A 70049-nucleotide genomic window follows, 5' to 3' on the forward strand; every position below is an offset into this window, starting at 1 on the left:
TAATGCCCAACGTTCTGCATATTGGTGTGCGCCTGTGTGAGTGTGTGTGTGTGTCCAGAAATGGGAGAAACGTTAGCGCGAATTAGATTATTGCTATTTTAATCAGCCCTATCTGTATAATATCATTAGTAAATAATTGGTCTTTTGGCGTCTAAATAGTAGATCTTTTCGTCTAAATAGTAGAACTGGAAGTGAAATGCGAACGAAATTAATAACCCAATGCTTTCTCGTGCAGTTGTACAAGCGATTTGATCGGGTACGTAGGAATTCGGATCGATCTGTATTTACATTACGCGTGAAGCGTGAAGTATTTGCTACTGGACAGCGAAGATTCTAAATGAACAGGTCTGATAAGGCTATTTCGCTGGACTTTATAACTCTGGGGTGTATAACGACATCATCCAGTAAGCAGAATTAGCTGACACGCTACGGGTTAATCAAGTCAAGGACAGCCATAAATGGCAAGCCTCTTGTAGTTGTAGTACCAAAGAAGACGAAGATGTTGATGATGATAACGTCAGAGAACTCAACTCAAAGGAAACTCAAGTAAAAATCGCAAGCAAAAACATTTGCACTTCATTTGTTTTTACTGCTCGAATTCATCAATAATACAGCAAAGATTCCTTGAGAGGTAAAACTCGATTAGGATCAGTATCATGTAGGCGAGCATAACCAAATATAAGACTCTTTTTGGGAGTATTGTTTAATTGGTTAATACGCAATACCTAATCAATTTAAGAGTAAAAACAGACGATAACAATCTATTCTTTAATAAAAATAACCACATACTAAAGATCATTGACAGCTGTCAATCAAGAATGACTCCAACGAAAACTAGATGTACTTAGCTTTCATCAAACTATATCGTTTTCATCAACATCAGCTCATCAGCTCAGCCCTTGATTTGTTTGAATAATTCGCAAACAAATATGACATTCAAATCAGCGCAGGAAAATAATTAATACAGCCATCCCAAACGCCTTCACCCGGGCCAGTGTCAGCAGGAATAACAAACCTCCTCATTCACCCGATTTCGGTCGCTCGGTGCGGTGTATCTGTTTATCAGACGGGATTCGTACCTCGTGCTTTAAATTAAGTTAATGCAACCGAAACTAATGCAATGCAATTGCCAATGTGCAAATTAACGTTCGCTTACGGTCAGCTGTAATTAATGCTATCACCACCACTACATACAACACCGCCAAAATCAGCCTAGGCACCGCTGTGTCATGGAACACCGTTCGATGAATATTCTATGCACCTGTTTGTGCTTAGCTAAGCCTCGCACTGCAAACATCTGCATCCCCTTGCCTGCAGTTTTAAAACCCTCCCTCAAACACGGTGGCTGTTTCTGATGAACTGTTAAATGTTATTTTTGGTTGTTTGCTGGCAGAATGTTAAATTCCACAACCAAACCCAAAACCCGTCCAACACACTGGCAGTAGCTACGTTACGAATTGTTTTGCGTTAAATTATTACCGATACAGTTGCATACGCCATAATCAGGTTTCGGTACGCATAAAAGATCTCGAATCTCAACACGGTAGATGTATTAATGATTACACGTGTGTGCGTTAGTCGTGCGGGAGATACCCTTCAGTTGGAAACTTTTCCAGCATCCAAACACCAAGCAACATCAGCAGCAGTAGTAGTAGTAGTAATGATTGGTAACCCACCTGCGCTTGAAAGCTGCCTATTAATTGGTGCAAGCATATGCACCGCGCAACAAATGATGATTGCAGCGCAAATTGCAAAACCCCAACATGTCCCCGTGCACGGTTGTCGGCAACATCAAAGCATCGTCATCTCCGCGCACAAGTGCATTCATTCGGAACGGAAAACTCTGGGCAAGATAAAAGCACATTTTTGCCCTGCTGTGGAATTGGAAAATACGCGTACGGGCGACAATCGATGAACAATAATTATCTGCACCTTTTTTGTTTTGTTTGTGCTGGACATTGTTGAGCTTATTAAGAAGCGTCAGGTTCCAGTGAGGGGGGGGGGGGCTATTTTCCATGCTGGATGGAAATATTTTCCATGGATTTTTTTCTTTTTCAGAAAATTCTTCTCAAATGAAATTATGCTTGAATTCTTGCCAATGCTACACGCTGGAAATACAACGCCTGCAAAGTATGCAAAATATATATTTTTTTGAAATTACTTCATAAACTGACGGATTCTTTATTCGTCAGTTTTCGACGATTCGCTCTAACTTATTATTAGGACTCGTTTTTAGAGCCTTACTTTAAAAATAATATAGTTTTTTGAGGAAGGTGGAGAGAACACTTCAAACAGATGACGACTTTAGTAGCTTTATCTTGTTTCTTAACTTGTGTCTTGTATGTTAATGAAATAAGCTTAGCAAGGGAATCAGGGAATAAGGGAATTTATTCAAAATAATTAGAATTATTCACGAGTTTCTTGCGTTGTGTTGATTTGCTGGACTGGAGTTTAAATCTCATCTAGAGCTTTCCTTGATGGTGGGTTTCGACTATCCCGTGCACTACATGGCTATCAGCAAATATTGTAAGCCATTTTGATGGCCCCTACAAGGTCGTCAAACCAAGAAGAAGTGTTGATTTGCTCTCTAGCTAACAGGTTGCAGATTGATGCTCCGGAGTCGAGTTGCACCACAAAACAGGATCGAGATGGCGGATGTAATCCTTGGCATACGAACGTTTGGTGTGTATAACTTAACATTGTGGTCTCAGCGGTCTTCAAACGGTAGGACCGGGGCTCAAATCCCATCCGAACCGTTCCCCCGTATTGAGCACTGACTAGCCAACTACAAGGTATCGGCAAGTCTAGTAAGCCATTCCGATGGCTGGCGTGAACGTAGAGGAGGTCGTTAAGCTAAGAAGAAGGCATCAGAATCGTCTTCTTTTATTTGTTTAGACACTTTTTTATTTTATTTCTCTCACTTCTTGCTCTCTATACATCACATTTTCCTTCCTTAACCTCTAGAAATTAAAAATTTCCCAAATAGTGGCACTTTCATCCGTATAGTCACTTCCGCTAACTCTTAAAACACCATCCAAAAGCTTCCCGGATATCACTTGTTGCACGGAATTCAATATCAATGCAACCGATTCGTTCGCAATCGTTCCTGAACCACTCGATACGCTAGTCCTCCACTATTTTTGGAGACTCTTTTTCTCCGTTTTTCTTTTTTCTTACACCAATTAGGGAACATCCATCAACCGGAAGGCAACTAATTTATGCTAGCTCACCGGGCTGCTCATGCTTTATGTATATGCAAATGGCCAAAAAACGGTAAGTAGAAAACCGTTGCAGCTGGCCAACTCTTCGTGCTGATGGATGCCGCTAGTGCTTGCCACCACTTTACCAGCTTCGATGTATATTTGCGGACACTTTATGTGGAGCGCGCGTGTGTGTGTGTGTGTGTGTGTGTGTGTGTGTGTGTGTGTGTGTGTGTGTGTGTGTGTGTGTGAAAAGCAATTCTCAAAAGTACCTCTCCTATCCCTTTTACGAAACTATTACCCTTGGGGATACTGGCTAGGCTCCTGCAAAAAGGGCAAGGTTGAGGATAAAATCGAATGGATGTAAGCAGCACCGAGAAGCTTCATGCAGACACACGTGCAGCTATGTCCTCACGGAAGCAGGAAACGGTGCGAAAGGTATACAATCCAATTTTCTGTTCTGAAAACTTTTCTGCAGAACGGTAAGACCAGCAGTACCGGCAGAACAGCAGGACACAGGACGCTGCTTCTCTATCGGTCAAAGCACACTGAAAGCTACCAATGCAGATGGTAAGAGTTTAACGGATGACCACGTTTTAGAAGTTTGCGTATGGAGTTTCTCATCCAATTGGGCAGGTTTCGGAAGGATGCCTTTTTAGGCTTTTTGGAACCGAACGATGCTCACCCCTGGCCCAACAACAACCCGTGGTTATTAATACGGCTGTCCGTATGGTAAAACCACTTGACGAAAGTTACTAGCTGATGAGTTGGTGTGGAAGCTTGCTACTTGCACCGGTAAGCGTACCAAAGCTAATCGATCACGATCGATCCCACAGTCAGCTGCAACAGTATTGCGCATGTAACGGGGTTACAATAGAGCTTTTGTTAGGCATTTGAGTCAATTAACCTCTTTTGTCCTGGCAGCTTAGAAACGAACGTCTATGTGTGAAGTGTTCCCTCGGACGAATACTACTACGCTGGGCTGAAGAGTTCAATTCACAACTAATCCAATAACGTGGAAGCTGCCTGCCGTGTGCTTTATTTGTACGGACTTCTGGCAACGGATAGCCAGAAGTCCTGTCTAATAGACTCAAGCGAAAAGTTCAAGCCTTCGTGATGCAATTTTCACCAAAATTACATTGATCCTTTGGATCGAGCACATGGACCGCACGTGGTGGGCTTGTGTCGATGATGTGTTTACAGAAATTAATACCTAAATGAAGCTGTCTGAAAGGTTTTCTTCCGGATTCTCCCGCTGCATTTACTTACCGCAGCATGTACGTATCCTTATCCGGTAGGGGGTAGAAGCTTTTTTAAATATAAAAGTTTAGAGCTACAAACTCACACCAACAGACACACATAAAAATACATATGAAAGTCTTGACAGCCTTAAGGCGTATGGCGCCCATACGTATGGGCGTATGGCGTATAACCTGGCCCTGGACTGGTGCTAATGTTCATCATACCAAAGTTTTTCGTATGAGGAAAAAATCCTGAGGACCTTCGACAGAGCCCTAGTGGAAAAGAAAAATAAATATATGTATTAAGTGTATAGTAAAGCACCGGTGGCATTCCAGCATTTTTTATGGTCGATGATAGCAAGACCAAACTTCAGAACATTAACCTCCCCATGCTAGTGATGGCGATGATGATGATGACGATGATGATATTGTAAAACAAAAGTTTCTCGACAACCAAGTCGATAAACACCGAAAGCTATACCCCGATGGATGTCTGGCCCTCCCGCTTGCCAATAGCTTGACCTCCACACATGCTTTCCCCGCCTCTCTTGGTGGCCATTCCACTCGACTTTCGGAGTGTTACTTTGCATCTAATATTTTAATGTGCCAACTCCAGATACAAAACCGGCATAAAGGGAGGGGAGTGGATGTATATCACTTCACGACAAGCTTCGCATACATGACTTTATCCCATAGAAAAACAGCAGGTTCAACATCTGACCTACGTGCACGACATGGTCACGATCGAAGCCGTCTAGGTTTCAGATAGAATATAGGATTAAAAGTTGAGCAACGCATAAGCTCGTTCGGAATCACAAAAAATAATATCCTGCCAGCGAACTTTCGAAGGCTTCGGGTATGGTCCTCTTCCTTCGGATGGGACCTGTGTGAGTGAGAAGAATTTCCCAAGCCATCAGTAATATCAGCATTGCGAAAAAAAAACATTACCCATACGAGATGATGTGAATGGATAGGAGTGTCATCTAACGTGGATTACGGTAACATCCGGATACAACTGATGAAGGATTTTCTCACAAGAGAAATGTTTATCGTGATAGCAGCAAAAATGACGGTTGATTGTTTTAATCAAACACCCCCACCACCGATAGCTTCCTGTCTAATGCATGTTAATTAGGTCAATATCCGGTTCACTTATCATTATCGATCTTTAGCCACATTTCAAGCAGAGGACAGATCAACTTCTGGAACTACTCGCCTGCAAGCATCCTGATTGATGCAGCATTAGGCGCACTCGAACGGAGAATGTAACGTTGGAATACTAAAGGCAATTAGAAAGCCAAAGTCATCCTCCCCCATGATGTAATATGCAACCTGCCTGTCGCAAGGAGTTTCCACTAGTTTGCCCTTTCGCCGGGAGTTGAGTCGGGGATTGTTTATTGTTTTGTGTTGCTAATCGATTTTGCACAGTTGGGCTGTTATTAGCATAATCCTACAAATTGCATTTGCATCACGCGTCTACGATTTTGGTTTCTCGGGACAGGGTTTCGATTGTGGTAATCATTTCAATCTGAATTTGGAATTTGGTATTTCTTTTTTAAATTAATAAATAATTATAATTTAGACTAGCTAGAGCCTTCCGATGATTGAGCGTTATGAAGGAAGCATCTTCTAGAATAAAGAATCTTTTCACATGGTCCATGGTCGGATCGATATCGATCGGAAGGTTTTTTTTTTTCATCTATTCCACTCCATGTAAAATTTAGTCAAGACCATGCTAAAAAACCGGAACGTTTTATTTTTGCCACAGGCTTTATTAACACCTTTTTAACAACCCATTGAGGAAAGCTCCCTCACTTGGCAGTTGGGTGTTGTTTCGCACTTTCGTTCAATTTTGAATTTCTTCGTTAAGTTTGTTCGTTCGTTCAATTTTCGTTCAACTCATGCCCGTCAAACAAACGTCACCTTCTCGCGTTTTGTAGCGTTCGCCAGTCCGGTGTGGAAAACGTTGTTAATTCCCTATTTTTCAACAAAAAACCGTAAATTTTCACCATAAACATGGTGCATTACGTGAAAATGGAAGACGGCAAGGTGATGCCGATGCAGGAAATGTTGAAAAGTATCGAACGGTGAGTGTAATTCGTTGCTTAAATGCGGCAACCCTAACCTGCACGCACGGATTGTTTACGTTGCTGACTGTGGCTTTCCGCTCCCACTATTCCCATCGCTTTGCAGCTACAACCCGGAACATCTGAAGGTAATCGAAGCGTACGTCGAGGAGCAGGCACGCGAAAACCAGTACGATCTGGAGGCGAACCTGGCCTGCCTAAAGCTGTACCAGTTCAATCCACAGCTGCTGAACCTGAACATTACGTACATCATCCTGCTGAAAGCGCTGACCAACTTCCCGCACACGGACTTTGTGCTGTGCAAGTGTTTGCTGCTGCCAGCTCAGATGAACGATGAAACGGTGAAAGAAATCATCTATCTGGCCAACATACTAGAGAAGTGCGATTTCTCACTGTTCTGGTCCCGCGTTACCCAGCATCCGGAAAACTTCCAAAAAATCAACGGTTTTTACGATTCGATCCGGAAGTTTGTGTGTCATGTTGTAGGCATCACATTCCAGACGATTGACCGCGGGTATTTGATGCGATTGTTGGGCAATGTGGAGGAGAACGTGCTACGGGCGTGGCTGAAGCGTTACGGTTGGAAGGAGGAAGGTGGTCTGGTTATGATCGCCTCCCAGGAGGATAAGATTAAGACGAAGCACATCAATGAGAAGATTGAGTTCGATAATCTGGCTCCGTTGATGGCCAACTGCTTGTAAGATGGTGTAATGCCGGAAGTATGGCGAGGGAATGGAATAAATAACAACCAATTCTTCACTTCGTAATGCTACTGGCTTTTAAATGATTTATCTGGACGACATTTGTGTATATGTGGATGGTTCGTTTATTTTATCCTACATCTACTAAACCGGCTTAAATGCTAATTGTACAAACGCCCAACATCGCCCCCTCTTCATTCGATTTCAATCACCGCTCCCACCTTGGTAAACGCTTCCTTCAGCTTTTCGGCCTCATCCTTCGGAATATCCTCCTTCACGACGGTCGGCGCACTTTCGACAAACTTCTTCGCCTGCACCAGATTCATGCCCTCGAGCAGATTCTTCACCTCCTTAATGAGCGCCACCTTCTGCTTCTCGTCAAACTTGACCAGCTTCACCTTGAACGTCGTTTTGACCACCTTCGGTGCAGCTTCCTCTTCGTCCGCTGTAGCCGGTGCAGCACCAGCTCCGGCAGCAAATGCACCAAATCCGGCCGGCATCATGGCCGTATCGGGCAGGTTTAGCTTTCGCTTCAACAACGTACTCAGCTCGGACACTTCTAACAGATTTAGCTGAGCGATACTGTCGACGATGGACACTAGCTTCGGGTCAGCCGGCTTTTCCGTCCCTTCCGGCACCGGTATCGAGAGCTTTGCCGATCCGGCCGATGCAACTGCTGCTTCCGCATGCCGGACGGCGTTCGATGTGATGTGGCGGGTGAGGGATGTAACGCGGGAAAACTGGCCAACTGTCCTTAGGGCAAACATTTTCCTTGTTGTGTGGCTATATTGCAGATGGAAATTGTGCAAAAAATAAAGTGTAATCCCGGATAGTCCAAATTTTTCTACCAACAGCACGCGAAACAAGTTGTGTTGTGACAGCTGTGACGTAACCGAAACAGTGCTGCCAGTGTCAAACGTCAACAATCAAAATGTTTTTTTTTTTATCTTATTTTCTACTCCAAATCATGCGACAAATTTCTGAATTTATCCACATTTGATGAATTTTTAGAAAAATATAGCATACTTTTTCATTTAAATCCGTTTGAATCATCCTTGACTTGACAATAAATAATTACTTTTTTCAAAATTTCCCGTTACCGATTGCTGTCAATAGAAATGATGCAACCGATTTTGAACCGATTCAGTTCTAATTCAAACAAACTGTCAACTGTCAACAAACTGCAACGACTTTGCTGCGCATTTTTATCAACTGTGTGTATGTGCAAGCGTGCCCTTAAAAAAGTAGAATTTTGGTGATTTCTAATAAAAAATATTACATTTAAACAGTTGCAACGCGATTATAAACGAGTGATTCATCCCGGAAAAAACAGTTTCAGTGTGTTGTGCGTCAAAATTTCAACCCGCAGTACGGTTTTGGTTAGTGAGTTAGATTGGCCTGTTTTGGCGTGATGCTTGCTGTACAATTTGGCGTCTATTGATGTGGTGCTAGCGGCCGTTGTTGATTATCTGTGAACCGATCAAGCATGAGCTCAAGAGGAAAACGATCATCTGTAAGCGTTTATTTGGAGAAAAGTACTACCGTGGAACTAATAACGGTCGATTGTTGTTTTTTTTATAGATCCTTAAAAAACAGCAAACACTACCACCTACATCCAATGGGCGTGCTAGTCCGGTAGCATCACTGTCTAGTGCGTTTAAAAGCGGTAGAAAGATCGAATTTAACCGTAAAAAATCCGTCAAGTGAGTAGAAAAGGATATGCTTTCTGTGTATGTGTGTGCAAAAGTGGCTTTTCGTTGTGTTTACTTTACGTTTACCTTTACCTTGTTTTAAGGGAATTTTTGGTCGGGGAAGATGTGGACACTATCTGGGGCAATTCGTACGAAGTGTCCACCGACGGTACTCCTTCCGGTGGGCTGGACGATGCAACACTAGCCAATAGTACCTCCCCAAGCATAACGATCGATGAGCAGAATAAGGAAAATCGATCACATAATCAACCTGCCACGGTTGGGGACGATTCGTTGCGGCGTAATTCAATTAACGCCATCAACACCAGCTGGGATCTATCGATCACGATAGCGGACGATGAAAGACGAAGAATACGGAGCGAAACGTCGGCCGTTTTCTCGCAAAGTCTAAACACAACCGAACGATTGCTGGTGGAACCGTTTGCTGTACCGCAGGCTCCCGGTAACGTGAGGATAAAGTTGAACGGTTTGCCAGTGCCTGATGACACCGAAGTGCAGGCAATGGATATAAGCCCGATCAAGTCGAACGTTCTACCATCACCATCGAAATCGCCCAGGAAGATGATTTACACCTTTCCTAAGCAAGCCATGTTCGTGGAAATAAATGACGTTCCGAGTGTTAATGCGACGGAAAATTCGGCATCGCTTCGACCATCCTGGCGTACCGCTACATCCGGAGCGGGCAGCTCATACAACGAAGTGTCGGAAACATGGAACTCGCACCCACATGCCGCTTATCATCAAAGAATGCTAGCACAAGCGCCGGACAGTACGGCGGATACGGCAAACATTAGTTCCGAGGTGGACACAACGATCGCACTTACAAACGCCATGACGAAAGTGCTTCAATCGTGCTCGAACGAATCAATCCAAAAAGCGGTCGCCAATATGGATCTGGACGAATCGACGACGACAACCATCCCGACAAACGCGCTGGCGCGTGCTAGACCTTCGTTTTTACCGTCCAATCCGCGTGTCGATTGTGTCAATGAATCGCAACTCGATGTTGGTGCCGATCGAACGCCAATAAGTACTAGAGAGCAGGAAAAGGACATACCGTCAGCAGATATATCATCCCCATTGGAAGGACACGCCGTACGTGATAGCTTATCGTTTGATAATCTTTCACTCCTGAATGATATTAAACAAAGGGAAGAAGATACACACAAACTCGATTCCTTGGATCAGCAGCAAAGCCAGCAGATCGGGATGGAAAAATCTTCAGTAGAAGGTAAGCGAGAAACGCTTACAATTGATTTTGGATTGTCTTCTTTAAGCATGAACGGGAGACCTAGTTCACCCGAGATCCCGGTCGTTATTGAGCCAAGAATACTACGTCCACCACTGCCACCTCGTATGTTGCTCGAGCTCGCTAATGATAAGAAGGAGATGAAGAAAATGGACGTGAAAAACGAATCCGATACTCCCAGAATGACTTTAAGTCGCCAGAAAGCACTTGTAATCGAAGATCTGGATGAAAATAGGGCGGGCTACAAAAAATCGCTCGTTCCGATGGATATCTCACCGAGAGGAGAACAACACATCACCAGCAAACCATCCCGTACTTCGATTCATTCGCGAATGACAGCTAACATGGTAGAATCTCCAGAGCAACCACGACAAACCAATCGCTCAACGGTTTTCCTTTCTAACGAGATCGTGCTGGACCATCATGTGGGATTCCTCGGTAAGCCACGCGATACAGTCGTGTGCGATGAAAAAATGGAACTGACGGCATACGTTACTCCCACACGACATACCGACTACGGGCACCAGGAACTCATACTGGATGAAATGACAGGAAGATTTATGAAACGTTCGACCGTTCTCGGTACCATCTCGATCGATGAATCCTCTGCGGAATGTTGTTCTCCTCATTCACCCCAAACAGCGCTTAACAACTATCGAAAAACGGTTTATCCTTTAGACCGAATAATTGAAGACACGAAAACTCATCCCGATCGGCAAACGATCGTTTGCAACGAAAGTATGGCGCTGGATAAGTGTGCAACGCCTACGTCAACGAAATCTGGTAAGGAATCTTCTTCAATTTCGTGCGTTGTTTATGGACGGAACGTGGATGAGCTTTCAATCCACGCTACACGCGGCAATAATGTGGTGGATATGACATTTGCTCGTCCAACTTCACTTGCTTCCAATTGTCGTCGTACCTTAATGCAGGAGGAAAATATGGCCATAGCGGAAGGGACAGCTAGTAATAGTTCTCTGGCCACAAGATCAGAACGCTTAACGACACATGCTCCACATGCGATGGAAGAAACCGAAACTACCGTGGAAATTTGCCCGAAGAAAAGCACTGGCACCAATACCCGGAAGAGCAATGTTAATGCGGAAGCCATGGAGCTAACTTTGGTGGAAAAATCGAAATGCATACCGGAAGAATTTCGAGAGGTTCGGCACACAATGTACGCCACTGAGGTAATGGATGAAAGCAAAGTAGAGCCTGCTTTGTGCGTGCGGATGGATACGATCGGGCACGCTGAGTGTGTGGATCTTTATAAGCCACCCGTCATGCAAAAATCAAGAATCCCTCGACTGAAAAGCCATCTGCGGGAGGATATGCAGGACATTCCGGACAAGCCAAGATATTCCATATACGAACGGGCCGATATGGACGTTACGAAGGTTGGCGATCGGTCGGAATTGCAATCGGACGAAAGAGATTCGACTGTCCATTTGAGGAGTCAAATTAAATCGAGACTTTCCGTGTACAACCAAGAACCCATGAACGCTACCAATATTTGTGAAGATCAACCCAATTATACCTTCCTGGGACGAGAATCGATTGCGGGCGATAACGAAGATGTCCCACCTGTCACTGATACACACGACAAAACTGTTATAATGGATGAACAAGATATGAAAGTCAAACCTAGACATACCACACACCTACAAGAAGCGATGTACATCGAAGCTCCGAACGATATTACTAACTACAACACCTTTTTGGAGCAGTATGAATCTTCCCATGCCACTGCTACAACGCACCAGATGGACCTTTTGCAGGAGAAAGCCTTCAATTCTACGCGACTTTCCAGGGCATGCGAACGGGAGGATGATCGCTCAAGGTCGGTAATTCATACGAGACTTTCATCGTACCGTGTAGAGGCGATGGATGAAACCACTGGCGATCAGATAACACCACCGGATCAGATTTGCCCGATGAATATGCCAGAGAAAAAACCATTTTCCAGAGCAGAGCTCGATTCTCCGATGCATATGTCACCGGTTATAGATATTGCCCGCAAATCAGTAGGAGGACACAACTCTAGGAAAACCGTTTATTATCCGGAAGAATTGAATAGTGAGCCAGAGAGTCAGATGCGAAAATCTGACCTACAAAGAATAGCCAAGCAAAGCGATCCGATCGATATGGAGGGAATTTCAGTGCTCGAAAGTGACGCAATTGATCCGAAAAGTGAAAGAGATGCTGCTGCTGCTGCTGCTGCTATGCGTGGGACAATTTTCTTCAATAATCGTTCCGCAGGTTCTGTGGAACCAAGCACTAAGAAGCAATTAAGTAATCGACTCTCGATTTACGACGCAGCGGCAATGATCGAAGAAACTGTGCCGATCGATTACGCTAAACTAAAGCAACGACAAGCCTCAAGAATTACGAGCGCAGAGCGTAAAAGTAACGATTGTATGGAGGAAACGATCGTTCCGGATAACATACGGGTGGAGCGTGATGCAAAATACGTCCGACAATCGGTTGGTAAAATGGCATCACCTATCGTGTGTCCTGCGGAACATCCACCGGCTATCGATCCTTATCTGCAACACGACCCTGGTACACCAGTGTATGGAACGGAAGAAACAATGGAAGTGGCGACTGCGTTAATCAAAACGTCCAAACAAATAATTCGAAGCAGACAAACGATCCATCAACCTGCAAGTATGGATTTGACGCTGGTTGACAGAGGAACTGTAACACCACCCCCTGTGTCAGCTCACCGTGTTACTATATATGATGCGACTAAAGCGATGGACGAAACACCACCATATAAAGGCCCGGAAATAGCTAAAAATGCTGCCCAGCGACGAACTGCGCGTCAGACAATTTTAATTTCTCAAGATATGGACGTCGAAGACGTGGAGGAAGACAAGAAGGTGGAACAGGAGGAGCAGCAACAGTCCTTCACTCTATCGATGTTGCCTCGTGAAACGACCGAGGATTGTATCCCTCGCTCGGCATCGATCCTACCAAAACGAACATTTTCCAACATTCCACCGTCGCTTGACAGCTGTTCCGAGGTTAGGAAACCCAGTCTTCCGGACTATGGTCCAGAGATGAATCGTCAGCTGTCGCAAACATCCGAAAGGCAAACTGTAACCAGGAATGATTCACGTGCCTTCCACGTACAAGATCTTAGTGACATCTCCATGTCTACCTCGACGATGCAGCCAGAGCTAGCGATCCCGTGCATCGGAAACATTACTGCCGGTATGATGAGTATACGCGAATTACCGGAAGCCTTGCCTTCTGCATCGTTCCAAGAGCAGAGCAATTCCGTGTCCGTTATCTGTCGTGTTCAAGACGTCCAAGAAGAACCGATCGGTCATCACACGATGGCATTTATATCGACACGACCAAACAACGGCGCAAGTGATGATGAGTTTTACGATGCGGAAGAAGGGGAAGCAGCAACTGATCCTCTATCGCTGACGAAATCACGCCATCTAACGATGAAGTTTATCGATGTGGGGCAGTTGGAGCAGACCGGATACAGCACTGTGGCGCCAGTTCCCGGTCCATTTACAGCAAGTAAGCGGGTTCATGCTCAAGTTCTTAACTCACCGTTTTTCAACCGTCCTACTGAGGAGGACCAGGTGGTAGACCCACTACAAATGACAAACTTACGACAATCGCTACAGATGGATGTAGAGCATACACCGCATGGTCCAATCAAAAAGCGTCCCCGAACTTCCTTTGAAATGCAACCTCAAAAGGAAATTACTGTTGACGATCCATCTCCAACGCCTGAAGCTGCCCCGGCGGACGTTGAAGAACTCATCATCAAAGAAGAACGACAAACGCTAGCAAATTTTCCAGCGCACGAAACACTCATTCACGATCCATCCGTGTTTGTGATGGAAGAACAAAACTTACTAGACGACGAATCGGATATTGCGTGCACTTCCCTGACAGAGGAGCACGAGAATGAACATTTTTCGAACAAGCAATCGTTAACGCCACCACCTTCCTCGTCACGACCACCAGCAGTGTGCAAGCTTACGGAGCTATCGTACTACAAGAACTTTGCTAACTTGACGATCGACACGTTCGATTCGGGTAATGAGGAGGCATCGCTAACACCCGACGATATGTCCGATTCGGTAGTACATCATCAAGAGCAAGAAGAGGCGCTTGTGGCAGAATGTATTTCCGTTAGCGATGAAGATTCGCTTATCGTTACACCACCAAAGGTACCGCTAGCGAGTCATGGGCGTGGAATATTGGACGGCATTTTGAACTTTGCCACTCGACCAGCGGGCGAGGAGGATGTACTCGAATCGACCATTGCCAGTGAGATTATGTACCAAATCCGGCAGAAGCATCCGATCGTGAGGTATCCTTGCTGTGGTATGCAGACCGAGTGTCTTTGCCGGATGCGTAGAGAGCTGAAGCGCCAACAGGAGGTGTCGAATGTGGTGTGGAATCGATGGTGTAGTAAGTTGGAGACGATTAAGCAACGCATACCGAAGGTGCCGGATGAGTCGAAGCGAAATGAGGAGAAGCTGTGTCGAACGATCGAGGAACAGATTGAGGAGTTGAATTGGAGGTTGCTGCGTGGCAAGTTGGATGAAAGTTTCCTGTTTGTGCAGGATGAGCTGAGCAGGGAGGATGTATCGAGACGACGGAGTAGGACGACTGCCAGCGGACACTACCCGGAGACGCCCAGTCTTGTGTTTTTGGCGGAAAATTTAAGAAGGTAAAAAGAGAAATTGAAAACTTTTTTTGCCTAAATTCTTCACTGTTAGACTAACGTTTTTGTTTTGTCTTTCTCTCAATAGCTTCCTGTCGGAAGAATCGTACGTAGACTGCAGTCCACCGCCAGGCGCTCCGATGCCAAGGATCCCGCGTATCACACAGCTGATTGCAAATAAACTTTCCACCGACCCGAACACTCACTGGCAGCTGGACTGTTCGGAGGAAAGGGATGGAGTGCTTCTGCTACGCCACCGTACCCTTCGGAGTTTCGTCCTATCGATACAGCTGGCACCACCTCGAACGAAAAACGTACAGAGCGGAAGCATAACCGAAAATTGGCGCTTAGAACGCATCCAAGTGCGCGAATGTCAGCAAGAGTATGTCCACTCACCGAAGCTACTGCTAGCGCACATCGAGTTTATGCGTGTGGCAAAGGAAACGACCGAAAGGACACTCCGCTCAACGTACCGTACGGTTGGGGCGCTGATGGGTTTGTGGCATCGTTTCGATGAGCTGCTACAGCGGGTGTTTGATGCTGTTAATCGGCTGCTCACGATCATCCGTAATAACGAAGCACTGCTGTATTACGATGCGTAAGTAAAACGTTTTCTCTTTGGCTAAACACATAAAATAAGTCTTAATCCTTAATACATCTTTTTTTTTTGGCAAAATTCCATTAAACTACTCAACTTAATTAACAAATTAATGACCACAATCTATACATCAGAACTACACCTTGTGTACTCATATGTTATGTTAAAATATCCTTTTTTGCCTTCATACACAGACAAATGGAACGATTCTGCGTGAAAAAATGTTTCCACCGTACGCTCGACGATGGACAAATTGAGGCCAACATACTGCTCGTTAACTTCAGCTGGATCGGAAGCATCGGAGCATCGGGCGTTAGCTTTAAATGGCCTATTGCTGACCCGAGCAAGCTACTACCATCAGCTGCAACTAGCCAGCAACAAGCGATCGCTCCCGGTAGCAATTTCATGTTGCAGGGCGTTGGAACGAACGATAAAGCGGGCCTAATGTTTCTGGAGTGTTTGCTGTGGAATGTGGCAAAGCAGTACGAATCGTGACAGCCTTTTTTCGAGGTAGTTTGCGCTTCTAGTGAATCTTTCTAAAATGCAATTTAACGCTGTAAGTGGATCATACTTTGATCGTTTGTTTATTTTCGATTTTCAATCAATTTGAACTAAATTATCCTTACTTAAGTTACTAAGTGTAAGCACCGATTTGTTTTATTAATGTGCTAACTATCGAGCCATAGGTGTAGCGTAACAGTGTTCTTTCTTATCAACTGGGGAATAAATGTTTAAAAGGAAATGTCGTTTTCCAGAGTGACTGCTGCTCTGCGTTGCTTGATCGTTTCAAATGGTTTGGGGAGTAAATAGGACGGATACCCAAACATATCACGACGGTAAATTGCTTCTTCTTCTTCTTGGCCTGCTTCAGGGTTGAGCACGTATAGATGACATGGCCAGGCCTCCAATCCATTTTCAGAAAACTTGATTTAGGGTCGACTGCAGTCGTCCATCCACGGCTGCATCGGTTCTCCGACAGGTTTGACTCCAAACGTGTGCTTCCACACACCCCCTAAGGCAGTCCTTAGCACCCGCCATTCGAAAATTAATTTCGTGTGTTGTTGAAGTCTTCCGGATCGTAGGAGTTCACTGCTTACGTCGTTCTATCACAAGTATTTTGTGTTTTAAATAAATGGTTACAACGGCTGTCTTTCGTATGGTAGCGTTCCATTCCGATCGTAGAACTAAGTGAAGAAAGCGCAGAATCATTACATCAACACCTCTAAAGCTTAGAGGGTCGGTCCGGTGGTGAGGCGACAACGCCAAAGAGAAGATTCTGGTATTCATCTCTTCCAATGGCAAATAAAATTAGAATACAATTTTAAAATAAAAACAAATTCAAATATTGCTATAACGTCCGTAAACGCCAAGCGTCTCCGTCGTTTTGTTTTGACGTGTCATCGTGCCGTGTTGACGTTTGCTACACGCACAACAAAGCGAGAGAGAGAGAGAGAGAGAGAGAGAGAGACAGAGAAATGCAGTGTCGAAGAATAAATAGAATGTAGCGAAGTTTCTTCAAACAAACGATAAAGAACCGTCGGAACAGAATACTGAATCCGCCTCGATTGTTGGTGATTTAGCATAAAAAGGACCCTTCGTAAAAGAAGCACAAAATCATTCCTCATCCCTTCCGGGTGTTCCGTCGGTGGGTTGTGAGTACGGAGGACGTGTCTCCCTCATCAAAAGGAGACGGTCTACGCACTTTCCTTTGTGATATATCGGTGTCCTCGTCTCCATTGATCGATCTCTCTGTGTGTGTGTCGTACCGTACCGAGCAAGGATGCAGAATGTCCTGAATTCTGTCAAGGGCACGGCGCTCGGTGTTGCCGAATATTTAACACCCGTACTGAAGGTATGTCTGGAGGCAACAAGAAACAAAAAAAGCACAGTTTGTTTCCTAATTCTCCTTTTGTTTCGTATACTTCTCACAAAATCAGGAATCAAAGTTTCGCGAAACGGGTGTCCTAACGCCGGAAGAGTTTATTGCGGCCGGGGATCATCTTACCCACCATTGTCCGACCTGGTCGTGGGCTGTTGGGGATGAGAGCAAAATAAAGCCTTATCTCCCGAAAGGTAATTGCATTTTCCTATAAAATCAGCTGACCCATCTAACGAACACACTGATATGCGATCTCGTCCCGGTTTTGGCTTTGTGTGTAGATAAACAATTTCTGATTACGCGCAACGTACCCTGCCGTAGGCGCTGCAAACAAATCGAGTTTGTTGGCGAAGAGAATCTGGTGGAGGAGAACGATCCGGATGGTGGATGGGTCGAAACACATCACTACAATCCGGACGATGCGGGTAGTTCCGGGCTGGAGGAGAAGGTTTGTGAGATGAAGCTGGACAGCTCACGGACTGAGGATGAACCGGCGGCTGATATGGATGATCTGAGGAATCTGGATGATGGCGAGGGAGGAGACGGTGCTGGGGATGAGGATGATGAGGATGGTGCGGCAATTGATATGGATGAGTTTGAGGAGAGCGGTTTGCTGGAAACCGTTGATCCGGTAGGGAACGATTTTTCACAGCAAAGTGCAATTTTACATCATATTTACTAATCTCACGAGACGGATTTTCTCTACTTTTTTCAGTCAAATGCATTGCTACCCGCACCGAATGAAAAGCCCAAACCGGTCGTACCAACCGAGGCGGAAGGTGAGTCTGTGGTACGCACCAGAACATACGATCTTCACATCACGTACGACAAATACTACCAAACGCCCCGTCTTTGGGTGATAGGGTATGATGAAAACCGGAAGCTACTAAGTGTAGAACAGATGTACGATGATGTCAGCCAAGATCATGCGAAGAAAACGGTAACCATGGAAACGCATCCACATCTACCAGGTCCGAACATGGCATCTGTACATCCGTGCAAGTGAGTAAAACGTAAACGTATCAGAAGGGAGATAATTCTGTCGTCTGATTTTGGATTTTATCGATCATTAAGGGCTTTTCACAGAAAAATGCCTTTCACTCTTGTCAGATTTCGTATTCCGATGTCAACATTTGAACAGGAAATTAGTTTTTTTCTTGATACAACGCGCTAAAAAACACACAAACAAATCCCGTATGGCCGGAAAAATGCCGAAAAGAATGATAGCGCGTTCTCCATCGTGTGATAAGCCCTTTAGTGTCCACAAACTAATTTTAAATTCTGTTCCAGGCACGCCGATATTATGAAGAAAATCATCCAAACCGTTGAGGAAGGTGGTGGCGAACTGGGCGTCCATATGTATCTCATCATCTTCCTGAAGTTTGTCCAAACCGTCATACCGACGATCGAGTACGATTTTACGCAAAACTTCAACATTACCAACCACAAATAAGGCGGACGGATTTATCTGGCAAATATGGGGTTGTTAAAGCTATACGCTCCGCTCCGTTCATGTTTTAAGTTTTGATCCACAGTCACGTTCGGTTTATGTTTGTATTTGTTCCCTCCTTTATCTGTTACATTTACGTTTTTCGTTTTAGTGTCCGGTGTGTGTGTGTGTCCCTTGTCTATTTTACCGTTCGTTTCCCTGTGTTCTATTTTACCCGCCGTTAACTGTACGTCCCACAATGATATTTAAACCCCACAGTTATGGCTAAACAGAATAAAGACTATGTTAAAGTGAGGCTAGCGAAATACAAATATGTAATATGCTGCTTATCGAAAAAAGGGCAATCGTATTTGTGTGTTATTGCATTCGAGAAATAGACTTACTTATAATAGTTGACTTGTCTATCCTTTAACCGATGATCTCAATGAGGATATCGTGTCGGACGAGCGGGAAGTGATCGACAGGTGAAACTATTTTACTACAGATCCTCTAAAAATGCCGAGAGCAACTTACGCACTCTAACAGAGATAAATACGCACCATTCGCACCAAAATCATTCGAATCTCAACGGGGTTTGCGGTAAGGCGACGGATTTTCCTATTTGCTGTTCAACATCGCTCTGGAGTGAATTCACCCAAACTCTCCAATTCTTTGATATTGGCTTTCGTGTTTGATGTCCGGTCCAAATTTAGGCCGGCGTCGCTATCACCTCAGGATGCCATAGTCTGAAGACCAAATCCTAATGAACTCAAGATCGTAACAGAAGTCTCCAACTCCCGAGCTTCTTCCGTATCAGGAATATCGATTGTGGGTTGTGTTGTACAATTTGGATTACGAGAGTTATTAAAATAACAAAAAGCCGAAACTGGTTCCGTAGGATTCCACAAAACATCGGTACCAGTTCTTTCAGGCAGGTGCAACCATTTCTTCCGGGACAATCCGGTTCCGTAGAGGAGCCCTGGGAGCGGAACCGTGGGTGCACACGGTGCACAAATCAAACATCTCATCAGCAGTTCCGTCGCCGGGCTTGTCTATGTTCTTCTACGTATCAGTCGAGAAATCCATGCAAAACCGTGAAAGTTTTTCATAAAACAAGATCTCGGATCATTTACCCGGGTTGTTTGGACCACATTATGCTATCTCTTTCTCTCTTATCAACCAAAAACTCCCACAGAAACGCATGGGAAATGACAGCCAGCTGGTTTCAATGTTTTCAATGTTTCAGCTGACTTCTTTGACATCTTCATTCATGTATAGGGGCTTTTTGTAGAAAATGAACTTACCGACCACCACGAAACGGGTCGTGCTTTCTCTGTATCGTGATTTGCTTCGTTATGGAGCTCAGCTGCAATATACGGATCAGGAGTACTTTCTCAACCGCATTCGGCGCGAGTTTCGTCAATCGGCGTCACTAACCGATCCGAAAGAGATTGAATTTTGTTACAAGGTGTCAATCGTTGTTCTTGTCCTAGCTGGCTTGAGAATGATCCTTGTTAAACCCATTTTCCGTTTTTCTTCTAGCGTGGCCGTGCCTTACTCGATCGTGCGCGCGTCATATAATGCTCAGCCTGCTACGGATAACCCGCTTCGAACCGACGGTTGCTCAGTTAAAGCCGTTTCCATCGTTATCGTTACCATGGCGAACACTGTCGAAAGCAATCGATCACAGCCGTGTGCCGGTGCTGCGCGAGGAAGAGCTAGAGGAAACGTTTGTCCGTGGCAGTGGCCCCGGTGGACAGGCCGTGGCAAAGACCAACAATAAGGTTGTCCTGACACACAAACCGACCGGCATCGTAGTGCAGTGCCATGCGACACGGTCACTGTTTGAAAATCGCCGAGAGGCACGGAAGATGCTGGTCGGGAAGCTGGACCAGCTGTACAATGGGGACCAATCGGTGGAAGCACAGCTAGCAAGAATAGAAGCAAAAAAGCAAACCGAAACGGCCAGACGGAAGCAAAAGCTGCAGGCAAAGAAAAAAGCTTGGAAGGAGCGTGAATTTGGTGATGAGTTCGGAAAGGATTAACTGAAAGCAATTCATTCGTAGCATTATAGTATAATAAACAGGTAGTATTTATGTGGCACGTCACCATGAACTGAAGTTTCCGAATCCATCAGTTCCTGTAGCAACTTTTCGCTTTTTCGCTTCGACTCCACCACTCGTTCCGGGTGTTGCTGCAGAAGAGGCTACAGCACCGGGTAGAATCTTTGTGACGCTCGTATCCAAATATTTTCCCACACCAGACCGAAATACTTTTAGCGGTTGGTTGCCCCTTTTCCCAGCCGTTTTGTCACGTTTTGCTTCCAGCTCGCGTTGTATGCGTTCCAGCTCTTCCGCCCGTTCCTTGGCCAGCTGCTCATCAACTTCTTGGAAAGGATCGACAAACACTTGTGCCCGTTGGATGAATATGTTTTCGATCGGTCGATCACGGTTGTCCACTTCGACGCGTTCCATCTCGGTGAGAACTTCCAGTCCACCGACCAGCTTACCGAAGATGGTATGTTTACCGTCCAGATGTTTGCAGGATCGGTACGTGATGAAGCTGGGAAAAAAGCGAGTGAGAGTTCAATGTTAAAATTAGTCCTTTTTGTAAGTAAGTACTTGTAAACGTAAACTGATTATTGATCTCAGGAATGAAGGCAAAAAGTTATCCAAAATCGTCGGCGTAACAAATCGCTCGCAAACTTAGGTTCAAAATGTAGTTCATACCATCTAGTAGACAAAATGGCAAAACGAAATCAATAATCAGTAGTGGAAACCAAACATTTATGGGAAAGTGCCAAAAAATTGTGGGATAAGAACAAAAATACTTAGGAACGTGTCAAAAAAAATCTCGAGATACCCTGTAATATGCTTCTATTAAGTGCCGAACTACTTACAATTGTGATCCGTTGGTGTTCGGTCCCGAATTAGCCATGGACAGTATGCCACGTCCAGCATGTGAAAGGTTCGGTTTAATTTCATCCGCAAACTTTTTCCCCCATGCCGATGTGCCACCGTTTCCGACTCCCGTCGGATCCCCGCCCTGCAGCATAAAGTTGCGTATGGATCGATGGAACAAACACCCATTGTAGTATCCACTTTGACAGTGTTTGAGAAAGTTTTCGCATGTCTTCGGCACCTGCTCACAGTACAGTTCCAGATTAAGCGCACCAAAGTTCGTTAGCAATCGCACATAACCCTTCTTCTTGACCCGCTCGTACCGCACAATGTCATCGTCAATGATGGCCGCTTCGTGGTTCGATACGGGCACCATAGCGGTAGACGTGAACGAAGCTGCCACCGCCCCAGTAGAGTAGTGGGCCGCATTAAACTTATCCGCTACCTGACGTTCTTCTTGCTGTACTTCCGGAGCTTTATAATCCTTTTCGAGCTGTGTGAGAATGTCCTTCGTTTCGGCGGAAATCGTTTTAAGCCGTCCCTGTGGGTCCTTCCGTTCGGCAAGCTCTTCCTCCGTTGGAACGCGCAAATTCTTTTTGATATGATGAAAGCCGGTTATGTTAAACTTATCCAAGCTGCCCGGATCCTGGATGGTGATCAGATCCTTCCGCAGGAACGGTGTATCGTCCAGCAAGTCCTTCCAGTTCTTTGCCTTTACGTTTAGCTGTTCAATCGCTTCCCAGGAAAACACATTGCCCGTTTTGCCGTTGGCAACGATGTGTGAGTTTTTGGTGAAGGGCTTGAACAGTGTCGGGCAATGGTACTGCCCTTCGTGATTCTTTGTGAAGTTTAGCTTGATCAGGGATTTTCCATCCAGCGGAGCACCCGTGACAGGGTTAACTTTGAATTTCTTTAAAAACTCAACGATCGCCGATAGCTCAAACACATTGCCATCTTTATCGCAGTACGGATGCTCGAAGGGAACCATCGAAAGGCAGCAGTGATCAAACGGGAGTCGCTTAAACTTGATCTGTTCATTTTCCACCGAGTCTCGCTTGTGTCCTCCGTAAAATTCCGACCACTCGGTGTACGTGAGGTACCTTCGAATGATGGTAAATACATTTTAAAGCAGTCAACTACAACGAATGGCCCTGCTTTACTTACATTTTATCCTTCTGATGCTGTTTTTTACCCATTTTGATGCGGTGGAAAGGTTTTTCTCGAATAAAAAGAACTGCGACTTTATTCAATTGTTTTGTTTACAAATTGTCTGCTTCTTGCTTTGCTTTTTGTTTTATTTTTGATGTCATTCAGTATCTTGACATTTCGTTTGTCGGAAAATGGCTGCGTACGTGTTGTAGCCGTTTATTTTATTTTTTTTAATTATCATGACGAACAAGTAGAGCTGTGCATACTGAGTAAGAGTGAGCGAGTTCAATCCTACATGTGAAACTTTATGGATTCAAATCAGTCCAAAGAGTTTTTGTCACTCACTCTTCAATTATTATGACTCACTCCTCCAGGAGCCAAATGTCATTTCTCACTATAGTGAGAAGCCGACTAATGACTCACTCTTCCCTACGAACAAAATCTCGCTTCTCACAGTTCAAAAATGAGAAGTAAGATTTTGTTCCAAGAGTTTTCGTTTTACACTCACTCAATCACTTTGTGTGCGAATTCTAGGAACAAAATCACACATCTCACTATGGCTAGCCATCTAATTGCGATCCATAAGCTGGCGCCATCTAATGGCTTACTAGGTTTTGCTGATACCACGTAGGTGGATAGTCAGTCCTCACTACGGAAGGGCGGTCCGGATGGGATTTGAACCCCGATACTTCCGTTTGAAGACCAGATGTCGCCTACACTACCAATCGAAAAGACTCTAGGGACAAAATCTAGCTGCTCACTTCTTCTTGGGGAGTGACTGAGCGAGTAGTATAAAGCGAAAAGAGTGAATCATGTGAATCTGTGCCGACTATTGAGGCACAGAGATTGAGTGAATTGAATCTGAACTTATTTGTAACTTTTTTATGCATCTTTATAGAGTGAGTAAATGATTTAAATCTCTTTACTCTCTTTCTTTCTTCAGCTGATTCAAATACGAACGAGCAGTCGTACAAATAAATGCAAAACGATGGAACGATGTACGCTAAATTCTATAATCGGATCGAAGCTATAGCGCCGACTTGCAGCATATTCAACAAGCATCTTGTAAGGTAATAGAAATAGCAACAATCTTTTGTGTATTTTTCCCAATCTTCAAACTAAGTCTTCCGTATAATTTCCACAAATTACCGAATTACTTTCTTCCCTTTCTCAGCGGTTAATTTAAGGTTCCGCATTACAATTGGCTCAGCAATCCTAAAACAAATCGAAAAGCTTTTTTAATTCTTTTTCACCACCGCTAGACTATCGTTGTTCTCGATGTAATCGTAGCCTAGCTTGGCCATCAGCAGTCCGGACGACAGTCCCAGTGCAGTCGCCAGTCCTTGATTGCGTGGCACAGCCGACCGGATAACGGCCCACACCAGAACAGAACCGAAGCTAAACAGCACGGATGTACAAACGCTGAATGCTACACGTTTGTTCGTTGGCACTGCTTTCAGGTGCGGTCTGCTGTACATGAACAGGGTCGTACCGAGTACAGTGTGCAGCAGCAAAAAATTCGTCACGTCTCGCTTTGGTAGCAATCTAAAAGCAAACAAAACATTCACGAATATTCATCAGACGTGGATCCGCGGCTTGCCCGATTCACTTAGCTTACTTGATAGCGATCGAGGGATTCATTACGTTGACGGACAGTGCCGCATAGCTGAGCATTCCCTTTAGCGGAAAGTAGTAGTACAGGATGTTTTCCTTCGTCAGTGGCCGCAGGCGCAGCGTGTTCACGATTGGCAGAGCGGCGTCAGGCATTCTGCGGTGTGTGGCGTTGCGTGGGCGCGCTTACAACAATGCTAAAATGGTACCGTCCGAACGGATTGCGGCTTTCTAAACGGTAGCGAATGCAGCGAGAAAATCGCTCACTAGCTTAGCTTTTTCGGTTGTGTAATAATTCTTTGGTAGAGATGAGGTAAACAAATTAACCGCAGTTTGACAATTGACCGGAATGTCAGCTGTTTGCAAGATGCGGTGGTCAAATGTGTTGATAAATGCTGAAAAAATTGGGAATAACTGAAAAATTAAGCCAGAAAACTATTGATTTGAGCAGTTTAACAAAATAATTAAAAATAGAGTCAGAATTGTACGAAAATGTTAAACGACAATTTCAACAAAATATTTTGAGGGGTAGGAATGTCGTCATTTGAAACCCCCTCCCGTTTGTATTGATTTCTAGTATTATTTAAGTAGTTAGGCAAATACATGGCAGTATTTTATTTCTTCAAAGTTATTTTTATGTTCAAATAGTGAGAAAAAAAATATTTTCAGCCAAGAAAAATAAGAAAAATCCTTTTAACTCTTAAGTCGCTAGGTATAAATGCACGCACAGTCGGTGCTGCAGAAACGCGCAAAGCAATCACTATGGAATTTACCATTTGGATTATGCATTTTTTATTTAAAACATATTTTTGTTAGTTCTCAGTTTGTTGGAGTATTTTTAGATTTGAAGCAGAAATATTCGATAAACTCATAATAATAAAAGCCTACAGAGCGAATCCATACAAGTAATTCTGCTACCAGCAATCGATTTTAAGCAGACATCCAATCGCTTCCAGTGTGCGAAGCAACCGGCATAAACAAAAGGATACAGCCGGAAACGCACTGTACAGAAGAAAGTTCCAAAATAATGCGAAAGGATTGATCGTAGTAGGCCAGCTGCGTGTGTCGTGAACATTCGTTCGGTTCCACGTGGTACCGCAGAAAGGAATTTTCCTGTCCATTCTCGAACCAGCCTTCCCAGTGCGCCGGTGACTACCGTTTGAACCACAACCAGGGAAGCTATCGTTCGAGCGAAAGAAGTGAGAAGCAGAACGATAAGAAGTGTGCTTGCACGAAACAACGGGCAAACAAACGAAGCGTGTCGATTTAACTGGTGAACTAACGCGGAAACAGTGCGGTGCGTCGTGGTATTATATTTTCCAAGCTGGTGAAGCTAATTGATAGGCTGGTTTTTGCAGTATCAGTGAACGCGTTCGTTGCGAGTGAAGAAATATCGTGAATTTGTATGTGAAAATTGTATGTGGCAGCCAGGGGGAATCTAGTGGTTCGTTTTGGAAGGTAAGCAAATATCCTTTTTGCGACGTATTTTGCGTGTAAGAAAATGGATCATATATGCAAAGGAAGCGATAATATTTGAGTTGTTGTGGAATAGTTTGAATGTTTTAAATGATTACTTCAGTTCAGCTTATGCCATAAGAACCATTATTGCCGAAAGAATGAGTCCAATCGGCGTAGTTCTTCCCGTATGTTGCATAGCGACCTGCAAAGGTGTGCACAAGCGGCATATGCTGTGTGCGATGTATGCGTGTGTTGGTGCGGATGTTTGATCGAAGGAAGCGCCGAAAAAATATGTTGTTCTTCGTCCATGTTGGTTGCAGAAACCTTTTGGTGTTTCACCATACCCGCGGAGTTCCTGCTGAGATCTGGAAGCATGGCCTACTAACAGATATAGCAATGCCCTGGTCCTTTGTACCCCGCGGTATTTTATTGCACCATACTACGGAAATGGTATTGCGCAGATTCATGCTGGTTTGGTGATGGATTGGGCTGTGGAAGAAAGAGATGCACATGCTGGAATCCCATATTTTTATAGACATTTTATTGTTCCCCATGCGAATTATGCTGGTTGAGACAGGCATGTGAAGATGTGAAAATCGGAAGCACATTTTCTCTTCGCTCACATATGTGTAAGGGAACCAAATCCCAATGTTTACCGAAGGTTAGGCTGTTACCGTGGAGATTGGGCCACGATTACCATCGCCACAGAAGAGACAAATTAAAACAATGGAGATGAACCTCTTTTTACTTTCGTCCGTTGCGACAACATTTAGTTTCGTTTACGGGAAGGGCCTACGTGTAAGATTTGCTTGGATGCTTCCCCGTGAACGTTCAAATGCCGTTGACATAAAACTGCAAATTGTCGCAAGTGTTTTCTTCATGTCATGCGTGCATTATTTTCTCCTTTTTTTGGTTTGTGTGTTTCTTATGCTTAATTTGTGCCTATTAACCTAAAGGCAAAGTATGTCGTGGGGAAAATGATAATGATGAAATTTCTCTTTTTTTGGGTACGTATCGTATGTTGCTTGCATGTCCGGAGCTGCAAAAGCTTTGCTTTGTTCTTCTGGAGAGATCCATAAAACTACTTGCGATAGAAGGAAGGCCATCGTCTGTTTTACAAGGTAGGAGCCATGCCACTCCTCTTTAATCCAACGCAAGGCCTGCTAAGACTTTTCTGGCGCTCTCATGACAGGCGTTCGGCGCTATTCTCTAACATGACTAACTTAGAGGAGTCTAAAGAACATAGTTTAGTCCAATCTCCAACTGTTGAGGCTAGAAAGATTTCGTCCGTGTTGACCAGAATTTGTATCTCAGAGGCTTATGTTAGTTCTATCTTGTGCCAGTTCCAGATAAAGTTCTTGAGGCTGTAGTTCTTCCATCTCCGAGACTTGGATGATTCCTTCTAGCGCTATCCCTTGTCCCTGACGAAGATCCTTGGTGCTACCAAATAATCCTGATAGCTCTTCATTTACTTTCAACTAACATAGCATAGTTTACCATTGTTCTTCTTTCGAGCCTGGTAATCACTTGTTCGGAATCCTCTTTCGAAAAGATCTCATCTTCAAGATTTTAGGTATGAAGAAGCTCTGTTAAGTAATTGATTTTCGCTGGTTTTCTCAATACCCTATGACAGTTTTCAGCGTCAACAGACGGCACGTTGACTTTTAATAGACCTATCTTGTACCTGATGTACCTCCTCGTACATCAAGTCATCATCTTTGCCATCTTTGGTACTGTCTAAAAGCCTAATTAATGGTCCTTAAGTTGCATTAGGGAAACAAAAATGTGTCATCGAGCACTACCCCACAAATGCTTCTAATGGAAGGAAAACAACCGTCTGTTTTCAACAAAATCACGAAGATTTGCTTCTAATAGACTGGGTAGAGAAAGTCTCATTTGGGATTCTCGGTGTGTTGGAGCTTGCTGTGTACGGATCCTAATGGTGTGTAACTGCGGGGTCCAACGATCTCGAAGTCTAAGCATGTATTCCACTTCAGCACCGCCAAACAGGAAGCTTCACTGCACACGCTGCTCGATTCCCGATTAAAGCCGCGGATCATTAAAATACCAAACATGCGTGCATTCCCGGCATCCTGAACATCAGCATCATCCCCTCCAAAAGAACGCTCCTCCCCTTCAGTGGATCGAAACAACAAGGAACCCCACCGTTCATTACGAGCAGGGTCATTAAGGTGCGAGCCAAAGCACACGGGAAAGGCAACGGAAAATGTGCTCTTGATTTGTTACAAATTATTAGATGTTTCTCCCTCATCAAGCTCAGGTGTGTGTGTGTAGTATGATCGGGTTTTCAGCAGAATTGTCAAATGATTTCGAAACTGGAATTTGGAGTCATTGGAAGCAAACAAAACACACTCCCACAGCGGAACTCCTCTGCACGCTCCCGCGTCCCGGTATGAGAATATATTCCGAAGGCGTACACACATTATGTTGCGGGTCTCTCTGTGGTACGTTAGAACTTGTTTGGCGTTCAGCTTTTTTTTCTCTCCTGCCCGTGAATGTAAAGCGCTTTGTATGGGCGTAATTTGATGTTTAGTTAGTGTGGCATACCCACAAGTGCATATCGGACAAGGGAAGTATATAAAAAATCAACATTTCCATCACGTATCGACGGTGAGGAATTTTCTTTTATTATGTAGTTGCTGGCCGTGGTTCCAAGTGCTAACTAAGGGATCCATTTAATGGAGTTGAATAATGAAAGAAATTGATTCTTTGCCGCCTTTAAAGTGCATTACAGAAATGAGCATTTTTCGCCTTAGCCAGGAATTATACTTAATATTAGACTCGAAGTTCCATACTGGGATCGACTGGCATTGCCTGACAACTGGTTAACTGAAAGGTCTATTTTCCAACTAGAGTGTAGGTCTATAGTGCAGTGCATCCTTTAACCGTGAAGCTATAAACCATGAACCACTTTTATTGGACATATTGACGATTCAATTGCTTGTGCTATTTTGGAACTTCAATTGCTCTTTGTGCTATAAAGAGCGAATTAAATGAAGGTTAATTCCATGGGTTAATTAATTTGTTTTTTAACAACCCTATTTTATTATTACTAGCCAAGGCCCGGTAGAATCTACCTTTGTGCCCGCAAACTCCGGTGTGCATGCACACTCCAGGATGGAAACTCTGAGATGCATTTAAACCTTAAACCTTTTTCATTTCTTTGGCAGCCTGGCCGTATTATTTTTTCATCCTCAATTTTTCAAAGCAAATGCTGAGCAAACACAGTTTTTCCACTGGACATAATAAACTTGGCTTACAGGACTTCAGGCTTCAGATGAATCACCCCCGAAATGTCTTATCCGCCATGGCGGGAAGCCCTTTATTGAAGTATTACTTTATTATTTGGAATCCGTCGGGTGTTATCATTCCAGCTCGACTAGAGAAGGTGTAAATGCGTTTCGCAATCGTCACCTGATGCCTGGTCCTAATACTAATCCATTACCATCCTGCTTTGATAATTTTTAGAAAACTCTATCTTTGGATTTATCTCACGCTGGGCCCAAGCTCCTTTATTAGATTATATCGCTACGCCTTCTCTTCGTTCTCTACCCACAATCTACATCTCCCCTCCCCTTCAGATTCTAACGTCTTCGCCCTCCACTGGCACTCTTTCTTCTCTTTAGTTCCGAAGAGCTACATCTTGCTTGTTTTAGTCAGTTTCACAGCTCTACTGAGCGCTTCGATTTCTTCATGTCCTTGTCATATTTACGTTCCCGTTTTTCTTCCTTATATTCCATGCATCGGTTATGTTTGTCCTCACTTGCTTGTTAATTCACTTTTTCCTTACCCTTTTTATCAGTTCATGAGTTGCATGCCCTGGTCAGGAATATTTGCACAATCTTATTTTGACTCGAGCTAGCTTAGAATTAGGTTGATTCAATCCCTCCTCTTTTTGGAGTTTTGTGAATAATCGTAGAAATTCACATCACATTACCTCCATGTCTCTTGGAGGGATTTTTGCTTTGCTCCAAAATATGTGGCCTTTTTTGCTGAACATTGAACCAATTTGTTTGTGCCTGAAGTGCAGTGCAGTTCTGGGTCTTAACTAACAGGTCCTTCTCCCTCTTTGACTGTCATTGCATCCCTCTGAGTAAACCGATTGTTTACACGGTGCTACTCAATCTTAAGCATTTTTTTCGCTTGGTCTTAATGGTATTCCCTCATTTTTCTCAGGTGCTTCTGCAGGACATCAGGTGCTTGAAGTCTCTGTTCGTTTCCCTAGTCTGCTCAACGTTGTTATATAATTTACCTCAGTAATTTGATCCCTCTCTAGCGTGAGAGCTATAGCAATGGTGGAGCGGATTCAGAGGACTTTAACTTGCTTTGCCATGCGCAATGTATTTGACACATCTGACTCAGCGTTGCCATCGTATCCTGTACGCTGTCTGGGCCTGGAGTCCTTAGAATCTTGTCTAAGGCCTCTCTTCACCTTGATGCCATTGATGCTGCTTCCTCACTGTCATCCATTAATCTATATGCACCCACGCACCGTCTCCGTCCTCATCTTCTCCTTGCGGTTCTTTGCTTGAAGGATGCGATTGAATGATGCAATCCAGTGCTCGTTGGAGCGAGGTACTCCCGCCTTGCTCTCCTTCCTTTCTTCGCTTGCTGTTGCTAAGCTACAACGACGACGACGACGAACTTCGGTGCGGGGTTAGTTCGGGTACGTCACGCGCTCGGGTGTTTCCGTTGGATAAATACTTTGATCCTTCTTTTTATCGTTGGCTTAAAGATTTGTTAGGACATTCTGGAAATAAAATTGCTTACGAGACTTCTTGAAACCGCTTAGGCGGATAATCAGTCCCCGCTACTGGGAAACGGTTCGGATGGTTTCCGGTACACGCTCTTGCCTTTTAAAAGACTTGTCTAAGACGTGTAATTAAGGCTGTAATTATTAGCTTTCTATTTTCGAACAAGAAAAAGGTTAGGTGTTTTAAAAACAAAGTTGATTTAATCAATAGAATCTCCAAAATTAACCAAGCGACTAACAATTTTGGTATGCAAACATTCCACATTCCTGTATAAATCTTCATAAAGCGCAAATTTGCTAGGCAGTCAGACAGGCAGACACTGACACACAGGTCAGTGTCTTCGAAAAACGAGTTTTCATGCGCAACAGGAATCCTAAACGAAAAAAAAAACGAAAAATGGCTGCCGATTTGGTTATTTTTTATTCGTGAACTTTAGGAGCTTTCCGCTCACTTTCGTTTAGAGTTGGAGATTGTTCCAATTTCCAAGATTAATAACATGCGTGTGCCGTGATAAATTCGTTTGAATGTTTATAAAAAATAGGGTTAAATTTTTTTTTATTCGCAAACATGCTCTTCTACGTACGTAACAATGATGACGCAAACAACTGGGTAAAGAAAAGAATGGCTCTAATTAGTATGTAGCAGCAGTAGGTTTTCGGTTCAGCCTTCCTTCCTTAATTAACACCTTCTTACCCCACGGTAGTTTGAAGTATAGCAGCAGCAGTGTGGAAGGGAGAATATCTTTATCTTGCTTGTGGTGTTTAAGATTTATCGATGAGAGCCTTAGAAACATGTTCCCAAGAGTTCTTTTTTATCCTAAAGACTTGCTAGGTGGTCATACCGGCCATCTAATGGTTTAAGTAGACTTCTTGATATCACGTAGCTGGACAGTCACCCCTCACTGCAGGGAAAGGGTCCGGGATTGGGGTTTGAACCCCACTTCTGGCATGTGAACATCGTCATTGTCATCAGCTAGGGTACTTTACCGCTACATGTCCCAAGAATTGCTAGTCGCTTAAATGATGAGTGAAGTGGCTTGAGCTCTGACTCTTTGCAGGGTTTACCTTGCCAATCGTAGGCACCGTCAAACTATTATCGGGCAACGTAAATGCTTATTCTGGCGCCGTACACTCTCAGTTGGGCAACGTCCGTTCTATTTGGGCGTAGTCATAAGCATTTACGTTGCCCGATAATAGTTTGACGATGCCGACAATTGGCTAGGTAAACCCTGTATTACTCCATAAATTCTTCCAATATTAAGCAAATCACAGGTTTCATGTGGCGCTCATTATTTGCCGTATACGAATCAGATGCAGACTTTAATTCATCCCAAATAACGTCCTCATTTTGTTACTTTATATGCCGAAACGAATGACGTGAGCATTATTAGTCCTCCTTTTTTTTAATTTCTTTGCATGGTCACGACCCCACACACGCACACATTTCGTTCTTTTGGGTGATTTGGTGTGGTGGTGAATGAAACATTGCTTGCCTCCCCCCACCAGTTAGGAACACGAATCGTTCTCGATCCAATTTATGTTATTAGAGGCATTTTTTTTGGTTGGTCGTCATGAGCTAAATTAATACATTGAAATTGGGTTTTGCTTACCGGTACAGTGTTTTTCACCTCATTAAGATTGACGTTTGAGTTACATTGATTCGTTTAGGCGATCTTTTAAAGCACAGAACTATTTAATTCTTCGCCAACTATAGTAAAGTTCGCTAGAGGTAGTCTAGTGCATGAAACACAAAACATCAGAAATGAGGGCATAAATTGCAGGCTGATTAATATGTGGGTCTACTTAATCTTACAGGGTTTACCAGCTCAAAAATCCACCATGTTTTGAATGTTGTGTATAACCGTCTATAAATTGCACAAATGTCAGAATGGTAGGCTGGCAGAATAGGCAGAATGAAAGCTGTAGTGAGGGCTTGACTATCCAACTACCTGGTATCAGCAAGTCTTTAAGCCAAGAATAAGAGGCCACACGAGCCTTGCACCTATCTGTCCACATTCGTCAAACGAATATCGTGTTTTGGGCTGGACAAATATGAGATTGTCGCTAGAGGAGTAGGACCTATCCCCATATCTCTCCTTGAGTTGAACAAAATTTAACCCTCAGAAAATCGGCAAAAAGTTCGTAATTGAACTAATGATTCTATCGATGAGTTAGAATTTCCCCCTTGACGCTTACGCTCACATCGGTCACACATTGCGTGCCCCAACAAGAACATCCCCAACCCTGTTTTCCGATGTACACACAGCCGTGGGGCCAGCGTGGGGCTGCCGATGCGTGTCAACGAACGAACACACGTTTCCACTGTGCTTGGCTATAGCGTTTTCATAGTGTAAGTATAGCCACACGGGGTGGTATCCCTCCCCCATTAAACCCCCGCGCGCAAGTGTGTTACATCGCGAGGCGCGTGAGAGATCTGGGCTCTGACTACAGCTTGTTTACCTGTCATTCCCTTAATTCTTGATCTTTTTGAGATCGACGGTATTAAAATGATTCGCGCTCCCTTCGCATGTTTTTCCCTTGTGCCTGCTGGCTGGCAGCCAGCAGACCCTTGGTTTCTGTGTGTGAGCGAGCGCGGTTCCTTTGTACCATGGCTCATTGGCTGTGGAGGGCGAAAGTGTGCGTTTTTGCTCCCCTGCTCACGCGGGTATGTGAGCGTGTTGCTCTGCGAGAGCATGATGATATTGTGCAACATACGGCTTGCGCGGAGGAGATCGTTCGTGATCGTCGTGTCGGTTGTGTGTCGGCGGCTCAGTTGTACTCGGTTGTCTGAACCGCGCGGTAGTACTGTCGGGACGGGACGTGTCGTGCTCTCGGTGTATATGGTACGCGTTACGTGACGTAGATGCGGTTGGGGTTGCCTCTGGGGATAACGTTTGAAGTTGTGGGGTTGAGTGCGTACACGATCGTGCTCTGGAGTTAATGCTTGTTGCTTCCCCTAATAGTGGGTAGGTTTTTGGGTGAATGGTTTGGTTTTGTGCGATGTTTTGATAACGAGTTATCACTGAAGAATGTTTTTAGAGGGTTTTAAAAAGGTCCACACAGTTGAAGTTTGTGCTTATGTTTAGTTTTGTGTGATATGTGGTATCAGCTGATTCTGACATTATTATGATTAGGTCCGGGTCCAGGGTCTATGGCAAGTGTTGGTAGAATATGTAAGGGACCGTGTGAGAGATCGCAACCAGTTTCACATTTCTATAGAGACAATGTTTGCGAACGCAAGTGATATGTTCTAATCATCGTTACTTAGTTTGGTGACTTGGAGCCCTCCGCGCTCTTGATGTGAAATAATCTCGCAGTGTGACATTTACGAAGAGAATACCTCATGACGACAGTGAAATGTCAAACAAATGTTTCTCCAGCTCAGAAAAGCAAAGCGCGTTCCTTCCCGGAGGACTCCAACTCCAATTCCTCTTCCGAAACAGGAAACGGAAGCAGTACATTTTACACAGCTCGTGTCGTTGTACCCGGGTTGCGATTATTCCCCACGTTCGGGAAACGAGAACCGTTTGCAAAGCGCACGAGGGGTGTGCATATTCGCGAGAAACAACGTTGCCAGCCAAGCAAGCTCTGAAATTTGGAGGGCGCATGCGTTCTAGCGACAGGATTTTCGCTCACCCAATCCAGCCATTTGGGGAATTCTGAACCTCTCAATCATTTCACTGTCGTCCGGTGATACTTTCGCAGGTACGAAGTGTTCGCACCAGGGTTCGGATATCCTGCCCTTTAAGAGGTGAAGAATAAACATTCCCTGAAGCTTTTGGAGCATTGGCAGCTCCACCTCAGGAGAAGGTGGTGGTGGACCGGGAACGCGAAAGTGACAGTTGGTTAGGAAACAGACCTACACAACCCACCAAGAGTACGAATATTACCTTCGCGAAGCTGAGCAGTGAGAGAGAGAGAGAGAGAAAGAGCAGAGAACAGTGAGCATTTGTGGGTTTGTGTGGAACCTTTTGCGTGAAACCGCGCGCGTCTTTTCGCATTCTCGCAATAGAGGGTGCTCAGTTGTCTGAAAACTTCCTGTCGCTGTTAACGTACGCGTGTCGTGTGTGTATGTGTGTGTGTGTGTTGGTTGATTGGGTTGGGGGTTGCTTTGGGCGAATCGGCGAACCGCGTAGGTGTGTAACACCGGAGTTGCGGAGGTCGACGTTACTCCTATCACACTGCATCCGTGGTGTGATGGCAACTGTTGTGCCCGAGTCCCACGGCCTGTGAAGGTGTATCTCTAGCGCAGTTTACGTGTCCTCCGACGTGTGCTTTTCCCTGTGATTGCTTGTTTTATCGACATTGCAAAGAACGGTTTCGAGATTAGATAAAGTGGCGGTAACGCTGTGTGTTTTTGTTGTTGTTATTGTAGTTGGTCGCTAGCTCCCACCCGTGTGTTCTCTCTCTTGCTCTTGCTCTCTATCTGTCAGGCGAAAGGTTGAAGTTTCGTCCTTGCGTAGGGCGTGTTGCGATTGCATATGCTACGAGTTGAGTTGGACCACCCTTTGAACCACACCAGTGTGTACGGACATATAGGAAACAAAATACGGCTTCTTCCACCAATTGCATCATTCTTTCCATTAGTTGTGGCGTGGAAAATGCTTTCAAAACTGAGAATATTGCAACTCATAGACTTCCATTCGTCTTTAAGATTTTAAAATGTCCTTTAAAGCTGTTGAGGATTCACCGCTCTGTGTGCGGGGGAAGAAAGAGCATCTAGTTTCATCCCTCCGGCCGGCATCCTGTTCCAGGAAGTTGCCATGAACCACAAGGTGTATCCCTTAGCATCATCTCCCTTTTTCTCATAAGGTCAACATACAGCAAAACGGTTCCTGTGAGAGTAAAATAGCGAGAGTAGTTGTACTACAGTGAGCATTAAAAGAGAAACACACACAGACACACAAACGTAGAATAATAGCACAAATAATTCATCCTAGAAGGCTTCCGCTTCCCTATGGAAAAACTTCGTTCTGTGAGGACTCTCTCCCTGTGTGTGTACCAAAGGAAAATCCGCCCAAGTGTAGATACAGTTCCCGACTCGTGTACCGCTGGAAGGGATTGAAAATTTCTGCCAGGAATACTGACGCCCCAACGAAGTACAAAACGGGAGCGGGGGAAAATGAGTAAAGGGAAGGGACATGTTTTCGGCCGTGTGGTGCTGTTTCTCGCTGGTTGGGATAGCAACATTTTATCTAACGCTTTTGCTACTTCGATTAGAGCTGGGTTGATAGGATTTTGTGAGTGTGTTCGTGTGAGTGATTGACCTTATTTTTTTTTTGGAGGGGGGGGGGGGTATTATGCGGAAATGTGTTTTCTTATCGGAAGATAAAAATATTGCCGAAAGTGTACATAAAATTGATTAAAAATAATGTTTCTAAATCAAGTGTTTTTCTTTATATTTTACAGTGCGTGTGATACGTTTCAGGAAAGGGTCCGATAGAGAAAAATCCGTGCTTTTCATAGAAAAAGGTGTTTAGTTTGTGGTTAACGTATATTTGGTGGTATAGTGCACTTCTACGTTGATACTCGACGGGAAGATTCGTGTAAAATCTGGAGCATAAAGTTCCCTTGAGAGTTCCCAGTTGAGAGATCTTCACCGTTGCAGAACATCGTTATCACAGCACAAGTAAGTTAAACCTCAAATTTATGGCAGTGTAGAGAGGGTATTGATTTAAGATAAAAAGGAAATTTAAACCTAAACAAGCATATTTCTATCGAAAAGCCATTTTAGCCATTAATTCACGACTTTAAAAAAGACGTGATTTCAAACGCTTCTTCAGCCTTTTGTATTCAAAAAACCATGTCCCCTCGTACCGCATACGAAAGGTGGCGGAGAAGAAGACGAGAAAACCTCCTTTTAATGGTTTCATTCTTTGCCTTTTTTTTTACACATTTTTGCCCTGTTGTTGAAATTTCTGTTTTGCTGACAGGCAGCCAAGACGACAGCCTCAGCAGTTTCTTCTCCCTTTTCAGTTATTGCTGCGGGGCTGTCTGCTGCTGTACGCAGGGGATTGTTGTTGTTGGGGGTGGTTTGGCGCGTTTCATGAGCAATGGCCATTTACGCAGTGCATGTCCGGGGGGGGGCTGTTGAGTGGGCGTCTGAAGGCAGACTGTGCTGGTGTGTGGTGGTTTTGAATGTGCCACACATGCTGGAAATGAAATATATTGCCAAGAAAGCCAGCACCGCCAACCCTTTATATGGCACTAAAAACATTTAGAATTTTATGAAATGTGTGTGTGTAAATGATTCCTCAAAACGGGAATTGTTTAAGTTGAAAAAATGCTTGAGTTTGAACTACGATTTTTGAAAAGGGAATTAAAATGAGTATAAAAAAGTACATTGCTACGCTATTCCAGCACAAATTGCTCCCCGAAATAGTATTTTATCGATCGGTGGCCACCGCCTGCTGGTATTGGTTGGCAATGAGGAAGCTACATTTTGCATATCCATCACTGTTTCACAGTGCTGCTTCCCCATTTTTTATGCCTGCAATACATAACCCACGCGGAACGGCCCGGTGGTGCAGGCGACAAAGGTGTCGGTTTTTCAGACGATAGGACCGGGGTTCAAATCCCATCCGGGGACCGTCCCATCCCCGTAGCGACTAAACCGGCGGTCTAGTAAGCCATTCCGATGGCCAGCGTGACCTTATTGGTCGTAAAACTAAGAAGAAGAAGAAGACATAACCCACTGCAAAAAAACTGCCGTGAAGTTTAAATGACTCGTCTAGAACGTTCAGGAAATCACGAAGGCTTTACATTATATTTCTAATTCGAACCGGTGGAAACTGCGAGTCTGATCGATTGGCTTTGCATGATGCATGCATTGAATGACAATAGACGTTTTGTGACGAGAGATCTTCAGCTTCATCCACCGATTGTGACGAGATCATCTCCACCCCTCACCCTCAGGAGGAAGTGTCGGCATGCAAAAATGCGAAATAACGATCATAATTCATGGCAGACATTTCTTATTGCCTTGCGAGCTGCGAAGAAATGAACTGATTCGATTGGAATTCCTGTTGAAAACGCAAAGAGGAGAGCGGCGGCAAGTCTCCGCATCACCACCCAAACCCCAAGAAATACCAGTTGCGCCTCAGAAAGAGCCAAGCCAATGTTTTGACGCGTCGTTTGGTGTGTCTGTCAGAAAAGCAATTTGACACTGATATCGGTGCCTAATGTAAATGAGTGTTTCACGGGTTTTACGGCGGTCTAAATGGTGTCGTTAAATCGTTTGCAAGCACTGAAGATCTGCAGTCTCTTTAGTCCGTTTTGGGGAGGGGGGTTGCAATTTACAAATGTGTTTCATATGTTTGAGTAATTCGCTTGTGGGGATAAACAAATGCTAAAATGATTTACCATCTGTTTCGGTTAGAAGATTGGTGGGAAGAAAGTGGCAGGACAAAATTCTTGGAAGGTGGGTAAAACATTAAAACGTTTCCGCTTTGTTTCCTATAAACATACAATTTCCCTTTTTTTTGGGGTCAAACATGCCGGAAGATTTGATAGATATTTCTTGTTTTTGAACTATTGGACGAGGGTTTGTTTACCTTCCGAGAAGAGTTGTCCAAGGTAAACAAATCCTAAAGAATAACGACGTAAGGACACACCCCTATAAGATAATTGAAATTCTGATGTGGTATCGAATGAGTTTCACTGTCCAGAATTGTATACTCTTTGCGATATCCACAACGTTTTGAGTTGTACAATTCCTCCAGATATCCACCTACATCCTTATTCTCTGGCCACTCCATTGAGAGTTGGCATATCCTGTGCATAGAATGCTAAATACTCGCCGGTCGACGTCATGCTGGCGAGGACCACCCATCTCAGCATAAAAAAACTGACCATCGTACGGAACGAAGAGTTGACAAACAGAACTGTGTTGGAGCACCACGTTTCCCAAGCTTTTTGATGTATATGTGTATTTTGGAAGAGGACACTGCTGTAGAATTTCGCCATTTTTTGGTGCCATTTTTTTTTTTACGGTTTCTGTTTTTCCTTTTCTGATCGATTCGAGCTGAAGCAGAAGACGCAGTCCGTCTTTTAAAAAAAAATCTCCCTCCAAGTTCTTCTCGTTCATTCTTCCATCGATCGTGTTTGAGATGTTTGCTAGAATCCTCTGGGCATCATTGGTTCGTTTCACTGGTAAAGTTTCCTCCCCCCTTGTGGGCCTACGACATTTACGGCTGCACGTCCCCGAATAACAACGACACGCATCAACCCACCCAGCGCTGCGGTTAGTAGAATCCGTGGCCAACGGGTTTGGGAAGTTGTCAGCGGCTCTAAAAAGGCATAAACGATTGTTATGTAAAAGGAGAACCTTCCGACCGGTTTTTTTGTTGTTGTCAGATGACGGTGTAGTGAGGAAGCGTCCTCTGCTCTGGGTCACACTGTTCGGGGAATCCTCCTACTGCTCGTGGTGCACCCACGAACACGCTTGATTACTATGGCCCCCGGTTAAAGCACCAACCAGCCGTTGGAGACTAAAGTTTAACGCGAATGTAACAGAGGAACTGGTTCGGCGGGAAAAAAGATTCAAACAACAACTGCTACAAAACTCCCTTTGGGTTCAATTAGCTCTCTCATGTTGATTCAGGGGTTTTCATCTGGTTCCGGAGCGCAAAGATTTGGAAGCCCTTTTTTTGGTTTTTTATGCGTCCACACAACAGCGAGAGCAAAAAAAAAAGATGGCAAATTTCTTGGAATAAACGGACACCCGCCAGTTCCTCAATCAATTTCGGACAAATTCAATCTCATTCTCATCCGCTAAATTACCGCCAATTTTACCAAAGCACAAGCTATAGGAGATGCCCGTTCGCCTTCGTACCTAGGATGGGTCGCTTCCCCATTCATCCAGAACCAAACGTGAAGGAGGACGTTAACGGACGGCTGCGTACGACGAGGCAGCTGCAGTTGTAAACTTCGAAATGGCAAATCTATTTCGATGACCTCAACCGAACGCCCTCTCGCCGCCTCGTACTCGTTTTGTTCGCGTGCAAATATCTACTTGCCCCGGCATATTAGCAAATCGCGAAATTGCCACACGGACGCGGCTAATGAAGCGTAAAATGATTGTGTGACGTCCGATGGTTCGGTGTCCGGTGTGCTGCGCCTGGCCAAGGATGGCGACTGGGTGGGGTGTTCGGTTGATTGATTTCGATTGAAATGCCATTTCTCCAACTCCAGCCAGACTTTCGTTTGCTTCGAGTTTGGCGAAGGGCAGATTTTGCTGGCTATAGTAGAGTAGAGTCTTGAGAGTGTCCATTGTTTTGTGTCCGGATGGAAGTTTGCAATTATTCGAGAGCACACAGGTAGATTTATTAGCTAGGTCTACGAGACCCATAGTGAATTTTTGGATTTGGAATTAAATTAATGTCATTTAATTGCCAGATATTCTGATTGATTGTGGCTATTCCTTCAGTAGACCCCTGCGAGTCTTAGATTATCCCCTGCGAGCCTCCAACCGTTAAACAGACATCATTGACAAAGTTTCGTTTTGCTAGACCTGCTTACATAACAACATTGAAGCATCTTGTAACCTTCCTCGTCAACATTATTGCAGCTGTTTCGAACCAAAATTTGAATAGATTGCTCCATTTTCAACGCCTCGAAAACTTAGAAGTCTCGTCCACATTAAACGCCTGATCAGCCTCAAAGTTTCTCATGCCTAACGCACGCGCGCGCGTCCGTGTGTGTGTTCATTGACTTCTTGTCTGTGGCTTTGGTTGTGGATCGAACCATAGCGAAAAATAACCAAAGTTTTGAAAGAAACCGGTTTACCGGTGCCTAGTGACCTTAACTTTCGATTTTTTTCGACTTTTGAATCAGCTTGCGCTGTCCGTTCGTGTTCGATTCTTTAACGGATAGGGGTTGGCTTTTTTTTCGCACCACTTTAGCTGTCCTCCTGTTAATGGGCGGTTGAGTGCGTCTTCTGTGCTGCGGGTGAGCTGCAATGGTCCGGCATCAGGTAGCGCCGTGTATGTTCGGCACGAAATCACTCAACAAGTTTTATGTGCAAAGTTGACGTGACTGTGTGTAACGGTCAATTATTATTCCGGACGACTGGGAACGCCAGTTGTACAATTTGCACCAGGTCTGAGTAGAATCGGAGGGTCTGGTAATACCATGGGTAGTTCTGAAAGTTCGACGTAACTGTTACACTTGACTAGCTTTTGCTTCGATTATTGGAAAAGGAAACCCAAAGAGAGAGAGAGAGAGGAGGGGCCTGTTCAAGTTGTTAATTTTGAAGGAACAAAACACATTATAAGCTCAAAAATACTACACAAAGGGTGGTTGGTAAGGTGTGCTATACTTTATGATCTTTAAGTTTGGAGTTTTCCTATTATCGACTCTCGAACCGAAAGTAAGGGAGGTTCAATCGCCATAAACACGAGCTGTTGATGTTAATCGGGAAGTTGTAATACATCGGAGGGACTTACTACGGCACACGGCTACACCTAAATAGGGCAATGAATATCGGTAGAATATGAGAGGGTAGCAGGACCAGGTAAGCTAATAAATTATATCGCATAAATATTTCCGCTTGATTAGATACTGGAGAGAACCGGTCTTCCGGTTGGAAGTTTTCAGTTCCCATGTTTTTGAGGGCGAACGCGCAATAGCTTGAAGCTGTACATTTTATTGGACTCGTTAAAATGTCTACAGCACAGAAAGGACGTCTATACTTCTGAATAGTAGAGTACAGTGAGGGACAAAAATTGTTCAAAGATCCTTAAAATGTTCCAATGACATGGAAGGAGAGTTGGAGGCTCGCCACTAAGATCTACATAAGATTCTAACATGGTTTAGGTTTTCAGTTTGAGATATCTGATTGAGATATCTCCAAAACGTGGTTTTTGAACGCTTCAGCAGTATCTTCTGGGGACAAAAATCGTTGACGACGCATTTTTTTCTTGATGTGCGCCAATGAAAAGAAGTTATTGGGTGTCAAAGTCAGGGCTATATTGCGGATGATCCATTGATTCGACGCGATGGCTTGAGCCGATATGTGAGCGCACGCCATGTCATGGTGAAGAATGCTCTGTCTCCTGTTGTTCGTTTTTCGAATTGCTCCGAAGACTTTACCTTTTTTTACGGCCAGGTATTTGCTGCAAAATAGTGTTTATGCTGATGGCAGAAATGCCCAAAGATGCCTCAATTTTGCAGTATGGCACATGACGATTTTGTGCAATTAGATCTCGAACGACATCAATGTTCTCAGGCACAACGGCCGTTTTTGGACGATCTTCTCGAAATATGTCATCGAGCGTTGAGTCAAAAGCGTTGGCCACGATTAAATTCATTATACCAGGTTTTTAACAGTGCTATAGGATGGTAATTCATAGCCATACAATGATTTGAGTTCACCAAAGCAGTACTGTTTTTGAAAAATGATCGCACGAGAATGTTCACGAGTCAATTAAATTTTTTTAAAGCAAAACTGATTTGTTCAAGCCAATGTCAAAATCACAAATGATGGTCGTACGTCAACACGAAATAACTAGAGTTTCATGAGACAAGGTTCAATTTTTATGAGTGGTACAAAGGACTGTTATCTCTCCATTTTTTTTGGCTTAGCGACCTCTCAGGTCAGGCCGACCATTGAATGGCTGACTAGGAAGGAACGATCCGGATGGGATTTGAACTTCGGGTTCTGCCGTGTGGCACCACAGGGACGCCTTAATGTTAGCCCCTATATTTCGTTATTTGGAAATTTTTCAATTGGGTCTCTTTTATATGTCCATCACTGTACATTCTAGAAAGCGAAGATCCTGTTGGTTCCTTCGAGGATAACATTTTTCGAACGTTTTTACTGAGTGTAAGAACTGCAGCTCTTGAACAACAAAAGCCTGTTTAACAACACTGTGTCCAGGTGTTCTTCTCCCCCCAAAATAATGGATAATAAGGGTTCTATGTTGCATCACACGATCCTACCGAAAGGCTGCTAATAATATGCAGGCGCATACTGTTTCTCATGCAAGCAGGGACCATCCAGAAATAGAACCAGCTGGAGAATGCATTTTTTCTCTATTTTAATGTTTTCATTTTCCACCCTCTTTCTCCCTCGTTGGTAGTGGATATTTTCCCGGGTGTGTGGTGACCATGGCGAAATAAAAAAAAAATCGTAATGACTCCGGAAGCAAATATTGATCAAACCCGGAGCGATACCAGCAATGGGAATAGAAAGTACCAGAAACAGGTAGAAGACTCCAGAATGTTTGGATGTTTGGTGAGGAAAAATAAATACACAAATTTTTCACAGTTTTTCCTTCTGTGTGTGTGTGTGTGTGTCCATAGCAATAATGGGCTTGGGAAAGATATATGGCCCGGAGGATTTGTGGGCAGGAAATCTTGATTTAGTGTGGATGGTGTGATGTTTAAATGTCGCCCGAGACGTCTTTTTCTTCTTAACGGCCACACCATCGTCTGTAGCGCGAAATGAAAAACTAAAATGTGATGATGCCGTTTTTTTTTAAGTTGTTGTTTCAAGTCATGTATGATTTGGCTGTTTTTGGCTGTTTTGGTTTCTAAAAATAAAGTCGCGCACATTTGTGATGTTCCTCCGCCCCGTGAGGAACTCTTCCTGGTTGCCAAAATGAAAATAGTAGTAGATGGTAGTGCTGGTAAAAAACGATGCCTAGTACAGTAGCATGAAAAGCACACAACTGATCCGCGTGAAGGTTGAATACACTTGACCCGGAACAGGGACGAGTCAACGCCGCAGGTATATCGATTGAAATTGAGTACGATGGGAAATGTGTGTGTGTGAATGTCTGCTAAAACATGACTGACACCCGATTTCCCGGTCCTCCCCCTAAATATCCATATTGCATTAGGGAAGGAAACACAAAAAGCTTCGACAACGAAGCATCGCAAACGCGAGAGACTTGTTTTGGTTTTGTTCGTATTGCGTGTATGTGTACATAACCTCCAAAATCGTCGACTGTCAGTTTGTCAGTTAAAAGTTTACCCATTTTGCTAGCCTATTGTTGGCGGCGTTTTCCTGTTCCATCCTCCTCTCCCCATCAAGTCACACCAGTCGATGGTTCCGGAGCAGGTGGAGTCGATGTTTCTGTTTTGTATTTTTGCCAACACTACACTACTCCCCCCCCCCCCCTTCCCCCCAACAACTCGTCCACATCGTCAGTGTTTTGTGCACCCCGGACAGGAGACCGGAGAATTGATTGGAAAAACATTGTGTAGTACTTCTGCTGCTTCTCATCGGGAACGCAACTCATCCGACTCCCTTTTGCCTTGGCAACGACCTCCTCTGCTGGATGAGAAAATGGGGGAAAAAAGGGTGAAGTCGTGTGTCGTTGACAGTGTGGTAATGGCGTGCCTGGGTTCTTTTTTTCCCTGCATTCATTGTTTAATCGGGTTGTTTTGGGTGAGAGAGGGCGTCTGCTTAATGGTGGAAAATCGAGCATGTCATTGGCAGGCGAATGATGTGTTTTATTTATACATCGTTCTGGGTCGTTTCTACCTTCCCTATTGATGAGAGAGGTGTGTGTGTTATCCACTGCAAACGAGCTTGGCTGGCAGGTTGCGTACTGTATCCGTTCATTGTCAAGGACTTTGTCCCTGTGGAGTTTGTTGAGCATTATTGGCAGCCTTGTTGCTGTGTTAGCGTTTTACAGGGTTTGGTGTGGAATTTTTCAAATAAATAGTCGAATATTGCAATACTTTGCAATCATATAGTGAAATCTTGCAATCAGTTAGGGGAGATTTGCATCTCCTGTGCGAATATTTGCAATCTGTTGTGGAATTTTTGCTGAGCGTTTGGAGGTCTTCTGTAAAACCGGCATAATAGGGAACGTCGTACAATAGTTGGTTTGCGTCAGCTCGTTGTATCATTCACATCTGAACAAATTTTACGCAAAAAATCGTGTTCATGTTCTAATTATTGTTTTTTTTTTAAATTTTGTTACGAGGCTCTTTTTCATTCTCTGCATCTTCTTTTAGACAGTCTAAATTGAATTCCATCTATCTATCACAACGACGTCCCTTAAAAAATTTATAAATTTTTCCGTCTCCTCGATATTGTTGGAGAGCACAACCTCTAGGTGCCTACTTAGTCCGTGCCTCTCCCTCTCTGTGTCGTCTAGGCCACAGATTAGACATACCAGCGGTGATTTCCTCTTCAGTCGATGCGTGTGGGTCAAACGTGTATGACCAATTCTTAGCCTAGACAACGTTCTTTGATCGTTGTGGTTCGAAGGATCAGTCCAGTGTGCTACTGTCAGCTTGATTTTTATTGAGATGGCTCAAAGGTAATGTATTCCATGTGTTTTGCCAACTCTGCTGTACCATCTGGTTAAACCAGACCGATGCATCAGCTCTGGAGAAAGGCACCATCCCACCAGCTCTGTGTCGCGTCTATCCTCGTTTACAAGACTGTCTGCTTCTTCATTACTAGTTATACCAATTTGTGCTGGTATCCAGCAAAGAAAGATTTTCTGTCCTTCATGATGGAGACGATCGCTTGTATGTCAGGGTTTCGGATGGAGCCCATTTTCACCGCCTTCCGCACTCTAGCGCTGTCCGTAAAGATAAGGTTAGGTCTGTCCGGTACAGTGGCTTCTTCTACTGCTACTGCGATAGTGATAGCTTCTGCTCAGAATATGGAAGTATTGTTAGGAAGCTTAATACTACAACTTACATCAGAGGATTTTCCCAAAAAACTTTTCCTCTAATGCCTCAGGTTCAGCACAGACTTGTCCCGAACGATTTTCAACACTTTCTTCCGATCTTTTTGAAAACTGTCGATGTTCTCCGCCGCTTTAAAATGCTTTCTCAGGTGTGCCTTAGTTAGTGCCCAAAATAACTCAAACCCGTCTGGCTGCCTGACAGTTCGGGGGATTCATTTCTTTCAGTGGTCAAATCCGGCTAAAGAAACACTGGACCAGCATGTTCCAGTCCAAAAGTCGATTTAAACACTCTCCCGGAATGTAGTTATCGGTCCACATCGTCTCCACCATCACCTTTTTCCGAATTTTTCGAGAAAAATTAGATTCTTTCAGGCACAGTTTAGTATTGACGACGCGGAAGAGTTTTGTAGTCTAAATTTACGTACGACTCATCTTCCATCACGATGCACGAGGATTGGCGACGCAGCAGCTTGTCGTGCAGCATTCGAGCCCGATATTTTTGCCGGTCCAACCGTTGATCGACAGGACCAGGATTTCGTCCACTTTTCGGCGCATCCTCGAAGCTGGACTCCTACCGAAACTTTCAGCGTGCGGTTCGTACGACTCCGATATTCACACCTTACGATTTTTGCTAATCGGCGTAGCGAAATCCAGCACCTTTTGTGCACAATGCTTTTGCGCTTTTCGACGGAAATGCCTCACATTTTTAGCAGACTCTATTGAAAAATATAGTTTCAATGCACTAGCCTAGTAGCTTTGAATGTAAACAATCAAGCATATCAAAAATCAGCTGTTTTACGTCATCCGTTTGCTTGAAACGTTATTTAGAAATCGTGCTTATACCATTAGGGGGAACCCATTAATTGTCAAGTTTAATATATCTACATATCCAAAACAAACAATTGTGGAACAATGTAAAGCTTGGAAGTTAAAGTCTATTATATAATACAGAAGCGCCAAGGGTCATAACCTCAATCACTCTCAATCATCCAAAGTTTGCGATCGAAAAAAGGGTTTGAAATGAACCAGCTGAAAGCTTAACCCGATAATTTGGTACAAAATTCCAGGCGCAAAACGAGGCTCTCGGACTCTTCCTCATCCGACAGAAAGCAAGAGCAAGAAGAGATTGTTTTGAACAAAGCAATAGGAGGATGCCAGTGCCTGCAAAAGGTCTAGTAAAATTCATCTCCAACAAATCTAAAGAGCCTTTTCCTAACCCTTTTTTTTCGCTGACACAATACTGACACTGAAGAAGAATGATGGTTGGTGATGTAAAGGATAAAAATACGGTGCTTTATGGCAGTTTAATGAGAAGGCGGATGAAATCGAGTTTGTTTACGTTAGATGATGCTGTAACAAGGTTTGTTTTGGTGGTAATAACAAGTCACTCTTCGATGATGAAATTGTTTGCAAACTTTTAATGGAGCTTTTTGGAGGATATCTCATGCGTTTTAAAAGTATGTTGATTAAAAGTATGTTGTGGGATGGTAAAAAAGAAATTGCCAGCTTGCAACCATCAACATTTGGTGAGCATAAATAAAAGAGGCCTCAAAGCACAATTTTATTGGAATTGGTGTTCTACACCAAACATCCCCGTGCGCTGTTCATTTCCATATCGTGCGGCGAAGGTTGAAAAGTTCGACGAGTTTTCATAATGCCCCTATTATGATGTCGGTGGTAGTGATGAAAAACGAATAGTTATTAGGCGAGGCTTCGACCACCCCCCCCCCCCCCCCCCTCGCTCTGGGGTAATAGTAATCGCGTGTGCCTTCTGTACGACCTGGCGGTGCTACCACAAATATTTTAGAGCCCCCTTCTGAAGAATCTGTGTCATTATGGTGCGACGGCACTGGGGGAGGATGACCGGACAACCAAAACTTCACGCAACATAAAACCGCTTGCCGGCTCTACCAGGGGCCGGTGGCCTTCTTCCCCGCCAAACAAAGGGCCTAAATGGGGTGCCGCGCATTATTGTGATTAGGGAGCGGGTCGATTGAGCTACCTGGCAGCAGCACGGTCTTTGTTTGTAGCGGAACGTTTAGCTGTGACTGTAGTCAGCCATGGAACCAAGCCCCCGCCGTCATTGAAGCATAGTTCTCTGATCATGCCTGAAGCAGTGGAACTTTTGCGGTGTTTAACAGGCGTAGATTAAGCAAAAGGGTAGATCATGCTTGGTAAGTTGCAGTAAGGTAACTCAGCTTGTACGAAGAAGCTTGATAAGAAATGCAAGCTTTTGCTTCACAAAATCATCATCAAATTTGATGCTTTGTTCTGGTATTAGCTGGAAAATAAAAATAAAATTAGAAATGTGTATATAAGATCACGATCAGCAAATTATGTACATTGGAGAAGTAAGACCTTGAAGTTCTGAGGGAATTATTGAATTATCCTGTCGGTCCTGTCCATAAAAAAAGCTTGTTATATGGTTGAGACAACCAAGGCTCACATATTCAAACTTTTTTGACTGCACAAATTACTCAAAGTAACCACACTCGGCATCGATGATCGCCTGTATCCGCCTCCGGAACCTGGAGCAAGCCCGGACTACCCGGCTAGCCCTGGGAAAGGCCGCACAAAATGGTCTTAATTTTTTTAACTTATTCTGGATTCTGTGTTGCGGGACGCTCGGTTGGTGTCCCTTTCAACCATGCCTCCATGCACGAAATCGTCCATCGGGTTGAAGCTTCAACCTGCTTGCGAATATCCTTCACCGTGTTTAATGCACACGGCGCCGCCGTCTTGTTGGTCCCGGTTTGTGTGTCCGGCGCGAATCATCATGATACACGTAATTCGCTTCCGTAGTTCCGGCGGGTTCCACATATTAAGTTCACTCGACGTTTTTTTTTTTCTCTACTTCCAAACACTTGTGGGTTTCGAATGACGTATCATTTGTTTTGATACGATAACTCAATCACGAACTATAAACGAAATGGCCAAGTGTCAAATTTAACTTGCACACGGTTTATTTCGGCTCGACTATTTGACAGAAGGTGACAAAATTTTTCAGATTTTTGCTCAAGCAGGCTCAAACCATCCTAAACCCCAATTCTAGAAACTTATCAACACATCCACGTTCACGTTACTCAACACTTTTTTAAACCACAGCTCGGATGCTTGACACTCTCGTTGCAATTTGTGTGCTCGGTTTTGCTGTTGTAGTAGTTGAGATTCTCCTCCGCACTCGCCTGCAGTTGCGCGTTGCATCATAGGACAGTTTGAAGCTGCCGTCAAAGCTTAGGGGTACCAGCGTGTGCCGACCAACAGTCAGTCGTTCGTCGGGCTGGCGTTTGACGCGCGCAATTTAATCACGCCGCTCACACCAACTCACCGCTAAGGGGGACCGGGGGATTTGAATCGCTTCTTAATAGTGGATTATTATTACGTAGGTTGCTTTTTTTTCTCAAATCCCTGGTGACAGGTTCATATGACAGATAGGTAGTACTATATTGTGAGTGGTAGATCAGAATGGAAAGAATGAATGTATTATCATTTTATGACACTTGCCGAAGAAGGTGACGTGGTAAGTGTGGTATTCGAGCTTGTGGTTTGATATTGTTGTTAGAACTGACAAATTTTCAGAAGTTTTAAAAATCTATTTTTACGGATAAAAAACTGCCAAAACTGAAGTGTTTACTGGGTTGTCTTCATAAGGCGCTCTTTTATTGCACGTGAAACTAAGAAAGATACAGCTAGCTGTTAAAATCGGTTTGCCCGCTTTGCTGCAGTTTTGCTTCATGTACGCGATCATTTACCATTGAATTACCAATTGCTCTATTCGGGCTTCCTTTTTTTTTTTCCTTCCCCCCAATCTCCGATGAAGTAGTTTTGTGTTCCGATGATAAATCGCTACGCTAGATAGAAAGCACCAATTTACGATGATTAATGAAAGCGTGTGGTGTGTAGTAGTACAAAAACGAGCAAGTAAAGAGGCCGCCGCCAGGGGCCTGTAGTGGTAGAGTGAAAAGTCGGCGCAAGCGCCCATACAAACCGCTTCTCGTTCGCGGCTAATTCGAATCGGCCGTACAAAAAAAAAAAAAGAAGAAATGTTCAGTGATTAGAAGATTAATGTTTTGCGATATAAAAGGGAAAGAAATCTATTCGCTATTTGCCTAAAGGAAATAGGTAAATTTCTATTTTACGTACTCGAGCGAGCATCATGAGCTGTTGGTGTTGTTGGTGGTTTGCCGAAAACCAAATACATGCTGTAAATTAATTTCTTTGCTATTGTGTGGTGTAAATCAGTGTTCAAAGTACATCTTGCCTGTGCTGTCCACTTGTCAGGAAGAAATGGATCATTTCTATTAAGTAGTCTTCAGCGTTCTAGCTTATGCACCAATTTCTCAAAAAAATGGAGAATGAATAAACATATCATCTGATGCTATTCCTGTTCTATCCGCCCTGATGGGGTCTAATCAACCATCTCGACTCGATTGTTTGAAATAGAGAGAAGACTCTTCACACGCGTATCACGCACCAAGAATCGTGCCATGGATCCGTTTCTTTCCGGTCGGTGCTTCGTCTTCCACGGTCGCCATTTAGTTGACACGATAGCGTATTAGCGTACCGTGTAGTAGGGGAGGAAGGCACATGAATCTTCAAGTTAGGGGGCCGGCGCGTTTTATTCTTTCGGGGGTCTTTACGACACGGCTTATCCTCCTTAGCGTCACCTTGCGTACGCCAGGTGAAATGGTATAATTGGAGTAGTATGTCAACGGTGAAGCAGAGAGAGCCTCTCGATGTAGGTCAGCTTTGTTTACACAATTATTTCTACTGGGCCCTTCGGGAAAGGGAAGAGTTTTCCGTTGCTACGAGAGAAAGAGAGAGAGAAGTAAGTGATGATGCAGAACGCTTTATTAGAAGAACGGAAAAGACGTGAGTGGTATCTTAACGATGCACCTTCGAGGGTGGTCCATGGCCATCCCGGAGGGGGGTTGCTGGATATGTTGACTGGATAGTAAAGAAATGCAGTTCGGGGGATGTTTTTTCTTTCTACTTTAAACTGTACGTACAAGACAAGACAAGGTTGAAGTTATGGTCACAATAAAAAGGCGAAGACTTCACCGGGTATATGTTTCCTCGTTTAGTCTTCTTTCCTTTTTTCTTTATGTGTCATATGCACATCCAAAAACTTTCACCGAACTATAGATAGAGGGCCATATCAACGAATTCCACCACCCAGATATCACGTGGCTCGATGGTCGGTCACTATCACTCTGAACGGTGAATGTGAGGAGGCTACCATCAAGAGACCACTCGAAGCAAAAAAAGCCACATGCACATGTTGTCGCAAGGCGTGGTCGTAAAAGTGAGCCTGGGACTCTCCTGAGCTACGGATGATTTCGTGACCGACGTCTTGGTAGAGACTTTAACGTCTGCTTTAATGTTTGTTTTTATTAAGGTACGGAAGAGTTTCTCCAGTGAGTCTTATAGGTTTAATTCGTTGCAGTTAGTCTTCTTGGTGAAGCCTTGTCCTTTCTCCTTTCATAAAAAAAATCAAGTTGGCTCAAGCTTATATTTTTATTCCAAGAATTAGCTATTTTTCTCCAATTTTCTCCAAAAGAAAGAACATTTAAGGATATTTGCATCAATCACAGCACTATTGTTTCCAACAATGTGGATGACGTAGTTTGCAAACAAACGTAGGATGGGAATCCTCTTACTTATGTTAATGTGACTTAAAATATGTAAGAGAAGGGAAGGGAAATTGAGATTGTGGTTTGGGACGATGGCTTCCATAGCCTGTATCGGTATGCTCCAAGCACTAGATACCCTAGAGCACAGGGCAAACTTGTGGTCCAGAGTCGTCCAGAGAGGGAGCAGACTGAGCAGGCTGAAGGCAATCAGGCGATCCGGTCGAGCAGCAGTACGATGAAAGTCTGTAGCTGGTGACGTTTTTCCAGATCCATCGTCAATCCGTGGAAGGTCAGGCTCCATAGCTACTTTGGAGTCTGGAACTTTGTCGACCATCATTGGCCCGCAAAGTTTTGGTTGAGACTGGTATGTGAGGTGCTGGATTACCGTCCGAAGGCACGGATACGTTGTGGCAATGGAGCCTATATTCGGGGGATTCCCAGCACAAACGATGCGCTGGGCCCCGATTTTTAGACATCCCTGCTCTGCAACGTACCGATTCACGAGCAACGCTGTTGTGGTAATGGCGGTAATGTGAAGATTGAGTCCACCTCGATTACGTGGAAGGGCCAATCGGTTCAATGGGATGCGTAAACAACTCCCAGATCCGTTCCATTGGTAAGACCACACCGTCTTGGACGTCAAATCGATGTTCAACGATGGTGCGCCACACACCGCATGCAGCAAACCAAAGTTTGAGAATTAACCTCAAACTTTAAAATTTTTATTCTTTTTTTTTATCTAAAAATAAAAGCAAAATCTAGCAAGCAGTTGCATTTATTAGTATTATTTTCTCATTACCTACAAGCAGTAATCTAACGGCCAGAAGGCTCCAATGAAAAAAGAGAAGGCGGTTAGGAGACTCTTTTTCAATTACGTTACATCTCGATGCTCTAGCCATCGATCGATGGATTATGTCACTCGAACAAGATACTCGTTTGTGAGGGTTTCAATAGTAACGTATTCGAAAAGCAGCAGCAAAAAAAAAAACGCTAATTAAGCCCCTACATTAACGATTGCGACACTGACTGGTAACATGATTCTCTATCAGAAACATGATCTACTTCATCAATGAGTGAGCAAAGAGCCCGAATATCTACGTTTTAATCTACTCACCTAGAGTAGAAACTTCAAAAAGGGCCTTTGTGTAGATGCATTAGGTTGGAAGACCCTTACATCCGTGTTCTGTTTGCAAATTTTAAAAATGGAAGATGATTTAATCCACTAGCACAAATTTGGATTCCATGCAGCAGTTAAGCGACCACCTTAAAATAGACACTTCAATTCGCCTACATCTCGTCTATTCGTGGCGCGAATCTTTTTTTTTTTGTTCTGCCCTAACCGGTGGCCAGAAGTTTGTCGCTTTTTTTCTGTCGTTCAATCATTTGCATGAAGCAAGCGAAGAATAATGACCAGCCCACTACAGCCGGGAGAGCAGATGCGTGTGTACTTACGCCTCGAGGTGGCGCGGTTCGTATATTGAACACGTGCAATAAACCCGCAGTCGTTGCATAATGGCCGTTTTGGAACGTGACGTAGCGCAAAAGGTTACTCCCTGGGAAAGATTAATATCTTTAGCAAAAAAGGGCACAATTGGGAAGGATCCAATGAGAAAAGACGTCCAATATTCATGTTTTCATGATGAGTTTTGCTAGAAATTGATGTATTAAAACTGGTATAACTACTTCAAAAGGTATGACTACGTCTATCAAAAGGAAAAATAAAACAGATTTATGACACCACTACAGGAGGGTGGAAAGTAAAAGCTCCTCTCGTAGACCCATAAAGCTGTGAAAAATTAATCTGCATCCGTCCCGTGAGGAAAATGACTTTATAGCGAGTGTATAATAAAATCATATATTATCGATTAACGTGATCACCTTTGGAGGTGAAATGGAAGAGATAACTCTTCCCATATGTTGTTGACCGACCGGCACGACACAAACCCGCTAACCAATGCTCTTCGAGGCACTGCTCTGAGGTCAGGACAGACGTGTGAAATCTAGCTGGAAGGCATCGGTACGATGGTTGTAGTCTAGGTGCAATTTGGTCGAATTGTAAATATTGGAACATGAAATACGCTCTGCTAACGACACTCGATCACCAAAGCAAGCATCGTGTAAGACAGGACGGATGCATGGGAGAGAGTTTATTGGACAAACGGGCCGGAGAATTAATTAGGTACTGCAGTTAGCCGTTCCGTTCATCTTGTTTGTGCTAGAGGTGAAGAGTTTATTGGGATTAAAGCACAGATAAGCTGTTGACGTCCGCAACAAAACCGCGACAACACCCGTGAACTGCTCATGTACCCCTGGGGCTGTATGTTTAAGCTTCAACTCGATACCTTTTCGCCTTACACTGCCTTGCCCCCCCCCCCCCCCCACCCCCTTTCCATTGGTGCCAACGCAACATGCTTAATGTATCGAATTGACAAACATACACACCCTTCCAGAGTTCACCCGACCGAGCAGTGAAATCGGGAGCTTTCATCTTTACGCTTTCGGTCCAATCTTTTCCTCGGGATCGCTTCGATCTTCTTCCGGTCAGCGACCCAACCGGAGCCATATGTAGCCATACGCGATGATCGTCTGGAAGATGTGAGATTTCCAGCCTGGGGAGGGCCCCGGGTTCGCATCAATTAAAAAGATATTAAAATGTTAATTAAATTTTCACCGGGTTTGCTGGCAAATTTGGAACGCGCGCATGTAGGAAGAAGGTGTGCGCGTTGCAAATGATAAAATTCCGGGTAGGGAAGGAAGCTGTAAAAGAATTTATGAAATTATAAAATAAAGCCTAGACAAAAAAAGGGCTTTATCAAAAACCCGAAAAAAAAGTGAAAGGCGCGGGCACCACACTATCTTCTTCGGATGAAAGTGATCAGGAAGTGGAGCTTTCGATTTCATAATTATGGGGTGTTGTGGGGATTGATTTTTTCTTCTACCGCCTATCTCAAGATGAATTCATTCTCCGGTGATCCGAAGAAGCACACTGTGGGAGCGATTATAAGTTTGATGCTTAAACTGGACGGTGCCGTTTTCCAGTCGGAATCGGATGTGTTGTGTCTCTGTAGCGAGCATCAAATATAGTCATATTTTCGATTGTGTTATCGTGAAAGTGTAGCTCTTCATCTAGTGCGTAATTGGTTTGTCTCTCAACGTATGCCCCTTGGACGCGTTCCGGAGGCGCCAGGTCAAGTCGACAAGGCACAGGCTAGAGCAGATCATTTAGCAGCGAGAGCATCATTGTCCACCGCCTGAAGTGCTGCAAAAGTGCCGAAAGGTTCTGGTCAACAAGGCCAAGCAGTTGAGATTATCCGAGAACTAGAGACGATTGTTTTCTTCGCCATGTACTTTTCTCCTGGAGCACTCAACCCGTCCCCTTCTGCTCGTCAGTAAAGCAGTAGTATCGAACCTGATCGCTTTGTTGATATATTGGCTGGAAGTAATTATTGGCCCCAGGCCCACACCGTTCGCTGAAGTGCTCTCGAGGGCATGGGGAAGTGCAAACAATTTACACCAAATTAGCGTTCGTCGTGTCACTACCTTCAGGTCTCAGCACTGTTCTTGTCCAGATGGCCTCTTATTTGGTGTTTTAAGACAATTACTCACAGACCGACCGTGGTGCTTGTTTGCTGCAAATGGGAAGCTGCGAATGGAAAACTCATTTCGTACGATACTCGCTCTACGAAAAGTGGTCGCTTTTGTGGATACTTCGTGCACAGATGGGATGGTTTTCGGTGTGGATGGAACCTTGTTATTGGGGTGCCATCTGTGTAATTACCCACAAATAGAACTGATGAGTGAAGCGCAATCCGATCGATTTTCCACTTGATCTTGATCTTTGGCGATCGTACAGTTCTCTGGTCGAAGAAGTATCACATTATTAATTTTTCATTTTTACTACTTTGAAACAGATATTCCTAGGAAAACGTAATAAAACTCTGAGCTTGGAATTATTGTGGAAAACTCGATGGCAACATTATGTCCAGAAATCCAGACCTTACCGAGGACTCCCTCAGGTTGTGGTGTACCAAACAAGCAGCATAAAAGCTGGGATTCACGAACGGCACAAATTATTTACCTGCAGAACCGATAACGTATTTAATGCCTCCATATCTGTTTAACATTCTCCACACGAATTGTTACGTATTGCCGATTCAATTTCACTGACGCATGATCCACTTTCGCGGAGAGGTGGATCAGGAAATTATTTCTTTTTTTAAATGTAAACACTATTCTGCCTGTTCCCCACCATTCAATGCAATCGATCGTGCGTGACAGACCACTTGCACGAGCTGAAATGAATTTTAAACTAATTATTTGTTTTCCTCTTTTTTTTTTTCTCCTATCGTTTCAGAAGAGGTTAGTAGCTGGCTGTTGGCCCCCAAACCGTCGGTCAGCCTGCCCAGCGTACTATTGATTGTTGGAATCATTTCCGGTGCCGTGCCGTGTATTGCCCGAAGCGCAAAATCTGCTGCAAGTCCGAAAGTAAAAGGCTGCGCAGTGATAGTGTCACGCAATGGCCCGCGACCGTACTCTTACATGAGGAGAGTGGGTATAAAAAATGTAGCAAATTCTGGACGTTTTGAAGTAACGACAAACCACCTAAACACAATGTTGCCTTGGTCTGGTTGCGCCTTTACCAACGACGAATACGGGAAACGCTCAATTGCATTCATTTGGGATAATTTTAGCTTGATTGATTTTGTTTCATGTTATCACGATAATAATGGACAAACGGACATTCCGCCGACCGTAGGGAGTAGGGAATCGGAACATGAAATGGGGTCGGTCCTTGTGTTGGTCAGGGCGTTCGTCAGAGAGCGATGTTACTTGTTAGTTTGTGCTGTAGATGTTGGACAGCTTTCTATATAGGTTAGTGTTTTGCACCAATTCCACTTGACTGTGTGGCGGCGCACCACCGCTGGGTAATCAATTGTGTATCCGTGAAGTTCAAACAGAAAAAAGGGGAAATGGGAATGTGCTCGGATGATTCGAAACGCGCGAAAGTAAAGTTTCTTTCCTCGGGAGGAATAAAAACTAGTAAAGGGAACTTCAAGAATAACCATATGATTAAGTTCGGGCGGCGTGGATCAATCGGGCGGCTAAAAGTGTCATTCGTTTTTCTGCCACGGATCGTTACAAATTCGACATGTACGTATTCATTCGGGCAGGCTGTTGTTGTAGTGCACGTTTTTATCACACTGCTCGGGCTCTTGCATTCCGGTCTCGAGCATCTTTCGTACGCCTGGTAGAGAAATTGTCGCGGCCGGCGGGCGTTTGATTCCGTTTCCAGAGGCTGTGTGCGCACACGGAAGAAATCGATTCATCATGGAACAAATTTGCTTGCTCTGTGGTACTATCGTTTACTGAGCAGCAGCTGCAGCAGCAGCAACAACAGGAAGTGATTTTCAATTTCGTACGCCCGGAGGGACGTCGTTGTTGTGTGTCGCAAACGATACTCTCGAAACCATTCTCGGTTAGAGATTTTTCTACATTGGTTTTTGCAGCTATAGCGCGGTGGCTGGTTTGTATAGCATGCGCTTAACAAGAAGGGCTTCATAGCCCTCGAAAAAGACTGCTTAACGAGTTCGCAACGATACGTACGGGGTACCTCTACTACACGCCTGGAAGCATAAAGGAAGTAATCTGAATCCATTCTCAACTTCAAAGTGCTCTGACGATCAAAGAGCGCAAGTATAAGCTTTTGTTAGTGTAACTCCTGTGTGTGTGTGTGTGTGTTGGGATACCCCACTGCTTGCGATAACTTTCACGACCACTTTGTGTGGAACTGCTTGAAATGGCTTTGAAAGTTTTTACTAAAATAGAATTGTCAACTCTGTTGTAGTGCGTGCTCCGGTTTTTTGAAAAGACTGCCAAGAAACAAACAGCGCTTGTGCGTTAGGTTAGATCTAGAACGCGTGCCCACAAAGCCTTTCCGTAACGAGCATCGTAACCTCTCGTACGACAGGATCGTTACGAGTGGCGTCAGGAGAAACTTGCTTACCAAGACTCTACCCATTTTCGCTACCCAGTTAGGATTGTTATTGACAGTGTGTGTGTATGTTTCTTCCGGCCACCACTCGAACTCTGGAGTTGGTTCAGCGAACACGACAAAACTTTGGTAGAGCACTACAACACCGTAACAAGTCTCCCCCCTCGGGTGTGTTCCCGTACGCTTGAAAACGATGTTAGCATCCGGGCATTAAAACGTTCCGCTTCTTACATCATCGCGTTTGGGAACGGGCGGGAATCCGTGTTGCTGTTTCTGCTTCTTTCTTCATAGATTATTCAAACAACTGAAAGAACTGGCGAACATCCTTGCCCTACTCCAGGCGCACACCTCGGCTGTAACACTTTTATCCAATTATGTTTAATTTTTGTATTCACTTATCAGATTCTCGAACACGGTGGCGACATTGTCGGGTTGGGCTCGACCATCCCTAGTGGAAAGCCGGAATATGCAAATAGCACCAGTACGACGAGACTTTGACCATCAGCGCAGTTTATGGGGTGGAGATGGTTGTTGGTACATATTTGGAAGGGTGGCGCTAAAGTTCCGCGGGAAAAATACTTTTGAAGAATTATGAGGATTACTTTAGGCCGTTTGCGGACTCGCGAATAGAATTATGACACAAAGTTTGCCATTCGCCAAAGCTTAACGCTAATAAAGGTGTTGTAACGGTCTGGGGAACTTCTGTGACGGTTGGGCCAATGCATTTGGACCATAGTTTGGAAGATCTTAAGTACGCAAATTGGATTAACACACTGGTGAGCTTTGTGCGAGCTGCAAGCAAGATCGCTTGCTCCCATTGTTACACCGCCCATTGCTTATTCGGGCCTCCAGTTGGAAAACACTCAATTAGATTGCGGCACACTCTCTGCACGTGGTGTGCAACATGGAATTAGAAGAGTGTTGAGTGAACAACCACAACCAGACATATGTAACCGGCACGTTATGCTCCTCTAATAATCGTTCATTTCTTTCCACTGATGCCGGCCCGATCCAGCGTCTCGCACTGCCCAAACGTTTGTCTCGGGTTTCGTCATGGCATTTTGTTCTAGTTTTCGCTTTCAGTTCGTTATGAGCTTTTTCCAAATCCACCCAGGTGGGATGGGAAGTCTCCATTCGGCGGCGGGTGTGTCGTCGGTAAGAAGCCTACCCCATCAACCCAAAACGAGACGCGAGAGCTTTTGGCCGTCCGAAACAGATCGCGATCGAGATATAATCACACACACCGCGCACGCGCGCACAACCGTGCCGTCGATTTTTAATGACCGTAAAACGTGTGCCTCTTTTTCGGGGTGGATGTTTTGCCTTCTGTCTTCTACTGATGATTGGTGGTTAGGATTTAGTTTGGGCAGTTGTCTGCTGGGGTGGACCTCACAATTACAATTACCGGTTGCGATCGCGGATGGTGGCAGAGAAGAGCGGTGGCTAAATCGCCACCCGTCAAAGCTTGCGCGAAGAGAAAGGTATTAGCGGATTACAGTTATTGCAGTGAAATTAATTTATTTCGTTACGGCCATCAGATTGAGTTTTTTGGAGGCTCGTCCAGAAATGGTGGTGTGGTTACCATAATTTATGTTGCTTTGTAGAAATCACATTTAAGTATCGATCTTTTCATTTGGTTAATTATCATAAATTATTGTTTCTGTGTGTTGTGGTTTTCTGAATCAATTCTTATTGTGCCTTGTGATTTAATGTGCTTTTTATATGATCCAACACAATCAGCTAGGAAATAGGTATTTCCAGCTGATTGCCGATTTCTTAAGCGTGAAATTTAAAACCGATTCAGATTGCTCCTCCAACGTCATCCGATTGCGCGCGCTCTACTTTTGTACGTCGGCCCATATGCATGAGTCACCCAAGATTAATCACGTTCATTTACAGCGAGACTCGTGGGACAACACCCCCACACGCGATCTCGACCGTCGCGCTGAGCGCTAACGCTTGGATGACAACGACAGAGACGGGACAGGATGATCCCTTGTTCCCTGCTTCATCCCATACGACGATCAATGCTGATGTTACAGAGGGAGGCCTCGTTGTGTTTCCGTTTTGTCATGCTTCTGTACGCGGAAATCTCATCTTTGTTCTCATCGCGAGAGCAGACGCATAGCAGCAAGCCAACCGATGCATTTATTGTTTTCCTTCAGAAGCTTTGTCCGGTCTTCTCGAGTCCTCGCTTGTGTGTGGACAGATGGGGAATCATATCCGTTTATGAGTCCGGAAGAATGTGCGCACAGTGGTGTGTGCTATTAGATGCTTTGAATTTTGCAAACATCCACATTCCGCTGCGGTGTGTCCTCCTGAGGAGGGTCCCTGTCTGGGTGGGAGAATCATTGAACTTTTTCTTGAAACCTGTTTCGACGTCCCCACTCCGCTTTGGTGTTGGTGGTGTGAGATTGATGGGGAAGTCCGCCTTCTCTCTGCCAAAGTTAGTCATCTCGCGAGTAAAGTGCAATGAACATGACGACACCACCAACTGTCGTAGGGGGTGGTAATGTTCAACTTTTGCCAGAAAATGCAATCGAATGTTCCGGCTGCTTTGATCTAGCGGCGCGAGAAGGAGGAGGAGAATTACGAACTGCTAATGTCCCATAGTTGGTTGGTCAATGGGTCTTGTTCCCTAAAATTAAGTGTCTGCCGGTACCAAACTCGGCTGACGTGGCCCTGACTTTCGGTTTGGCAAAAATTCTCATACGGAGAGACCTCATCATCATCACCTTCAGCAGCATGGCCGGTGGGTCATCCAGTGTGTGGGATGGTTCGTGTTCCCATCTCCGGCGGCATAGCTTCGAGCACACTTGAAACAAGATTCCACATTTGGCACGCCTCATGACCGCGCGCGCGCGCTCTATTGTATGCGGGTGTGTGGAAACTTCGCCTGGGTGCTGCTGTTTCCGAGCTAGATCATCAAACTTAACGAATTTAAACATTCCAATTAGGTAATGCGGGGGGGGGGGGGGGGGTGGTACGGGAGAAAGAGGAAACAGGAGAATTTAACATTGACAATGACCCGGCCTAGAAGGATCTATGGTGGAAAGATTTACCAATACGTCAACCCCTAGGATCCGGGACCAGGATTTTTTAATGCCCTGAATTCCGGCACGATTGGCATCACCAGGTGGACGAATGGCCGAAAAGTGTAAGGTCTTCGACCGTTCTTCCCCCACCGTCACCACGCGGCCTTCACGAGGGTGGTGTGGATTAAGACGGTTGAAATTTGTGGCGCATATGGTGTCAGGTGCGCGATTTTCACGATCATGCGATGGTGCATTGGCCCCAGAAGAAGAGGCCCCCGGACACTGGTAAGGTGAATATTATTGCCAAGCGTATGCCCCTCCCGGAACACACCTTGGTCTAGACACGGGGAATGGACAGCTGTGTGTGCACTACGCTAATATGCGCTTAGGTCATTATTCCGCGGTGTTCGAATCACTCAGACACACGTGATCCATTGCTTCTATGAGGTCCGCCGTCCCACACACGCGAATGCATAAATCATAAACATAGCGTTTTTGGTGTCACTCTGAGGTGTCAAGGTACGGGGTGCAATGCATACTAGTTTTCCAAGGGAACAAGCCAAAATCCAACAAAGGATTTAATAGAGATTGAAGAATATATCTGTCACACGCTATCTGAGGGCTAGGTCGTTCGTTTCCGGCTTGCTCGTTGCAGAGGTGTCCCTAATTATTGTCGATTCGTGCATCAATACTTAGGCATGTATGCACAAAATGCATCGTATGATGACTGCTTTCGTTTTGGGGATGTATTATTAGGCTTTATAACCCCTGTCCTGGGGCCGCCCCGGTGGTGCAGGCGGCAGCGGTGCCGGTCTTCAACCGACAAGACCGGGTTTCAAATCCCATCTGGGACAGTGAGTGAGGACGTACTATCCCCCTCACTACGAACCGGTGTGACCTTTCGGTCGCTAAGCCAAGAAGAAGAAGAAGAAGAAATCCTGTCCTGATGGCACAAATATTTCAACATTATTTTCCTTTTTGGGTGAAATTTACATGTTGTAGGCTTTGTGTGGGATGTTTACTTTAAAGCTATTGTTGTAACCGTTCTGATATATCCCTTCTGATCATTCTGTCCTCCGTCGTCTGTTGTGAATTGCCAGTTCGATTGAATATTAATAGGCGCCCGGTGTGTTAAACATTTGTGAAATCTGATTGTTTTAGGACGGTTGAAATATTCATGACCCTTCGTACCTCTCTCGCTCTCTCGTGGCAGTGTTGTCGATCGATAGAACCAGACCGGAAACAAACACTTTCAACATGAAATAATATTGAATAGCATTTGCAAAGAATTGTGAAAAACCGCCGAACTCCGTTAGCGTCATCATCCATGCTCATTGCATTTTTGCTGCGGTACGCAACTAAATTTTCGCAACGCATGCCAAACTACCGATAGAAACACGCTCTACGATTCGCATTCGTTGGTGTGTCGCGTGTTTGCGAAGGCTCCATCGGGCAAATTATAAATTCTTAGTCGGATGAGTGTGGTGGCAGATGGTAAGTTTGTACCAATCCCGTACCAACTATACACCTATACCGGTAGAGACTGCCTTTTAGCTTGATTTTAAGGCTTGATTCTCGTTTTAGGTATGAAAGATGGTGTGTGTGTGTGTAATCATAAGTTTGTAATTCACGCCTTAGCAAACGGATCAGAGATCGGTCATGTTTTACGGAGACCAAAACCCCACCAAAGCGTTCGATGGTAGGAGCGAGCAGCCTCCGAACGGTGTCTAATGTCACGTTGGTTGCTGGCGCTGGCTATTGTGCCGCTACTGTGATGAAGAATCCGTTGTGTTTGAACAGCCAATTGGCCCGAGCGCCGTGTGCAATGACCTAGATTTTCGGATGTGCGGTTTTTAAAAGCCTAACGACCACTAACGAAGGCGCTGCCGATGGATGCGATGATGCGCCTCTTTAGCGGACACCCGAGCTGGGTGTTTAATACCGATCGGTTTAGGTGAAGCCACTGTTTGGAAGAATCGTACAATCGCCGTTGGTGGTGATATCAGCCAAGCGGACACAGACACAGAAGGATGATTTCCCATGTCCACGCGTTCGTTGGGTTTGGTATCATATGACACGATAGCCTGCAATGTATGTACTTGTGTCTCATTCGATAGTCAGACAACCTTCCGGGATATTAGCCATGCATAAGCTATCAGTATCGGTATTGTAAAGGGGGTGAACAGTGAATGGGAAGGAAGTTATGAGTGCATTTGCCGGTCCAAGGGGGCAGAGTAGGCCTGTTGCATGATTGATTTATCTGTACATACAGCTGCGGCAAGCTTACGCATCGTTCGAGTGCAAATTGCAGAGCTCAAGGTGACAGGAAAAAGCCATTGGAGGAGGGAAGGTGGAAAATGTGGATGTGTCGGAGCAAATTGCATCGAACTAATACATCAGACCCGGAGCAAACTGTTCGCTAGAGGCTTCCAATACTGTTACATCGTGTGGCGGTGGTGTTCACGCCTCGCAGATATTGTGAACGACGGTCTGTGAAGCCCTCCTTCGCTCTAAGGGCAAGAGCATAGTCTCGAGGGACCGAACCTTCTTCCTTACCAAACGAAATGATGGATGGGTAACGAAAGGTTAGCAATCGAATGACACACTGTAGACACTAACCATTACACTATTTTCTGATTGATCAGAGTGTCCGGGGCACTGATTCGATTCGATACAATGGGCACTGCAAATTGATTTTTGTCTAATGCAAAATAGAGTGCCCGGGAGACGGCATGATGGGATGGGCAGGGGATCGATTTTACTCCAGGAGCAGAAAAGTGCATCATTACCTTTTGCTATTGCGCTACCACTATTAGTAGAGCTGCTGTCACCCGGAGGGCAACATTTGCGGTTGGTCTGTGGTTTGCGAGCCTGTTTTTTTTTTCTGAGCTCTCGCGTATCTTAATACGTTAAGTTGGCGCCATTATTTCTAACGCGACTGCTGAGCGTATGTAGAGCGCGGCGAAAGGCGAAGCGGTAGTAATTTGAAACTAATTTGTTTTCAGTTTATGTTAGTGCTATCATTATCGCTCCGGTAAGACTTGCTAGGCTGCCTCGCGGAGATTTTGTCGTGAGGGCAATAGAGTTGGGTTTGATGTGTTAATAATCTGTAAGCGATACAAGATACTCGGCAATATTGGACGTGATTGGGACGTGTTTTTAGGTGCTGCAAATAGTAAAATTCATTAACTTAATGCGAAGACCTCAGCTAGTAATCTTCAGCAAATAATGTTCTGTTTTGAAATGTCCACTAAAGATTCCTCATAGCGAGTGTCTTAACGAGAAACATCTTAAGCAAAGAATCCTAGGAAAGGTTTGCATCTGGAATAGGTTTGTGAACTTACTGTTGCTTCTATTTCGCTTCTTCATTCGCCTACGTCTGAAGCTGTACAGCGCACATCGTTGTAATTATTGTGCATATGCTGTTCATGCAATGAATGCATCTGCACTGGAGGTAGACAGCCAAGCTTCACCCGTCCAATGAATCATCGAAGTGCGACTGACATTGCCCCGGGCTCAGAAAAGTTGTGTTGTGCATTGAAGCCCATAAAACACACCACTCTGAAAAGCTCACCCCAGGTGAGATGTTACTTTACGATAGAACGGACTGCTTCCTGGGGTCTGGAGAGATTGAACAGTCGAGCGAAGAAAAGCGTAAAGGACGAAGAAAAGATGGTCAATTATTTTTGCTCCCCTAATGAGAAGTGTGCAGAGATGACTGTGTGTTTCGTACGTATAGAGTATGCTTGCTTGTTACTTGAAGAGATGCTACGAGTTTTGTTGCAAGATTAACGGCCTCTGCAACAAGCGCTTAAGACGGACCTGATTGTGATCTACATTTTCGCACGGCCACCAAGGTCCAGCTAGAGATGTGGAGGGGAGTACCGTTTAACGAACTTCGGCATCTGGATGAGTCAGATAGGAAAGATATGCTCTTCAACTGTGCCATTTTTGAAACGATTTCAATGATTGTCTATACAGAGAGAGAGAGAGAGATTTAGAATTCATGGAAAGGATTTTAATTGGATTATATGTTGTTCGCTTTAGTGAGGTTCTGTAACTAACAGAGAAATCGAACAAGAAAACATTGTAACTACAATTGTACACTGGGTACGGTACCTGCAATCCACTGTTGGGAGAGTTCATTGTTGCGTAAATTCAGTCCTGTCCTGGCAACAAACTTCCTAACCACTAGAGTAAACTTGTGCGAAGCAAACTCGTTGGTAGAAGACCAATTTGTAGGTAATTCAATTGAGGAAGCCTGTCTGCTTTACCATCGCTGTAGCTCGGCCGGTGGACAACGTTGGGTGCACCAAGGAATCGCCAGCGTGAATCGTTTCTGATAAATATTAATTAGTCGCTTACGGACCTTAGTAAGTGGCTGCGGCTCTCTATCGGTGGGCCGTATTTCTTAGAAGAAGAGTTTGTGTTTCCTAGCGGGAAGCGGGCGCATCACAGAGATAGTGGATTCAATTAATGTTATGGACGTCGTGTGGACGCTCTCGCACTCTACATGTGCGTCGCAGGCGAACGATTGACAAAATCTACCCCATGATGTTAATTGATTGGCTAATGAATCTGAAAGGAAAAGAGGGTCCCCTCCCCAATAAAGAAGGATGTCACTTTGGGGTGGTAGGAGTTCAATGGACTTTTCTGTAGCGGGGACATCGTGGAGTTCGTAATGAGCGCGCGCGCGGATTGATATGGTATGCATAGCATTGCTGTAGTTAATGGTGACCTCATAATAAAGCAAGCTGGCGGGTCGGCCTCATTTGGGGTCGTGAATGTTCGGTGTGGGTCAACGGTTTAACCTCATTTGGGGGAAATAGTTTATTTTGTTTGTGGTTGGAACCTTTCGGGGTTAAGAATCTGGGTCTATCACGCGACTTGCTTGATGATTCGGTGGAATAGTTTGGATTAGTTAGAATTCACAAAATTGAGAACTATTCTTCACCCACTGACAAAGATCACGATTATTTTTAGCGATCATATCATTCAGGTGTATTTCTTTATACTCCTCTCGTTAAATCTTCTGTTTTTGCAAAAAAATCGAGAATTGCCTTCCAAATTGTTGTCTCTGCCGGGGCAGTCTGGTGGCACTGGTTTTCCCCCAGAAGAACCGAAGTTCAAATCCATCCGGGGACTGTTACCCCCTGAATGAGGACTGATCTTCCAAGTATGTGGTATATATCAGCAAGTCTCGTAAGCTTTGCGATAGCCGGTGTGACTTAGTAGATCTTTAAACCAAAAAGAAGAACACTTTCCCATCTTGGCCGTTGATTGCGATATGTTGCAACAAACCGTTGGCTGTATTTTGTCGTGTGTTGACTGATTTACTTTATGACATTTGTCTCCCTTTTTCTCCCATGTGTGTATGCGCTAGGGTTTGGTAGGGCTATCCGGGGAGCCCTGTTTGTATAAACACAAACACCACACAGACCGGCCTTTACGCCACCATGTGTGTAAATTGTACAACACCGGCGCGACACACGCGCCGCGGGAGGTAGATATTATTTTTACTTACGATACGCATACCGTTTGTTCTATAAATATGTTATGCAAACTGTGAGGGACATCGCTGGGCGGAGACGATATGGGGCAAGGAAGGAAAACCTGACCCATAACAGAGTACCTTTCGTCGGATTTATAGACGTGCGTGTGTGTGTTTGCCTTCGCGTCCATGCACACTGAAGTGTGGTTCGACGGGGCACGGCATGATATCGACGCCAAAGTGTAAATGAGCTTGAGAGGGTCAAGTCAAGCCGCTCGTTGGAAGACTGCCCTACCTTTAGCAGTTTACTGTCGAGAGAGAGAGAGGGAGAGAGAGGGTTACAATAAGGCGGATGTTTTCCTTGGCGTTTGAAAATATATACATTTTCTTTGCAAACTGTACCAAAAAATTACATTAGTGTACGTGATTTATTTTTCGTATGGACTAGACCGAGCCAAGACCGCCAATAATCGAATAAGATGTAGAAAGCATCTTAAAAACAGAACCTTAACCTTTATTGTGAATCTTGGGCACGTACCAACTGCAGGACAATTTTATTTTGAAGCTGATATACAGTACCCTTCCGATGAAGCCCACCGGTAGAGACGACAGCATCGCAGGGCTTCACTAGGGAGAACTGTGGATCAAATTCCATTCGGACCATACCCTCGTAGTGAGGATTGATTATCCAACAAGGTTGTGTTGGTATCAAATAGTCTAATGAACCTATCGATGGCGTGACATATCTGTCTGTTAAGTCAAGAAGTAGAAGGTTTCTATTTTCTCTCTTCTTCTTAATCGAGAAGCTTTGACCAGTAATTCCAGATTTTTCCGGACTTCCAGTTAAAAGTTAGTTGGATAATCCTGCCTATCGAGAGGGACCAGGCATTATAGCCTCATGCTCCTTGAATTTGAACGAAAATGACGCATATAGCGATAAGATTACGCCTCTGTCCATTATCCATCAGTAGCTAGCAATATTCTTCGTTATTTCCTCAAGTCAAATACAAGTCCAAACATTCTTTACAAATAAAGGCAAATTAATCCCTCAGCGGCCAAGTCAGGAAGCGCTCCTACATCGGTCTTTCTTTCTTACACGCAAACCACAGTACAGCATGACGCCAATGTGTTTTTTCCTCCCTTTTGGACATCTCCCAAGTCCAGGTTCTACATCCCAGATAATAAATTGGAAATTATTCATGTACGCACTGGGCGAGGCTGGTCTTTTTGTTTCGCTTCCTTTTGCGGTGAAGGCCCGAGCGTCTGTGAAAATTGTGTCCACATCTCATCCATGGGCCCCCCTACCCCATGGGGAAGATTTTTGGCGGTTTTCGGTGTCGTTTTCGTCCCTCCAAAAATTCTTCGAAAGAATAAGCACGCACTTCCTGCTTGTTGCAGCGAATGTTTGTTGGCTTTTGTTTCGGGGTGGCCCCAACAAAATTCCCATCGTCTTGTGATGGGTCCATCGAGCTTTGATTGTAATTTTTGGTGCGACTCAGCAGGGAGGTAGGGATGTAGAATGTTGCTTATAAGTGGAGTCAATAACCTGACGCTGGAGTAGAGGTATGATTTACGTGTGTAATCATAATCAAAATGCTTATGCGCCTCCTCTTTCGGTGGGTTTTGTTGTTCCGTTGTTAAGGTGTGAGAATATGAAATGAGTCCATTTTATTTAGGTATTGTGAAACTGTGTTCTAGTTTGCTGAGGATCTAGTGTGAGATATTTAAGGTATTCTAAAGGAAATACAAGCGGGATTTCTAGCAGAGGTATCTCGAAGAACTGCATTAGTCATAACTATTCTAACCCTGCAGAAATGTCCCTAAGAAAGCAGGAAACACAGTCAGTCGGTACAGACGAAAGCAATTACCAACAAATTCTTCAGCCACCCACCTTTTCCAAAGGTACTGAAGTGATGAAGCGTTTCAGCGCTTTACGGTCACCCTCTACGTTAAGTGCATTTCTCACACATTTTTCAAATACTGCTGCTTACGGCCATCACCTGCAGGCACTAGCAGAGAGTCAATAAATAATACTTACAAAAGGTAAAGAAAAGCCACAGACAGGAGAAACATGCCTTTTAAAAGTAGGCAAATGACATTTGCCGGCTGTATAGAATGTTTGAAAAAAAAAGGGGAAATCTCTCTAAAAGCAGACAAGAGAAGAGGTTTCTGCATCTTTTCAAATGCAAATATTTTTCTTCATCGCGTACGCCCTCCTGCCGGACCAGCAGACGAACGAGAAAACGATTCTTCTCACCTTCAGTGCACTTCACACTGCGCTCTACCGGTACACCGGAAGTTGTCTTCTTGCCACGAAGGGGAGGAACGGATTCGATGTATTTTACTTTGTCCGTAATGATTTATGACAATTCAAGGTGCAATGTGTTTTACATTGTTCTTCAAATATTTTAATGTACCAAACTTAACTGTTGATTTATTTTTGGATGTATATAAATCTTCCCAGGCATAACATTCTTGTAGAGGAAGTAAATATTTGTGGCGAGTAAAATGAAGCATATTTCACAGTACACAACACGATGATCTAATAGAGGTTTTTCTTTTTCTCATTTTAGGGTTGAAATATCCACCTATTCTATGCTGAAACGCACTCGTATCTGAGGCTCTGTAATAGCTGCGTGCTCGCGTGGCATCTCTTCATCGCTCAAAAGGTAAGTGGACGGAATCAAAATGAAAACTCGAATAGAAATATTTTATCAAAGGTTTATTATTATGTTTCATCATTCGTAAGCATAACGAACAGAGAGCTGCTCTGTGCCTTTTGCAGCAGGCGAAGACACGGCGAGGAGAAATCTTTTCCGTTTTCTATTCGCAAACGAGATCACACGGCAGATATGCAACAAATTCAATCAATAATTAAAGTAGTTCGTTCGAGTGTTTCGTTTCATTCTCTCCGATACTCGACTGGGGGGACGACGTAGATCTGCTCCGAGATATTCGCTGTTACTTTAGGGTGAAGCATAATTCACACCGTCGAGCATTTTTGTTGTTGTTTTGGGTATCATTTCCCTGTCCGACTGTATCGGAACTGCAAATAATACGGTTCACGAGCATAACCTAGAAAATGTAGCATCATAATAACTCCTACGCGTTCGATTTTTTTTTTACTTTTATTTTTCTCTCGCACACATTTCTAATGCCCATCGAACAGAGATGCACGAGACAGAAGCTGATAATAATGAAGTAATTAATTTAATTCCTACCCACAGCCGTGTGTGCCGGCACATAATTTGCATATAATAGGACCCTGGCGTTGGAATAGAAAAGCTAGCAAACACCTTCACCCCGTTGTTGGGGGAGTCAAAAAGTGAAATGCAACGGAAAGAAGGAACAGTTTCTATCGCAAAATGCGAGCTCATCTCGCTATCAAACCGTCTGCTCATATGTTTATGTGGGGGTTTCTGTTTCTGTTTCTATGTGTTACACGTGCCATCTTTAATAACTGCCGAGCTGCTGGAACGAGCTGCACATTCGCTTACTTTTCCCTGCTTGTGGCACTGTTAAGTGAGAGTGTTCTCGAAGCGTGTGCCGAACGCAGCTCGAATCAGCACTTTTTGTTCGTTTTTTTGCACCAGCGAGTCCACAGCGCTTTGGTGATATGTCATAACAAAAAGAACTTGTTGTGTGTAGCCGTGTTTTGGACCTTGCCAAACAGCTGAAGTATCAAAAGAATGTAAAACATTAAACCTACCCGTGCTTTGGGGTGTGTCACCCTGACGGTGGCGCCAAGTGTTTGATGCAATATGAAATATGGTGTTTTATCGTTTGCAAATGAATTTATGTGCTTTTTTGGGCGGAGGTCACTGGCCGTTTGTGTTCTTATCGAGAATGGGTCATCCTAATGCTCTTCGGTGAGTGTGTTTCTTCTCCCGATCTGTCCCATTAAAAATTTGTTTTGAAATTATTATGCGAAAACTGATTCTTTCACAATCGAAATGAGGCTTCTGGATAAGAACATTTCGTGATAATGCTCGCCTGAATTTTGCGCATAGATGCATGGAAAAACCTTGACCTTTTTTACTGGTGAAGGGTCACCTATTTCATCAATTCATTCCTGACTTTGTCCATGCAATTAATCAGAGAGATTTTCCTCTTCAAATCGAGCTAGAAAATTGCGATCGGACGGTCCTGGGGCACATTTTGGTTGGCTACTTGGGATCGCCCAGAATCCCCAAAGGCTCACTCTTTTTTCAGCGCTTGCTTTTTGGGCAGATGTGGTAACTATTGGGAGGCTACATGTGCTATAAATCACATCAGTCAGATGCCATTTCTGAAGAAAATAAAAATGGTCGGATGTCGAGATCCAGGCTCTCACTCCATAGACTTTCCCTTTTCCAGAAAGGCCAGAATCTAATAGATTTTGGCCCGATCTTATCCGACCGACAGGAAATGAGACAAAACGGCCGACTTTTTCTCTTTCATTTTCGAACAAACTTTTTCGCAAAGAACTGTTACCGTTCTCGTCCCAGCTGCTGTAAATCAAGAGATAAAGCTTTGAAATTTTGACAGCGAAAGCGCATGAAAAATCGGAACAAATCG

General features: G+C 44.3%; 8 protein-coding genes across 8 annotated transcripts; 5 read left to right on the forward strand and 3 right to left on the reverse strand.

Annotated features, from left to right (window-relative positions):
* The first annotated feature begins 6381 nt into the window (after nt 1-6381).
* On the forward strand, nt 6382-7244 carry LOC126568470 (eukaryotic translation initiation factor 3 subunit K). The gene is made up of 2 exons (XM_050224955.1): nt 6382-6528; nt 6635-7244. Exons 1-2 carry the CDS (start codon nt 6458-6460, stop codon nt 7227-7229), a joined length of 666 nt encoding a protein of 221 aa, XP_050080912.1. The 5' UTR covers nt 6382-6457; the 3' UTR covers nt 7230-7244.
* Nucleotides 7245-7340: 96 nt separating this feature from the next.
* LOC126568508 (uncharacterized) lies at nt 7341-8013 on the reverse strand. The gene has a single exon (XM_050224997.1). The coding sequence runs from the start codon at nt 7994-7996 to the stop codon at nt 7424-7426; it is 573 nt and encodes a 190-aa protein (XP_050080954.1). The 5' UTR covers nt 7997-8013; the 3' UTR covers nt 7341-7423.
* Nucleotides 8014-8684: 671 nt separating this feature from the next.
* Nucleotides 8685-15982, forward strand: LOC126567726 (uncharacterized). Its single transcript, XM_050223993.1, has 5 exons — nt 8685-8742; nt 8811-8932; nt 9025-14895; nt 14978-15487; nt 15682-15982. Exons 1-5 carry the CDS (start codon nt 8716-8718, stop codon nt 15980-15982), a joined length of 6831 nt encoding a protein of 2276 aa, XP_050079950.1. The 5' UTR covers nt 8685-8715.
* Nucleotides 15983-17265: 1283 nt separating this feature from the next.
* LOC126568343 (ubiquitin-like-conjugating enzyme ATG3) lies at nt 17266-19421 on the forward strand. The gene is made up of 6 exons (XM_050224804.1): nt 17266-17339; nt 17425-17560; nt 17648-17997; nt 18082-18368; nt 18657-18820; nt 19401-19421. The coding sequence occupies exons 1-5, from the start codon at nt 17268-17270 to the stop codon at nt 18817-18819; spliced, it is 1008 nt and encodes a 335-aa protein (XP_050080761.1). The 5' UTR covers nt 17266-17267; the 3' UTR covers nt 18820; nt 19401-19421.
* Nucleotides 19422-20089: 668 nt separating this feature from the next.
* LOC126568639 (MIEF1 upstream open reading frame protein) lies at nt 20090-20402 on the forward strand. Its single transcript, XM_050225152.1, has 2 exons — nt 20090-20263; nt 20338-20402. Exons 1-2 carry the CDS (start codon nt 20090-20092, stop codon nt 20374-20376), a joined length of 213 nt encoding a protein of 70 aa, XP_050081109.1. The 3' UTR covers nt 20377-20402.
* On the forward strand, nt 20376-20840 carry LOC126567570 (mitochondrial translation release factor in rescue). The gene has a single exon (XM_050223786.1). It carries the CDS (start codon nt 20376-20378, stop codon nt 20838-20840), a length of 465 nt encoding a protein of 154 aa, XP_050079743.1.
* Nucleotides 20841-20900: 60 nt separating this feature from the next.
* On the reverse strand, nt 20901-22961 carry LOC126568115 (RING-type E3 ubiquitin-protein ligase PPIL2). The gene is made up of 3 exons (XM_050224533.1): nt 22860-22961; nt 21695-22795; nt 20901-21357 (listed from the first exon to the last, which is right to left on the reverse strand). Exons 1-3 carry the CDS (start codon nt 22889-22891, stop codon nt 20901-20903), a joined length of 1590 nt encoding a protein of 529 aa, XP_050080490.1. The 5' UTR covers nt 22892-22961.
* Nucleotides 22962-24064: 1103 nt separating this feature from the next.
* Nucleotides 24065-24619, reverse strand: LOC126568560 (uncharacterized). Its single transcript, XM_050225057.1, has 2 exons — nt 24463-24619; nt 24065-24389 (listed from the first exon to the last, which is right to left on the reverse strand). Exons 1-2 carry the CDS (start codon nt 24609-24611, stop codon nt 24083-24085), a joined length of 456 nt encoding a protein of 151 aa, XP_050081014.1. The 5' UTR covers nt 24612-24619; the 3' UTR covers nt 24065-24082.
* Between the last annotated feature and the right edge of the window lie 45430 nt (nt 24620-70049).

Source organism: Anopheles maculipalpis, chromosome 2RL (assembly GCF_943734695.1).
Source record: "Anopheles maculipalpis chromosome 2RL, idAnoMacuDA_375_x, whole genome shotgun sequence".
NCBI lineage: Eukaryota > Metazoa > Arthropoda > Insecta > Diptera > Culicidae > Anopheles > Anopheles maculipalpis.

Bases quoted from the DNA above. Each gene is read 5' to 3' on its own strand.
- LOC126568470 (XM_050224955.1), top strand. From the start codon at position 6,458: ATGGTGCATTACGTGAAAATGGAAGACGGCAAGGTGATGCCGATGCAG. The intron at 6,529-6,634 runs GTGAGTGTAATT...ATCGCTTTGCAG, and splicing joins ATGTTGAAAAGTATCGAACG to CTACAACCCGGAACATCTGA.
- LOC126568508 (XM_050224997.1), bottom strand. From the start codon at position 7,996: ATGTTTGCCCTAAGGACAGTTGGCCAGTTTTCCCGCGTTACATCCCTC.
- LOC126567726 (XM_050223993.1), top strand. From the start codon at position 8,716: ATGAGCTCAAGAGGAAAACGATCATCT. The intron at 8,743-8,810 runs GTAAGCGTTTAT...TTTTTTTTATAG, and splicing joins CAAGAGGAAAACGATCATCT to ATCCTTAAAAAACAGCAAAC. The intron at 14,896-14,977 runs GTAAAAAGAGAA...TTCTCTCAATAG, and splicing joins TTGGCGGAAAATTTAAGAAG to CTTCCTGTCGGAAGAATCGT.
- LOC126568343 (XM_050224804.1), top strand. From the start codon at position 17,268: ATGCAGAATGTCCTGAATTCTGTCAAGGGCACGGCGCTCGGTGTTGCC. The intron at 17,340-17,424 runs GTATGTCTGGAG...TCACAAAATCAG, and splicing joins ATTTAACACCCGTACTGAAG to GAATCAAAGTTTCGCGAAAC. The intron at 17,998-18,081 runs GTAGGGAACGAT...TACTTTTTTCAG, and splicing joins TGCTGGAAACCGTTGATCCG to TCAAATGCATTGCTACCCGC.
- LOC126568639 (XM_050225152.1), top strand. From the start codon at position 20,090: ATGAACTTACCGACCACCACGAAACGGGTCGTGCTTTCTCTGTATCGT. The intron at 20,264-20,337 runs GTGTCAATCGTT...TTTTTCTTCTAG, and splicing joins AGATTGAATTTTGTTACAAG to CGTGGCCGTGCCTTACTCGA.
- LOC126567570 (XM_050223786.1), top strand. From the start codon at position 20,376: ATGCTCAGCCTGCTACGGATAACCCGCTTCGAACCGACGGTTGCTCAG.
- LOC126568115 (XM_050224533.1), bottom strand. From the start codon at position 22,891: ATGGGTAAAAAACAGCATCAGAAGGATAAAAT. The intron at 22,796-22,859 runs GTAAGTAAAGCA...CATCATTCGAAG, and splicing joins CAGCATCAGAAGGATAAAAT to GTACCTCACGTACACCGAGT. The intron at 21,358-21,694 runs GTAAGTAGTTCG...CTTTTTTCCCAG, and splicing joins AACACCAACGGATCACAATT to CTTCATCACGTACCGATCCT.
- LOC126568560 (XM_050225057.1), bottom strand. From the start codon at position 24,611: ATGCCTGACGCCGCTCTGCCAATCGTGAACACGCTGCGCCTGCGGCCA. The intron at 24,390-24,462 runs GTAAGCTAAGTG...GTTTGCTTTTAG, and splicing joins AATCCCTCGATCGCTATCAA to ATTGCTACCAAAGCGAGACG.